Raw genomic sequence first — 72089 nt, forward strand, 5'->3', positions numbered from 1 at the left:
TGGAGAACTCTGAGTTGGGGTCTGGGTTTGTGCATCAGTTTTGCTCACGGGAGTCTGTTGTCTGAGTTTTATTTCTAACATTTGTATGTGTTTGATTAGTCTAGTGTTTTCCATGAGTAGTGACTCTTTCTGGGCATTGAGAGTTTTGAAATTTTCAGTCATGGAAGAACAGTGATTACAAAAAATAATCTTCCCAGTTTCCTTTTGTTTATTTTTTAAAAGCACTTTACAAGTTTACCAAACACCCTTTTTTTTTAAAAAAAAAATATTTTTTCTCAAAATAAGTGCTTATTTGGGGAAATAAGCAATCCCAAACATGCTATAATTTTTCACTCCTTTTTTTCAAATAATTGTATTCTAGGTTTTAAATTGGTTGACATGTTTGACTCTACACAAGTTTAAGAAAATAAAAATATTTTTAAAATTTATAATTTTAAATTAAATTAAAGACATGTTATATCTATCAAAATATTCTTCATTTTTAAACTTTAAATATGTCATGTAGGAATTTTTTTAAAAAACAAATATGTCAATAAATTGAAATGAATGGAACAAAAAGCAAGGACCTAAGTCCTAACAAACAAAACATGCAGGCACACACCAATTAAAATTTGGTTGTCATTAAAAGCAAAGTGACAAATGGACCAAACACAATTAATCAATCAAGAATCCCCCAGACCTTAATTATTCGCTTCATACACACATTTCCAAGATTTTCCCACTTCTTCCTATCTCCCCTCTTTCCTTCCTCCAACGCTAATCAGTCATGTTTGATCCAAGAAAACAAACATCTAATATCCATGACAACATTCTTGATCCTGCCACAACCTCAACTAACTGTTATGACAATTGGGAACCTCACAATTTTGATTTTCAAGTATCACAAAAACTTGGGAATCAATTTATAGCCCAAAAAATAGAAGATCATGAAGATGATGATGATGGTGGTGCTTCTTCACCACCCTTATGGAAAAATAGCCCACCAAGAAGTCCAGTCCATCCGATAAATTATCGGTCGCTTTCACCTAGTTCTAGAACTCAAGCCATAGCCAGAGGACAATGGGAACTTATGGAAATGGTCAAGAACATGCCTGAATCTTGCTTTGAACTTTCTTTAAAGGATCTTGTTGAGCAACCTAAATCATTTGAGTCTCAAGAAGAATGCTTAGTCAATAATAATAGGGAGAAAAAACAAGTCGTGCAGAACATTAAGATCAAGAATGACCAAATTAGAAAAGCCAAGATGATGAGAAGTAAGAGTATTGAGAATGGAGGGGTATTTCTCAAGATGGTTTCACCTGTTTCTTTGAGATCAAAGAAGAAGAAGAATGTATCAGCAAATACAACTAGAGTTTCCCCTAAGCCTGATGAGTATGAAAACTCTTGTTCAAAGAGTTTGGAGAAAGAGTGGTGGAAGAAGAGATTTTCAGGTTCAATTAGTGGTAGTAGCAACAATAGTGGAAGTACTGGTAGAAATAGAAGCAGGGGCAGCAATTCTAACAGCAGCAGCAGCAACAGTACTAGTAGCAGAAACAACAGCACCAGGTATTAAATATCTTCATTTCTTAATTCTTTTACTGCTCCCTAGAAAAGAAGCTGTCGCCTTTCTGTTCTCTCCTGGTGACTCGAAAATTTAATCTTAATGTTGGAGATGGGGGTACTTACCATCTAAGCAACCCCTTTTATGAGTAAACATATCCTCATTTTTTATTTTTCAGCTAAAACTAATTTTGATTTTTAGTACTACTAGTGATGCTATATATATATATATAGCCCATGAGTATGCTAAAAGATTTGTCCTGAATTCATGGGAGTGCTCCTTTTTCTGCTTTTATGCATCCTGTATTCGAAATTTCTTGAGCGGACTAATTTGTATTGGTGCCACGTAGAGCTCCACAGGGGAAGCGCTCTATACTATCTCTGTATTCAAATCCAAAACTTTTAATTAAGACGGTCATGGAAACGCTCCTGACAAAAGTTTGTCCAAGTTTAAAGATCAAAGAGAGTTTTGATGTATTGAATAACAGTGTCTTGAACTTTTTCTCTTACAATATTTCTGGTTCAAGAGAAAGTTATTCTACAACTTTTTCTCTTGCCATTACTTGGATGATTGTGGGAGATCCTGCTTGCATACAAGACAGAAGAGACAGAACACAGAATTGAATTTTCCCGAAGAAAATGGAAATTATTATCATTATTGGTTTTAAAATTTATCGTACTTGTCTAATATATTTAACATCTTCAAGAAAGGAAAATATTTTGAACCTCTGTAACTTGAAGACCTTTTCCCCATGTTAAAACATAGCAGCTTGGGGGACGGGATTAAAATATGATAAATCAAACTTTTACCAACAAGATAAGACTCCTGATAGCCAATCTACTTGGATACCTGAAGGAGATTATTCTGTCAATAGTTTTATTCCTTTTTTAATATTAATTCTTATGTAGGTTCAATTAATCAAATTAGTTTGATATATTATGATTTTTCTTTATTGTCGTTGCTCAAAATTTTTTTGTTAACTTCTTACAACACCCCATTATTTGGATCCTAACAAAGCAGATTGAATCTAAAGGGAAGTTAGTTGTTAAGATAGACAATCACTTTACATAATTGATTCTTTAGAATTTATTCTTATACATGACATTATTGAAACATCCACCCACCCACTGAAAAAAGGGAAAAGATATTGGAGTCCCACGTCGGTAGGTTAAAGAGGTCTTGGTCTCCTTATATAATTTTGGGCAATCTCTCCTCATGAGCTAGCTTTTGAGGTTGACTTAGGTCTAATATCCATTCTTTATCATGATATCAGAGTCAGGCCTATCCAGTTCAATGTTGGGCCCTCGTCTTATATTGTCCATACTCCAGATGTTTAAAGGTTCTGGAATCAGAGTCAGGCCTATCCAGTTCAATGTTGGGCCCCCGTCTTATATTGTTCATACTCCACATGTTTAAAGGTTCTTGATCTCCTTATATGATCTTGGGCAATCCTCCTTCGTAGTTAGGTTCAAGATCCATTCTTTATCAAAAGAAAAGGCTTCAAATTAAGAAACACGCTTACATATTTTATATATATACTCAGAGTCTAAGACATGTTTTAATTTTTTTTGAAATTTTTAATGTTATGCAGGAAAAGGGAAAGGGTTTTAAGCTGTTGTTGGTCAAGTTTATGCCTCAATAAAAGCATACTGGAGAATGATAAAGGGATGACTGATGCCTTAGAATAATTTGTTTAGTCTCGTGAAACAATGATATGTATGCATAGTTTGGTGGTAGATTAGGAATATACAGATCTATGCTCCCCTCCCACCCCCACCATACCCCCACAGAATTGTTCTTTCATTTACCTTTTTTCTTGGTTTGGCAAGCATTTATTTGTTAACTAGAGCAACATTTATTGAAGTTTGGGATCAATATATATTGCAATTAGTACACCAATGCAATTGCTTAAAGACACGAGCAAAATTTAAACCGAGAAAGTTGCCTCAATCTGTGTATGCATGATCAATTGTTCGTAATTCATTTCATAATTGGGTGAAAATCATTTTTATTTCCTAACTTTACTTTAAAAAATATTTTTTTTTGTTAATTGTGAACCATAATCAAACTTTTCCTTTTATTCTAAGTAAATTTTATAATATCTATTATACCCTTTCATTATTAACTTTTTTTTTACTTCTTTAAAAATCATGATATATATTTTCATTTGTTAAATTCATGTAATAAATTTTTTATAAAAAAATAAATAATATCTTTTGAGCGAAAAGAGTGAAAAACTTTAACTAAGTATACAGGTTACCAATATTCAATAATAAAGTAAATTAGCATAATGAGAAAATTAATTTTATTAACAATAATCAAAACTCTAATACTTCCTCCGTCCCATTTTATGTGTCGTCGTTTTACCAGGTACGGAGTTAAGAAATAAGGAAAGACTCGGTAATGTTTACTAAATTGTCCTTTATTAAAAAATGTGTTTCATCTTTTTTTAAAAAAATTAAATGAAACCAATAAAGGTAAAAGTGAGATTATATCTTTAAATAGTTACCTAATAAGAAAAGATGACATACTTTTTTATACGGACTAAAAAGAAAATAATGACACATAAAATGAAAAGAAGGGAGTATTTATTTATACTAGTGAAAATAGTAGATAATAATAACCATACAAACATATTTCGATGCATCAAATACAAAATAATTAATTAAATTAAGGTCAAATTTTTAAAGGTGATATTTGTTTAAGCAATAGAAAATACTCTCGTCATTTCATATTACTTCACCCTCATATTAAAAATAATTATTTTAATTTACTTGTCCAATTTATAAAATCAAAAGAATTTTTTTAATATTTTTAAAAATTTCTACTCTTAATATTAAATAACTGCATCGAGTAGTTGTAGTCAAATTTAAAGTTTCAAATTATTATTAATAAGCTTAATTTAGTAAAATATACTTCTAATTAAAATTTTCTTAATGATTGTGTCATATCAAGAAGGATCAAATAATATGACATGCATAAAGTAAGAGAATGGGGAAAGACTGAAATATATACACATACTTATACATATATATACACACGCTTATGCATACAATATTTAAATAACGGCCATAAAACTAACCTTAAATTTTCTAACAAATTCATAAAAGTATTATTCTACTTATAATATTAATGAACTTAAATAAAAGATTATAATATCTAGCTTAAAAAGATATTATATATATTATAGAAAGATATTACATAAATAAATTTAGTACTATAATAAAAATAAAAAAGACATTGCATAGAATAAAGGAGAGTTTAATTATTATTTAAATTGAGAAAAAGTTTAATCTTTACAGCAAAATTGAGGGGGTGAAAATGACACACCCTTTCATAATTCTTTTGCCTATATATTTTGGTATGTTGTTGTTACTCATGCTTACAGCTAGTGCTAGTACATATAAATTGTTTTCTCATTGGGATTCCAACATCAGCTTTATATTTCCAAATTAATCTCAGAGGTATTCACATTATGTGTATATTCAAATAATTATTCATATTTATAACTATTGTTATATCCAATATTTCTCCAATTCATATTTATAACTATTGTTATATCCAATATTTCTCCAAGTAATATTCGATACACAAGCCTCAGTCAAGATCGGCTTAATCACTAGGCCACTAAAGCCACCGCTTATGATTCCAAAAAATTAGGACCTCATTTTTTTCTAAAAAATGTATATCTACGTATTTATTAAAAAAATTATATTTATTTATAAATTTAAAAAGAAATTTTTGATAAGAAAGTAAGATATATGAGACATCTTTTGGAGTATAAATTTCCTTGACTACATCCTAATTACTTGAGATACATTACTATCACCTTGTATTCATCAATTCTATAAATTTTGTTCTCTCTTTAATTATTTTTATTATTAGTATTGAGCGCGTATCACCTTGTATTCATCTATTCTATAAATTTTATTCTCTCTTTAATTATTTCTATTATTAGTATTGAGCGCGTCCCCCCCTCTCTCCAAAACTAACTAACAACTTAGTTACCGTTCTTGCTTATAATTTTTTTTTTTGTTTGGTTTTCCATTCGGTATCTAGTGCCCGCATTGGAGCCCCGACTAATCCGGATCGCACGTTGCAGGGCCCATTAAGGTGACAGCGCTCTCAACAGAGTTTTCTCCATACTCATGATCGAACCTTCAACCTCCGATTAAGGGTGAAACAGTCTCATCCACTGCACCACAACCCATGTTGGTGTTCTTGCTTACAATTACAAAAGAATAAAAATTATTCTTTAGTGTCTGCTTCAAATTTTCAAAATTACAACAAACAATTGAAGGAGGTCATCACTATTTTGATATCGTTATATGAATAGCAGCTTATCAAATTCTTGAGCCAGGTTTTATCATTCTATATTTTATACTTTTTTCTTGAAAATTTATTATTGTTGATATTTTTAGTTCATAAGAATATATTTGTTTTAATTATCATTATAATTTATTCAATTTAAATGTGTTGACTAGAAAATATAATTTCGATTTTGCAAAAAGAGAGAAAAAATAAGAATTGAAAAGATTGAATGGATTAGCTATATTATCATTGAAAAGTAGCTATTAGAAAATATCGGTTATAAGAAAATAGTTAATGTTTTCACATTAAAAAATGCTAGAAAATTAAATTTTAAATAAAATTTACATGACTATCTTTTTATTTTTTAAAAATAATACATATATTTATGTTTTCTAAACATTCATGACTTTTAAAAATAGTAAAAACGTGAGAAGTATTCTTTAAGTATTGGAATTAGTTTTAAAATGGGGTGACATCGTTTTCATCTCCAACTTTACTTTAAAATCAAACTTTTCCCTCAACATTGAATAATAATTATACTTCCCATTTATCCCATGCAATGTTCATTTTACCCTTATAATTTTAATCCTATATTTATGTAATACCTCTTTATATTATATAATATATTTTTTTTAATCTAGGTATTTATATTATTTTATTTAAGTTTATTAACTTTATAAGTAAAATATTATGTTTCATAAATTTGTCATAAAATTTAATGTTACTTTTCAAGATCGTTATTTCAATATTATATGTATTAAAGAGTCATTTAGTGTGAGATGTAATTATAATAATTCGTGGATAAACTTCATGATTATATTATTCTGCGTTTAGTTAGAGATATTAGTTAGTCTTAAAATTATTTATCCCACCATTTATATCACAGTAATGAAATAAGTTATCACATATACATGTTGGTACAATTTATTTTGGGATAACTAATCCTAGAACAACTTGTTCTCAACCAAGCCACCCTTTAAGTGTTTGTATATGTATGTACATGCATGTGCGTATATATTTTTGTGTTTCACTGCTCTCTTACTACATCTGTTTTATATTATTTGGCTTTTGTTGACATGACACAATCTTTAAAAGAAATTAATTTAGAGCTACATTTTACTGAATTAACCTTATTAATGATACTTTGAAACTTTAAGTTTGTCTATACTACTATTTTACGTAGTTACTTAATATTAAGAGTTAAAAAAAAACATAATACAACTCTTTTGATTTCATAAAAAAATTTCGCCCAGAAGATAATGTTCATGTTTTTATGAATTTGTTTTATGTGGATTTTACAAAAATGAAAATATGATGATTTAAAAGAAGTTTTTTTTTTTTAAAAAAAAAGTTGATGATGAGAGGGTATAATAGGTATTTTAAAAATTTAATTAGAATAAAGGGGGAATATAATTATTGTTTAAAGTTGAGGAGGGGTGTTTGATTTTTTTAAATAAAGTTGGGGAGGAAAAATGATTTTTAGCCTTAAAAATATCCTTCATTTATCTATTGGGTCAAAAGTATTTCTTCATCTTCTTTATAGCTTAAATATACCCTTATAACTAGCGACTCTTTTTTAAATTATAATTAAAATTTTTATTTATTATATGTCAGCTTTCTATTGGTTGCAAAGTAAATTAATTTAAATCTTATTATCTTATAACCAAATTTGGATCCCACTAAAATTACCCGACTTAATCTACTAAACCTGTCCCAACCTATTACATTTGTTTCAATTCTTCCAGGCCCTCGATTTCCATCATAGCCTCAAGGAAACTCCCTTCACATGTACATACAAAGATGCAACAAAATTCAGATTGATCTAGTCTTAACTCATATCATTGGCATTTTTAACTTAGTGAAATACCAAGTTACATCATTGTGTGTTCATGGACTAAGCCTGAAATTTCCTTGGGGTGGATTTAATAGGTTGGATCGAGCAGTTTTAGTTGGCTTCAGGTTTAGTTATAAGATAATAAGAGTTAAATTTATTGCAACTAATAGAAAAATGATACATAATAAATAAAATTTTTAATCATGCTTTTAAAAAAGGGGTCGTTAATTGTAAGGGTATATTTAAGTCATAAAAGGTGATTAGAGGATATTTTTGAACCAATGATGATACTTAAAACGTTTTTCTGATCCTTTTTCATTTTAAAGTTGAATGTATGGAATAATAACTTTCAGGATAATATATATATTTCCAAAATCTAGAGAGTAGATTTTGTTTTAAAAAAAAATCCCTGTAACTGGTGTAGTCACGTTGTTTAGCTTTTTTTTTTTTTTCGATAACTAATACTACTAACTTTATTGATATCAAAGTGATGAACATTACAAGCAGCATAGCTTGGTCAACACAACCAGCTATCAAACAAGACATTTCACATACTAACTGTCTAGGAACAACCTGACAAACTAACTCAAAACAACCAAATATTGGAGTCTACATCTAATTCGGCTAAGTGCTCTAACATACAAAACATAAACAATTTCTCTAACAAGATTGGCCAAGCTTATTTTTGTATGCTTAAAGATTCTGAGGTTCCTTTCCATTCAGATGTTATGCACATACTCAATGTAAACCAATTTAAATAGTTGAGCAGCATTAGATTTTCCTTTTATATTCGCGAGTATCCATTGGAAGTGATGTTCCCATGTTTGAGATCTCATAATTGGTTGGCAGGCCTGCAGCCAGATAAAAATCCTGAATAATCTCTGTGTGAATTCACAAGTAGCAAATATGTGATTCCCATTTTCTTCATGTTGTCGACAAAGTACACGTGTTATCTACATCCACCCCCAAGGCAGTTGGTCGATCTGCAGTTAGGAACCTTCTTTGCAGCGTCAACCATACTGTCAATACAAATTTTGGCCTAGCAAAATTGTTAAACATCAAACTGATTCATGGAACTCGAGGCATTTCCCCCAGAAGCTCTAGGTAAATAGTTCGAATGAGGCTCTGATCAGAGTTGAGAATTAGTGGCACTTGAGGTAAAATCTAGCTTGGATTTTTTTAATTCTGTGGGTGGTGGTGCATGGTCGATCTTAGTTATTGCTGGAGCTATTTGTCTGATTAATTCCATAAGTTGTTTTTCCTAAATATGTGTCTTCATTCACGTAATATTGATTTGTTTTGGGAAAAAGACAGAAACGACACTTCAAATTAAACTATTTCCATGAAAATGATCATCGAATTTAAATTTCACTTTCTAGTCATGTCAATTTACATGCTTGTTCTATACTGTTTCTACACACCTTCTATACAGTTTCTATACAAATCTGTATAGATATAAATATTCTATACGAAAATTATACAGTTTTGATACATAATTTATACAATAACTGTACATTTACACATTTTATACAACAATTATCTAATTTTTCATACACTTTCTATATATTTTTATAAATATATTTTATACATATACATATTTGATAGAACTATACAATTTTAATACATATATCTTATATAGATACATATTCTATTTAACAATTATATCGTTTTTATATAATTTAATTATGTCACGTCCCAAAATGATGACGACGGACAAGAACCGTAGACACTTACTTTACCAGCACTTAGTGACATACGCAAGATTATGAGACAACAGTGAGCACGATACCCAACATAAGATATATACATACACGAGAGGGTTGTATTAATAAGACTGTACAATACACTACTACATAATGTCCATAAAGCCTCTAGCCAATTTTAACACGCTATACTACAAGTGAATAGTTGGCATAAGGCCCGTCATGCCCAACTAGGGGCCTGTACATGTAATCATAATACTATGCATAGACCATCTCCAAGGAGAGATGGAGCTCACCAAAATATCAGCTGAAAATGCCAATAGGGCCTAACGTGGACGTCTGCTATCCTGAGGATCTGAGCCTGCATCGATAAACATGGTACCTCCAGGACGTCAGTACATAAACAACAAGTACTTCTATGAAAGCAGAAAAAATAATAGCTGGACAAGTACGAAAGCTCATATGAGTCAAATATCAAAGTGAAAAACGTACGAGCAAAGAGGAACACATATACGACATGAAACTGTAACCTATGCAGCAATCTTATTAGCACCTTATTTAGTATTTGGAAAAGCGTTCATTATGATATATGGCCTATACTTTGCTTAGGTAATGTATTTATAAGTAGTACAAATCACAAGATGGCATACTGAAGGCAATTTGAGGCAAGTATCAAGCATATGTTGCTCACTTATTCATTGCTATGGTCCCATATGTATAAGTGTAATCGCAGACTGTATCCAGGTACGCCCCGCCCAGGGACTCACTATGAGGGTCTGCCCGCAGGCCATTTATGCCATATGTTTGCTCGAGTCAGGGGAAACCAATACATGACGTTCCAGCTAACTCCAAATACAAATGATGCCACAAGGGCGAGTACACTCAATGATTGGGCTCACTATAGTGGTCTGGTCTCGGCCCTATGCACAGGATCACATCGAGCGATATGCCAAGCTAAACTATGTACCCTCCCGTCATTAAATGTCTATCAAATAGTGCCTTGAAGGCTTGTAACATATGAATTGCTAAAATGATCGCTTAGCTAACATATACAAGTGCAACTATGCTATTACCATTTACTCTTACTCCTAACATGTGATATATCTAAATTGTGGCCTAAGGGCTTCAAGTAGAGAAACTTATGATAATATGGAAGTACCTTGGAAACTTAACACAAAGAGGAAAAAATAGATACTTACAAGCTTGACGGTAGAACGAAGGAATGATATGTAAGGCAATATAAAGATTCTACTTTCATATTTCATGAGAATTATATTAACATTAATAGAAAGGGGTACATGACGTAGGGTGGTGCCTTAGCGACGAGGGAAGATTTAGCTTTACATGCCTTAGTGCTTTATTAACTACGATAATAATTCGAGCCTCAAGTTTCAACTCGCTGGAGTGAATCCTTTATCTTTCCAACCACTAGTTCCCGCTATTCGATACACAATTCACTAGCTACAAAGATAACATATACGTCCATTAGTAACCCGTAAGTGCATTCAATAACTTATTCCGACAACCTTCATTTATCTCCGAAATTAATTGAATTCCTTAACAAGTATCCAAAATGAATTCTAACTTTCCCAGCTTATGCAATTCAAAACTAAATTTGTCCAATTGATAGGGATCCCTAAAAACTCCCTTTTTATCAAATTTTCTCATTAACCCCTTTCAAGGAGTAGAGCAAAAGTTCAAATTAAACATCACCAAACACTTATCTATAATCATATCCAAAAATAGGATAAGGAATTTACCTCTTGATGTTCAAACTTTCAACTAGAAATTGTTTAAACTAATTCTTGAAATTCTTTGGAGTTGCCACAAAATTTCCTAGCTTATATGCTCGTTAAGGCTACGGGCATCCCTTCTCTGGTATCTCTTTCTTTCAATAATTTTTTTTTTCTCTTTTGATGTCACATATGGAACTGAAAATAGAGAAAGTGATGAGTTGTTCCAGTGAACTTTTCCTTTTTCCTTTGTAACTTGACCCCATTTTAAGGAAATTATAATTTAAAAGAAACATTAATAAAAGGAAAGATGGTCCCACCTACCTTATTATTAATAATAACCATAGAATATATATGTAAGTGTGTATCATTTAATTATCTTTACATCCAATGCTGAGATAGATAATTATACATGCGCCACCCATCATAACCTTGGTGTTATGATTTTTATAATCTTAGCTCAGATTCAAAATTTTTTTTGAAGTGTAACAATTTATTATTTCTAAATAATAAAAAAAAGCAGAATATTTGATCAGTTAAAAAATTTATAGCAAAAAAAAATTAAAATATTTTTACAAGGGACAAATTGCCCAAGTTGAATACTGTATTAGTATTGTATATAGACTATATCAGTATTATATATGGACTGTATATGAACAACGTAGACCAAAATTACCCAAATTAAGAAATGGTTATAAAGCAGAAATAGTATATTCAACTTATCACTTTTTAAAAAAATTTCAAATTTGGACTATTTATTTTAAAAAGTACTATAAAGTGTTCTTTTCCCATCTATTTTTGCGAATAGGCCACCATAAGGCTTCACTAACTTCAGCCCTCAAGGGGATTGAGAACCTTGGACTTTAAGATGAATGGTAAGCTTACAATGGATAAATTACACAAAAACACAAATTTAAAAGATATAAATGCATAAAAAGAAAATTATCTTTTAAAATATTTCATAAAATTTCATATTTCTCTTTTTTCTCTTGATACATATTAAATAAGGAAGTAGCAGATTTGCATTTATTTTAGGAGAGTAAATAATGAGAGAGAATCTCTTAAATATCTAAAAAAAATCAAATTAAAAAATTTCCATCAGATCTTATCATTTGGAATTTACAATTTGGTTCAATTTTTCCATCTCTATTATCTTTTCTTTTCTTAAAATTTTGAAAGATTTACTGTGTGTTTCATGTTGACAAGCATTCATATTCTTTTGAAAGTTCTTCATACTTTAGAAACTAAAAAATCTCATAGTTTTCGGTGGAATCATGCCAATGCCGATAATCATTGCAATGATTCGCAAAATTAGTTATCGAATTTGATGTTGATACATATTTTTTTTAGTTAATGAGCTTGATACATATATAATAGTGTTAATTTTTTGATACATTTTCGTACTATAAACGGTGACACATATGAGTGAACATTTGTTGTCACTATATTGGTGATAGATATGAGTGATACATTTGTTGTCAGAATACTGGTGATACATATGGTAAATACTTTTTGATAGTGATTCATATTTTTGATTCATTTATAAATGTTTGATACATTTAACATATGTTCGACATATGTAAACTATTTATTTTTGTGTGAGATTGAATTTTGAATGAGTATTAAGTAATTTTACTATATATATCACTGTGATACATAATACATCTGGAACCATATGTATTATTGTGATACATCTGAAACCGGATGTATCACTGTGATACATTTGAAACTAGATGTATATACGCCACAATTTGCGCGTGGTTTATTTTCCGTAATAATTGAAAATCAGTTACTTTCTTATTTAACTATCCACTCAGTTACAAAGGTATCACAGTGCATATGTATCAAAGCTAAAAATATGTATCAAAAAAAATTAAAATTCAGAATATCTTATAATTTAACAAAGTTATGATAAAAAATGTTACAACCCACTAAAAATTTGAGATTTATATAAGTTATCCGCTTAGAATTGAAAAATATGACCCAAGCCAATCTAACCCACTAAACTCACCCCACTATTTATGGATTGGACATGATAAAATTTTTTAATGAACAGATAAAATTCTATAGTTTATTGCAAGTTATAACAACACTTTAGATAATTATTTTACTAAGATTTTAATTGTAAGTTGTAGTAACTTTATGAAAAAATCATTTATTTATTTTAAAAAATTGATAAATAATTTTTTTAAAAAATAATTAGCTCTATTTTTTAGGGATTAGTATAAAATATATCATAAATAAATGTGTTGATAACTATGAAAAAAGTAAAATGTGGTCAATATTATATTTACATTTATTATAATTCTTAATTTATTTTTTTTAAAAAAAAAAACAACAAAATTCTTTGCCAAATTCACACATTTCATCTGCACTTCTAGAACTACTATACTTTTTTTTATTCATTCATCTTCATAAAAATACATCTTCTTTTGGGGTATTATTTTAGTATCAAATTTGATATTTATCAAATGTTTATATATTTGTGGGTTCAATTTCGTAGTGTTTATCTAGTTTTTTGGCTTGAATCTCAGTATACGTTCATATTGTCAGTTGATTTCATTGTTTTATGAATCGTGTCTTCTAAATTCAAATTTGATTTTGCTCCATCTCGAAAGAGTCCTAGAATAATAGAATGAATAAGTAGCAGACTTGGTGGTCCAAAGATTTTGAGAGAAATTGTTCTGGATGTTCAGAAACTTCAATGCAGCGGTAGAAAATAATAGAATGATGTAATTTTTTGTGCGTACTATATGGTGACTAGAATTTGATGTTTTTTATGTTTTTATAGCTCAGTAATGTTGTCCTTTAAACAATCTACATGTTATGAACCAAATTATGTTAGGTATTTTAGAATTTATAATCTTATTTATGATTTTAAAGTTGACATATTTATTGTTATTAAGGTTTAAGTCAAGTGTTGTCATAGTTGTTTTTGCTATGTATATGTCATGCTATATAAAAATAATATAGCATAGCACTTTTTTTATAATCAATAATTCAGTTGATATTAAAAGTGATATAAGTTGAATCAAATTCTTAACTTGTTGAATATATACCATTAACAATAGGTTTTCTTTATGAATGTAATGTTATTTTGTATTAATTTGATATAAAATATCTTATAATTATGGAATTAGTGAATCTATTGTTTTCAAATTAATTGAATTCCAAAATATCTTGCTTATAACAAGTATATTTTTTATATTAAATTTGATATAATATATCTTTAATCAATAATTATGAATTGTCATAGGTCGTATTGATTATCTACTTCTATTTTTTCGGTATCCATATGGGTAGTTACAATATGAATCAACATTTAATAACATATTCCGTCTACAACTTCAGAAAGAAAAAATTAACATTATTTCGAATCAAAACATGAAACAATTATTTATTTATCATAAAATCAACAAAAAACATCTTCCAACATCGTGAAATATAATGCAGACTGATAACAAAAGTTTAACAATAAATTAAAACTAAGGACAATTATTTATTAAACTTGAGGCGCATGTTTATGGCATATTTTCCTATTGTGTCCCTCTCGACAGTAACTGTTGACAACTAATTTTTGTCCTCCTCGATTAAATTTAATTATGAGTTTCTTTGATTTTTAATAAAATCTAAATATTTATTTCTTCCGAATAAATGAGCTCTAAAATATTTATTTGGGTTAATTTTATTATTTAAGTAATGATTGTACCTTTTTTGTATTTACATATATAAGATAGTATAAAATTTGTTACTTAAATGAACATTTTTTTATCAAAATTAGACTTTTATTGAGATTAAGCTTGAAAATTAATTCAAATTGATAAAATTTTGATTTAAATATAACTTGTTCTCAAAAATAATTCATTGAGAGAAATATTTATTTGATTTTATCTAATCAAGAAGCTCAGAATTAAAATGAGGTATTAATTCATATCAAATTTCAATTTAATTTAGTCAATCTATAAAATTTGGTCACAATTGAAATCAAATTGGCCGTAATTACAATGCAATTGACCAATTGATTTTTAATTTCGCCAAAAATTTAATAATATGACTAAATCCTAAAATGATTGAGGTTATTTTTTAAATAACCCCAAAACCTTTCTACCCAACCCAACCCTAAATCAAGCTGACCCACTAGCCCTCTCCATAATAGCTCAAATCTGCACCTCATTAGGCCTAAAATAGATCCCTACCCAACCCATTCTTCCTTTTTTATTTCAACAACAATATGCGTACAGCTTACAACTATTAACAATAGCAAACAACATAACGTACAATAACAACAACCTATCTACAACCAGTGTATAACCAAAACCGACCCAAGTCTAGCGAACAACAATAGTACACATAACCCGACGACACAACCCGTCAACCAAACCCGACAACAACATCTAATATCGTAACAAAGAGCATCAACAACGACTAATTCCAATGATCTAACGGCGACCTGACCCATGATGCAATAGCTCAGCCTTTTGTAATTTTGAAATTCAAATTCGTACAAGAATAGTACGATCCAGCTCAGTCCCTATCCCCTTTTTTAATTTCTCTCAAAATATCGATATTACCCTCAAAGTTACTCCATCCCACATCGCCAAATCAGTCCTAAATTGATTCCTAAATACTCTTATAAATAGCACTACTATTCTAGTAAAAAAAAGATTGCAGAGGTCGGATAGTGAAAATCCCAAAAGCGTGGGATTTTGCTACCCGAAGAAGGATTTCGGTGCCAAAAAATTTGATAAGACTCGCTTGAGCTCGAATTTATAGGCTAAGAATCCAATTTCATTCTGGTGCTGGCGAGAATTCCGATGATCTCGTAGTCCAGTTTGCTGCTCTAAAAAAAGTAAACCTCTCGATACTTTGTTTCTCGTGAATCTGCCTCCTCTTCATTGTTGTGGTAGTAATTTTAATTTCTTTTATTGATGAGATTATTTGCTATAGAAGGTTTTATGAAGGCTATAGGATTTTCTGCGTGATGAAACTTATGATTGATCTAGCATGTTTCCTGATTTCAAACTATGTTTGGTGTTCTGTGTGTATATGAAATTTGTGAACCAGTTTTTCTACCTTTTAAGTTGTTAATAAACAAAAGCATGCCTTAATTTTGCAATCATTTATTTATTTTCCAATAAGTTAGAGCAGAATTGTTTTCTTTCTTTGGCATGATTCTTTATAGTTAGCTTTTTTTTATTAAATTTTATTTTCTTTTAAAGATTTATGGGCTGATCAGTTTTATATTACAAATTTAAAAGTAGTACTTATTTGAGATGTTACTATATAATTTGCTCTTTTCTTCCCCGATTTTGCTGGCAAAAGGAGGTTAAATCATATGTTATCTTAATTTATGAGTGTTTCATATTGAGCGTATTACGTGCACTTATTCTTGAAGTGTTGATGTTCAAAAGACATTTTCCAGTAAATAAGATTTAGTATGATCACTAAGTATATTGATAAGTTGTCAATTTGATGACTTGCTAGCATCTTTTAAGCCTAAATTATCATATTTTTCCATTGATTTGATGGTACTCTTTTACGTAATGCCCATTTATGTAGGTAAAAGTAAAAAGAGAAAATGGGGCAAGTCATTCAAGTCAACAAGAGGCCAAATGTGAAGGAAAAGAGCCATCCGCTTTGCATCTGCTTTGGATCTGCTTTGTATCTGCTTGGGAGCTGCTTTCTATCTGCTCTCCATCCGCTTTGGATCTGCTCAAGCAGATCAAGAGCAAGGTGGAAATTTTATAATTTTGTCAATTATTTAAGAGGTCTTGTAGCTCATTTTTACCCATCATTCTACAACTCTACCTCCCTTATTTAGTCTAGGGTTTTTGTAACTTCTTGGTGCTTGGAGCATGACTTGCACTAAATTTTGAGCTAAGAAGACATTAGAGTGACTTCTAAGTGTAGATTTGGCTTCATACATTGAAGATTCATTGGATTCTAAGGTGTGGTTTGCACTCTCTTTATTTTCTTTTGGATAACTTTGATGGAAATGTTGATTTATTTGTGTTTATTATCATTATAAGTTGCTAAATCTACCTCTTGGAATTATGCTTGATTAAGATGCAATTGTATGTGGATAGTAATTAATTTGTGCCTATGCTAGTCTGTAGATGATAGGTTCTATTGTTGCTTGAGTAATGTGATTGGGATTTGATGGGTGAAAGCCCCAAATACCCATGTGGGTTTGATGAGTGAAAGCTCCAAACTCTATACAGCTCAAGGCCATCTTCAAAACAAGGGTTTTTGGTGAAATTTAGGAATCCATATCATCTTCGAAAGAGGGATGTGAAGACCAAAGCAATCATAGACAATTATATGCGTAGTTTGCGAATCTACCACTATCTTAGACATAAGGGTGGTTGTGACATTAACTATGCTATGGGTTTCATCCTAGAAATAGATATTCCCAATTGAGGTATTAGGTGATTTTGATTGACACATTTGTTAGGTGCTCGAAAGAGCCAACGAGTGAAATCTTTGTCGTTTTATCAAAAGACTAGCCTCAAAGACGTTAGACCTAGCCTACCATATCATCAATAATTAGAATTTACATCAAATTGTCATGTTCTCATATACATCTTATCCCTAGGAAAGCATAGTCCCAAGATCCATTTTAATTGATTACCCTCTAATTGTTCTTAGTATTGAATTAGTCCCTTAGAAGCCCAAGAATTACTTTCACATCCGACACAATTGAAAACTCCCCAAACCATTTTGTACCTTCGGCTTGAATTGGGCAAGCACTCTTATTTCGAATCAACTCAATTGCCACTCACATTGTTCCTCGTGGATTCGACCCCAACTCTTGGTGGGTAAATATATTGATAACGATTGCCTTGCACTAAATTGACGTATATGTTGAGCGTTATCAAAAATGGCGCCATTGCTGGGGAACAATTTGGTGTATTGAGTTAGTTTGGAATTTTAGCTTACTTGCTTTGGTTCAAATTTATAAATATTTGTTTGTTATTTTCTTTTATTTCTTGTCTAAGGTTGATTCTTATTTTTGTTTATTTGTTACTATGGCATCTTGAAATGAATGTGGATTTGGTGGTTGGAAGTCATACATCAATGACCCATGTCCATATTTTGGTGGACCCCACTTTCAGCTAGATTGTAGATATTCTCCTCGGGAAGAGATGTGTGCACCATCTCAACCTTTTTAGGAGCATAATTATTTCTTATACAATGGTCGAGATGGACATCGGAACCATTGTCCAAATGCCCCTTCCCCCCATTATGCTAACCCAGTTTCTAGTGCTTTTTATGATTTTAATAGGTCTTATGAGAAGAAAAACGAGGAACGAAGCACGGGAAGTTGTGGCATTGAAGCAATGCTTCAACGTATATTGGAATTGACAATAACGACGGATGAGGAAACGACCATTATACACAAGGAATTCAGAGAGAAATTCAAGAAGATAGAAGAAGTGAGCATGGAAATTAATACTTCAAACACTACAACCATGCCCGTTCTTCTAAATAAGCATGATATTGAAGAATCCTCAATGATTTTCCAACCAACCAAGTCGAACATGAAAGACGATGCCAAAAAGAAGGACATGGTACTAGAGTCGGAAGAAGAAGCCAAGCAAATCCCAAATGTTGACTCTAGTAAATTTTGGGGTGAGGATACCAAAATGGAGACAACTTCGAAATTAGGGAAAAAACCTCATTCTAACCATTTCTCAACAATAAGTGCGGTGGAGTTAATGAAAATCAATCCATCTGAACAAATCTTGAATGATGGTGAGAATGAGTTATTTCCTTACATTCCAGAGTTTACATTTCCAAAAGGGTATACTAAAACCCCAATATTAAAGGCCAAGAAGCTCAAAGTTTGATGTCCATTTAGTGGCTTTCTAAGATTCTCACCATTATGAGCCCATACGAAAGTTCGATGCGAAATTGGGCAAATGGTTCAAGTCTTTGAAGTGGCATGATAGAACATTCATCATCATGCTCTCACATTTATCCAATGCACCTAATAGATGTAATGATCAAAAGATGGATCGACGATTCAAATCGTCTAAGTAGAGAGATAAAGAATGTCTAAATGGTGTCGTGCTGTGACGTTAACTGATGGGCTTCTTGGGAGGCAACCCAAGGATTTTTTCTTAATATTTTCTAACGTTTTTTATTCATATTTTAGTTTAGTGTTGTTTGATGCAGGCAATATCATAAAATTTGAGTGCGTGAAGCTAGAGTCGGAGGCTTGAAAGCTAGTCCCGTACCTTGTTCAAAGAAAAGATGTGTACCAAGCTGAATGATCTGTGTTGTACCTATTTGAGTAGGCCAGTCATATGTAAAAATAAATGGAGCGCAGATTGCTCGAGTTTTTAGCCAAGGAGAAGCAGCTATTCTGCCTCAACCTGTGCTGGACACGCTTAAGCAGTCAAAGCACAGTTCAGACACACTTAGAACGCATCACCTACTAATTTTCATTGGTAGTTACTGTCCAGACCTACGTATGGACTGCTTTGGCATTTCCAGCACAGGTCAGTTGCATTTTGTAGGGCAGATTTGGGCCAAGAAGCTGAAGGTACTGCTTTTACCTGTGCTGTACATGCTGCAACAGTCCAGACGCAGGTCAGCTACACCTTGGACGCACATCAGGCTGCTACAGATTGTTTTCAGCTGCCAAGGATCTGCTTGCTTAGCTCAGGCGTATCTCAAGCGCAGGCTGAATGCAAGTGCCTTAAAACTCGAGAAATATGCGTTTGTTTTCAGCAATAATTTCAGGAAATGGTCAGATTTTATTGGTCTAACTCGACCCGGTCAACCCAAATCACTTTAAACGTATAAAAAGGGGCCAAAAGCATTCAACACTTACTTTTCTCATAGCAACTTCATTCCAACTAGTTCTTTTATCTCATACTCAATATTCTCTCTTTCTTTACCAACAATTGAACTAATAAGGATCAAGATAATTCTTTTGAACTTGTGATTCACTTTTCTCTCTTAAAGCAAGTTAAAGGCATGCTCTCTCTTGGTTTCATTTTTAAATTCTCTCAAAAATGGACGTAATGCTTCATACTTATGATAATTTGTTACTTGAATTAAGTTTTTGTGAGCTTATTGGAATGATTAACACTTGTTGAAATAATTATGTTGGCATGGGTGCCTTGTTTCACTTGTTTAATTAATGATGCTCTTTTAAATGAAGTTAGTACACCATATGTTTGGCAAAACGTCCATTAAACCTTTCTAGTTTATTTTGTGTGGTGGGTGGCTCAAGTACGATAGTATGAACACCTTGAATATGTTTGAAGATGATTTGGTGAGATGAGATTGCTCTCTTGTTCTCTTATTCTCTTTCTCCATGTTCTTGGTTGGCATGTCCACTATATGTTTGTTGAAATGACAATAAGAGAGGAATGTGTTGTATGCTTTTAATGGTTAATATGACTTTCCTTAGGGCATAGTGTGATCATTTTTTATGCATTATTTTGAGTTCAATTGAACCTAATAATGAAAAAGTTGGTAGTCATTAGTTGGGGGAGATTATTGAGAAATATGGCATCCATGGTTCTTGTTAGTCACTTTGCCTAACCGGAAAAAATGAATGCTTACCTTGCCCTATGATAGATTGATGACATTATTCTTAAGGGTATTGGTAATTCTTGTTTCTATTGGAGGTTATGGATGTCCCATGAGCTAGTTTTGAGAAATGTGAAGAATGTGAAACAATGCTTGCCTAAATGATTAAGTGTTGTAATAAATGAAATTCCTAGACTCTAGTGATGATTTACCTTGCATCATATTTTCTTTTCTTACCTTTATTTTTATTTTCTTTCTTAACTTACAAAATTCCAAAAACATGTTTTACCTTTTGTCTTTTGTTTTTTTCTCTTAGGTTTTTCTCCAAGGAAAAATTGCCATGAGAAATTATCTAGGGATGATGAGTCACCCTTTATAGCAGAATTGATGAGAGGAGCCCAGTCTGATAAGGCTTCTATCGAGACAGTATGATCATTCACCGACATGGACCCGAGTGCCTAGTGCGCCACAGGGAGTCTTTACGCTCCTTTACTCTCTTTTATTTCTGCATTGGGGACAATGCAATGTTTTTAGTAGGGGTGGGGTATCATTTTAATTCATTTGATGGTCGTTACCTACTTTCTCATTTTATGTCATGTGGTTTGATAAATTGTAGAAACATATTCTATTTTATTACTTCAACGTTTGTGTACTTTAGCCCTTGTGGGGCGTGTTTTTTTATTATTGGCATTGCTTTGGATGGGCACTTGTTGGGCATCTTATAATGATGTCAATATTGTCATTTTATTTTTGAATTTGTGTCATGTGCTAAATTTAAATATGGTATCCGATGGTGCGTATTGCTTTTGTTTTCTTTTGTATATACGTGTTTAATAAACTCCAAGGGTTTTCTTTGAAACTCTGTTCTTTTCTAAGGAACAAATTTTTATTTTCTTTCTTTTGATTTTTTATTTTTACTTTAGTTTAGTTTCTTTGTCGAATTGAGTGATAATTCATCCATGAGGGATGACGAGGCGACATCCTTAGGTGAAGTATCTAGTCGTTTTGATTAACTAAGAAGAAGTAAAATTCCAAAAATACTTCCAAAATGTCATTGGCAAGGAATGAAATATTTTTGAGAAAACATAAGAAAAAAAATTAATTATAGTTTTCTTTTTGATAAAAAAAAAGAAATCAAGGATGTTCTTGAGTTTTCTTTTGAGTGAGACCATTAAACTTAATTTTTGGCTCGCCCATTAAAAGGATGAGTCATTGACTCGGAGTAACTTATGAAGCTCAAATTGCTCAAATTGGTTGGGAGACTAACTTTTTGCTCTATGAGTACGATGCCATGAGTGGTGAGCTTCTTGAATAATTCTTGTGCATATGAGTAGTCTAGAACTTGCCCCGAGTGTATTCAAAGCAAAATTCTAGGCAAGCTTGGTTTGAAGGATGACCCGAGGCCCTTTTTGACCCATCACATAGTCAAATTCCCACCTTAACATTGTTTCCTAGTTAATCCAATTGAACCTTTTGCCCTTTTTTCTTTCTTATTGTAATGATAACCATGCTAAAACACCTAAACCCTCTTGAAAATCTCTCTTTTGGCACTTAACCTCCTTTGATGCATTGTATGATTCTAAATAGTGGATTATAGGCAAAAGCCTAAATTTGGGGGAATGCGTATTTGGGAGAAGATAATCAAAGAAAAGATAAGAAAGGTGGGTGTAAGGTTGTCAATACATGTGCTTAAAAGACCAAAGATGTGCTTGATGCTAAAATTGAATAGCCTAGCCCATAGAACTTAATTTTTTTTATAGGAGTGAGGGGCTAAGAAAGGCTTATAGGTAGAAAATCTCTTAAAAAGGTCAAAGAAACGAAAGAAAGAAAATGGTGGTTTTGAATGGTTTGGTAAATGCTAAACAAATAGTTAGGAAAATATGGGAAATGATTTGAAAAAGAATAAAGTGGGCGGTTTAAAAATTTTGGGGGTAGAAAGGATTGAGCGGTTGCATTGAAGGAGGTCCTTTAGTCACTTGATCCATATGTACTCCTTCCTGCACCTTAAACCTTCATCTTGACCCGCAAGACCTTGGTGATTCCAAACTAAGTAAGTCTATATTAGTGGCAAAAAACACAGAAGGGCAAGCCTATGGTTCTATTCAATGTACTTGAATTTCTTTGTCAGAGTGAGTGTGAATTCTTTATTTATTTGAGCTCCCTTAAGAATTGAAATATCTTTGGTGTGTAGAGCTAACTCTTGCATGTGAGCGGCAACAATACTTTTAGGTAGAGGGTGATGTTTTACTATCGGTTTGGGTAAATGAGTGAAGTAAGTTGCATTGTGAAGATTGAGACAATCTTTGATGATTTTGTGTCTTATCTTAAGATGTTTTGTGATTTAGGAATTTCATTTGATACAAACTTGCATCCTTGCTTCATAAATATATGTTTGTTGAAAAGTTTTGGTTTACTTGTTGCCATGACATGTGTGGAAAGTGTTTGTAGAGTTTTGTTAGCCTATTTCTTTCGTATTGCTTTATTCTAGGTGGATTTGAGTTAAATACCCTATCTCATTTAATTATTCTTTGTTGCTTGAGGATAAGAAATAGTTTAAGTTTGGGAGATTGATAAGTCGTCAATTTGACGACTTGATAGCACCTTTTAAGCCTAAATTATTATGTTTTTCCATTGATTTGATGGTACTCTCTTACGTAAAGCCCATTTATGTAGGTAAAAGTAAAAAGAGAAGATGGGGCAAGTCATTCAAGTCAACAAGAGTCCAAATGTGAAGGAAAAGATCCATCCGCTTTGCATCTGCTTTGGATCCGCTTTGTATCTGATTAGGAGTTGCTTTCTATCTGTTCTCTATCCGCTTTGGATCCACTCAAGCAGATTAAGAGGAAAGTGGCAATTTTATAATTTTGTCAAATGTGCAAGTGAGGCTTATTTAAGGGTTGTTGTAGCTCATTTTTACCCATCATTCTAGAACTCTACCCCACTTATTTAGTCTAGGGTTTTTGTAACTTCTTGGTGCTTGGAGCAAGACTTGTACTAAATTTTAAGCTAAGAAGACATTAAAGTGACTTCTAAGTGTAGATTTGGCTTCATACATTGAAGATTCATTAGATTCTAAAGTGTGGTTTGCACTCTTTTTTATTTTCTTATAGATAACTTTGATGGAAATGTTGATTTATTTGTGTTTATTATCATTATGAGTTGCTAAATCTACTTCTTGAGATTATGCTTGATTAGGATGCAATTGTATGTGGGTAGTGATTAATTTGTGCAAATGCTAGTTTATTGATGATGGGTTCTATTATTGCTCGAGTAATGTGATTGGGATTTGATGGGTGAAAGCCCCAAATACCCATGTGGGTTTGATGGATGAAAGCTCCAAACTCTAGAAAGATCAAGACCATCTTTAAAATAAGGATTTTGGGTGAACTTTAGGAATCCATATCATCCTCGAAAGAGGGATGTGAAGACCAAAGCAATCATATTGGGTGGTTGTGACATTAACTATGCATGGGTTTCATCCTAGAGATAGGGATTTCCAATTGAGGTATTGGGTGGTTTTAATTGACACATTTGTTAGGTGCTCGAAAGAGCCAACGAGTGAAATCTTTGTCGTTTTGTCGAAAGACTAGCCTCAAAGACGTTAGACCTAGCCTACCATATCATCAATAATTAGAATTTGCATCAAATTGTCATGTTCCCATACACATCTCGTCCCTAGAAAAGCATAGTCCCAAGATCCATTTTAATTGATTACACTCTAATTGTTCTTAGTCTTGAATTAGTCCCTTAGAAGCCTAAGAATTACTTTCACACCCGAAATGATTGAAAACTCCCCTAACCATTTTGCACCTTTGGCTTGAATTGGGCAAGCACTCCTATTTTGAATTAACTCAATCGCCACTCATATTGTTCCTCGTGGATTCGACCCCGACTCTTGTTGAGTAAATATATTGATAACGACCGCCTTGCACTAAATTGACATGTAAGTTGAGCGTTATCATATATTATTTATTTACTTATCTATTATTAACTTTTCTTCTCTCTCAATATATTAATATCTTTAGAATACCAAGCTAATCATCGACTCTAGTCCTATCAATTGTATGATCAATTTAGTTCAAGTTACGAGTGGTTAAAATTTGTTTGCTCAAAGAATCACTTATCTATTTGGAGAATTTTGTTTGGATTATTATTGACACTCCGTTATATAATTGGTTGCATGATGACTAGTTATTTTACTAATTCTCTTAATTTCTTCCTTGTATGCATGATATGATGAGTCTATTTGGACTCTCGTCTCCCTCACATCTAGTTATCTTTGAGTCCAAACTTCCTACAAGTCCAAAATGGACTACAACTAAGAAGATCAATGTTGTATACAATGATATACAACAGATATACATTATACTCAGGTCTTGGAAGCTGATATACAAATACAAGGGGTCAAAAATCGAGCTAAGGAAGCTGGTCTCAAGCTGATATACAGTGTGCATACAACCAAAAACATGAAAAAGAGAAGATGATGTAAAACTGGTATTCAACTGGAAAGGGGCTGAAAAAGGGCCCAAAAGCTAGCCAAATTTGAAATGGGCCAAACAGGGACCCAAATCTTAACTTCTCTTCTTTAGTTTATTTATATATTCATAATTGATTATTTGTTTGTAATGAACTCTTAAATTTAGTTGAATTGAATTAAATTCCCTTTTGAATTGTCATTTCTATTTTATCTTTATAATTTTCTTTTTTTCTAATTCTTCATGAAGTCTAAATTCTTGAATTAATAAAAGTAGTCTCTTTATATTTTTCTTAAGATCAAGCCTTTTAGAAATCAAAATGACATTTATTTTACCAATGTGTCAACTTAGTTTATTTAAGTTAAAGAGAATTCTCTTCAATATAAAAAACAGATTTTCCTTATAAGAAATTGAAACTTTTTTTTTTTTAAATAATTGGTCAAATTTTCTTAATTTGTTTATTTTATTTCCTTTATTAAAAATAATTTGTGTTTCTCAAATGGATAAAACAATTGGACTTAGTTAACCTTTTCTTTTGAGAGAATTTTTTCTTCAATTTAAATAAATAATTTTTCACTTGAATAAAATAAATGCCATATTTTACAAAAGATTTCAAAATGTTACAAAGTTAGCCACATTTTCAAAGTTAGTCACTTTTTTTTATAAATTAGTCAAATATTCTTCTGGTGAACCGTTTTTAACAGATATTCTTGAGTGCCTTAAAAACCTTCTCAGGGCGCTATTTGAATCCTTACCCACTTTCTCTAATTTTACAGATTTATTTCTATTTTTAAGTCTTTAAAATATTTTTTGTTTTTCTTGATATTTTCTTAAAAAATCAAGTGTCGACTCTGTAATTTCTTAAATTATTTCAAAATTTTCTTTAAAATTTTAAAATAGTTTAAAAAGTCAAAATAATATTTTCCAACCCTTCAAGCCGAAAAGGGATTAAACAGAAATGGCGACTCCGCTGGAGAATTTGGAATTTTTAAACTAAATTTTAGACTGTTTTGACTGATTATTTGACTTTACTTGATTAAATGTGGTGGTTTGATATTATCTTGTGATCATATCTATTGTTTGCATTCATGGCATACTCTCCCTCATTTGATATATAAATTGTTTGGAGTTTTATGGATGTTCCAGCCCCTATTATTCTATTTCAAATAAAGTGTTGGGAATGCGACGGTTTATTGGCATGTTAGACGTCCGATGGCTGTTTGTATTTTCAAACCCAAGTTGTCAACTTGGGATCCTGGTCCTAGCCCACTCTAGATGCTTAGGATAGATCTAAATCAAAAACTCTCTTTTAGGCATGAGCCTATGATGATCCAATACCTAAGGGGGTATTGAGCCCATTAAAAAACCTACCCTGCGTCTATTGACTACGAGTCAATTACAGATGAATCATACTTATGTGTTGAAGGAAGTCTATGCCAATTAACATAAATCCATTATCATTTGGGGCGGGGGGAAGAATCACCTTGTTTATTTTGTGTAGGTATGGATAGATTAATTCCCTAAGAATATTTAAGATAATGTTCAAGCCAGATGAATGCTCCAAGGATTTGGTGGAAATATGTGAAATGCGGAAGTTAAGAAAATCTTCAGTAAGAATATAGTATATTTGCCTTCCCTAATCGATATGAAAGTCACAATTATGCCAAAAATCACTTGATAACGGACAACTATTATATATGATATGAGATAAACCAAGCCAAGAAGACAAAGACTGACGAAGGATTATCTGGATACTAGTGTTTTTTATTTTATCCCCTGTGCAAGACTGTTTTTCTCTCATGTTATTTTCCCTTTCCCAAAAATTGTGTTCCTTATTTGCCACTCTATAGGTATTTATGAACGTTCTTATTTCTACCCCCCCATGTGGGATTGTTTTTCTCGCATTTTATTTCCCTTCCCCAGCCACTATATCCCTCATTTGAGACTTTGTAGGCATTTATGTTCTTTTGAGATATTTATGAAAATAATTTTTGGGGATAATAAATTAGTGTTAAAAGGCATATACTTTCTTCAAACTTGATAGGCCAACCCTTGGATCAAAAGAGTCCCCAATTAGGATGCACATTTATTACAATATGATTGTGTGATATAACTACTTTATGTGCTTATATGTGTTATGTTGATTCGAATCAAAGGCGAATTGATCCAATCTCATTTTTCATTAGAGCACCTCTAAGCGGAAATATACACCCACTATACAAAAGTCCAACCAAACATACTCCAAGTTTTTCAAGTCTCTCAGAAAAGTCCGCAATTATTTTTAAAATTTCCTACAAGTTATTCCTTCCATTCCAGGAAGATTGAATATGGACTTAGAAAAAGCCATTGTAGGAAGGATCGAAAAAAGCAATAGGAGAATTTCTCAAGACAAGAGGCAACTGGTGGAGTTAGACCAAATAAACGATATGCTAAAGGTAGAAAATAAGAAAGTGGCAAAAAAGATTGTTGTGGCCAAGAGAAAGGTTACAAAGTCAACCTACTGATTGAACAAGAAGAGGACATTGCCATGGAATAGAATAAGGAATTGGAGGAACAAACCATCCAAACCAAAGTAAAGATCGCTATATTCAACCACATGTTGATAAAAAGAAAGGAAATACCTAAAAGAGACCTTGCTAGAGGGATTAAACAATTGGCCATGGAATTTGAAATAGATGTTGGAATGATTGGAGAAAACAAAAAGAAAGAACCAGAAGATGACAACCTCATACAAGAGGAAATACCAATGACACTCTAAGAACTCATGAGTGAAATGAAAGAATGGGCAGAAGATGCAGACAAAACATTTTTGCCTTTAAGGTTCAGGCAAGGAGATGGACAAATCAAACTCAAAGTAAGTGTGAGGAACTACACGAGAGAATAAAAAATTGTGAAAGTATCAGAGATTTACCAAATGTTGCAAGTTGTGGGAACTTTGTGCCCAATTAAGACTCAAGGGTCTCAATGTGGCCCCGAAGATAAAAATAAGAGATGTGCATACCATTTATTCCAAAAAGGATATATCACAGATGAATGTAATGTGTTGAAGGCCAAAATATGTGATTTGATCAACGACGGTAAAATTTCTCACTTGTATGGACCTCACACCATGTTGGAGTGTGATAGGATTGAATCAGGAATGCCCATTACTAGTGATCTCACAATTCATCGTTTGTTCTTTATGACTTTTAAGGATAGCTATGAGGACATTTAATCTAAGTTGGTCCAAGCGAAGATCCTTCATCTAGTTGAGAGAAAGAAAACAAAAGGGTAAGCAATATAGAGGGAGGGTGATAACATTTGTCATTATTATAATAGAACCAAAGGTTATAAAATTGATAAGTGTCATGCTTTTCCCTTTGATTTGGAGCACTTGATCAGAACTGGAAAAATTCGATTGGAGTTTATGCCGGACCATCCATGAAGCAGAAAAATGCTAGAAAAAATTAAAAAACTTTACACTATCTAGAATCAAGCTTTAAATGTAGCAAGTTTTATTTTTCTCGTATTTACTTTTCCTAATGTAATGAGGTTTAAGGGGTGAAATCAAATAAACACAATCATTTTTACAACTGTTCGAACTATGTAGGGCATGATTTCTCCTTTGTGGGATACGTAGGCAGCCTTTTGGCCCGACCCTTATCTTAAAAAAACTTTATTATCATCCCACTTTCTTGAAAGAAGAAATTAGGCTGGGAAAGAAGAAGTGAACTTTCATGAGAAATTCTACTTATCCATATCAATGAGCAAAATCCTATTCATTGGATTTCTCAAGTCATCATTACCCATGGATCAATTCGCATAAGAGGAGAAACAACTTGATGTGTTTACTTTTCGCCTTATCATCTTGCATTATGAAATACTAACAAAATCTAACACGTCAATCTTTGAGTTGTTTTTACTTTAAAGGTAATAGAAACTACTCTGTGTTGGCATTAAATGGCAAAATATTCCTACTTCACAAGATCAAAGTGAAATAAAGATATCTCTCGTGACTATAGCTTTATTGTAGGAAAGGAAAAATGAATACTAGTAAACCTGGACTCTACCAATCATTATTTAAAATCTATAAGTGATGGTCTCGAGGATGGAATAGGGAAAAGTGTGATGCCACCATGGAAGAATTCTCCAAGATAGCCAGAATCAAGGAAGATAAATCAGAGAAAAGTTGGAAAACTGAATTTCCACTCTACTTATTATACTCCCTGATCAATAGGGTAGATGAAAAAAATAAAATTTAATTTTCTACAAACTCGGTGGTAATATAGAGGATATCCAATACCCGCTATTTAAATTTATTCAATTCTCTTTTGTTTTTTATGCTTTTCAAAAGGCATTGACTCACACTCGTGAGGGTTATGGCTAGAGTTTGTAAATTTTTTCTCAAAACACAACATAAGTATCCCCTATTGCAAAAATCCTTATTGTTCATTTTGTTATATACTTGATATTATCAAACTTGTTTGGTTTTTAAGAAAAGTAATAAGAATCTAAAACCTGCCAATGTCATGTTATGTTAAGAAAGAAATGAATAAATCAAGAAAGATAATAAAGAATAGGAGAAAATAGTCCTAGAACAGTCAAAAAGAAGAACTAGAAAGTTTGAGAATTAGGAAAGCCTAACCTAGAAGAAATCGAGACAATTAACTGGGGGACAATGACTAAGTTAAGAGAATCAGGATGGATGTCTATCTATAAAAAACAAGGAAGAAGGAACCTTATCAATTCTCTCAAAGAAGAGTAGACAGTTGATCCTTCCTTCCATCAAAACAAATGCAATGTTATCCATAGAAGCCTCAATTATATCCTAGTGGGATGGATAAGAGTATCCAGGGCCAGTCAGCCCTGAAGATGGTTCTTAGTACGAACTACATTTGACCTGAATTCCCAAGAAAGAGATACGTAGGAGGCCTATGTTGGCTTTGGTCAACCCCTTAGGAGACGTTTCACCTGAATTCCCAAGAAAGGGATACGTAGGCATCCTATGTCGGCGTTGGTCAACCCTTTAGGATAATTTATCCTTTCCTTTTAAGTACGAACTACGATTGACATGAATTCATAAAAAAGGGATGCGTAGGCGGCCTATGTCGGCTTCAGTCAACCCCTTAGGAGAATTTACTCTTTTCTTTTAAGTACGAACTATGTTTGACCAGAATTTCTAAGAAAGGGATACGTATATGTCATCTTTGGTCAAACCTTTGGGAGAATTTATCCTTTCTTTTTAAGTACGAACTACATTTAAAAATGATTCCCAAGAAAGGGATATGTAGGTGGTCTATGTCAGCTTCAGTCAACCCGTAAGGAAAATTTACTCTTTTCTTTTAAGTACGCGCTACGTTTGACCTACATTCCCAAGAAAAAGATACATAGGTGGCCTATATCGGCTTCGGTCAACCCTTAGGGAGAATTTATCCTTTTCTTTTAAGTACGAACTATGTTTGACATGAATTCCTAATAAAGGTATATGTAGGTGGCCTATGTCGACTTCGGTCAACCCCTTAGGAGAAGTTACTCTTTTTTTTAAGTACGAACTACGTTTGACCTGAATTCCGAAGAAAGGGATACGTAGGCGGCCTATGTCGGCTTTGATCAATCCTTTAGGAGAATTTATCCTTTTCTTTTAAGTAAGAACTATGTTTGACATGAATTCCCAAGAAAGGGATGCGTAGGCGGCCTATGTTGGTTTCGGTCAACCCTTTAGGAGAATTTATCCTTTTCTTTTAAGTACGAACTATGTTTGACCTGAATTCCCAAGAAGGGATATGTAGGCAGCCTATGTCGTATTCAGTCAACCCCTTAGGAGATTTTACTTTTTTCTTTTAAGTATGAATGATATTTGACCTTAATTCCCAAGGAAGGGATACGTACAACCTATGTTGGATTCTGTCAATCCTTTAGGAGAATTTTTCCTTTTCTTTTAAGTACAAACTACGTTTGACTTGAATTCCCAAAAAAGGAATACGTAGGCGGCCTATGTCGTCTTTGATCAACTCCTTATGAGAACTTACTCTTTCCTTTTATGTATGAACTACTTAATGACCTGAATTCCCAAGAAAGGGATACGTAGGCGGCCCATGTCAGCCTCGGTCAACCTTTTAAGAGAATTTACTCTTTCATTTTATGTATGAACTATGTGATGACCTGAATTCTCAAGAATGAGATATATAGGCGACCTATGTCGGCTTCAATCAATACATTAGATTTTTTATATTTTTCTAGCGTAGTCTTGAACTGCATTTGACCTGATTCTAACTTCAACGGGATAAGCGCCCCAACGGCTCGATCATACCACCCTAGGAAATGGAAACTGGGTAGAATTTTTGAGAAGGAATCTCAAAAATTCAAAAGAAGAAGGTCATAATTCGGCAAAGAAAATGAAGACTAACAAATACTTCAAATCCTCTCAAGCCGAGATCATGTCAAACAGTATTAAACTGGGGCAGAAATTTTGAGAGTGGTCCTCAAAATTTTCCTCAAAATTTCATTTCCAATAATATACTGGAATATATTTTGACTTCCCCAGCACCAGAGGTAAAAGTTAATCACTAGCTGTGACAAAGTCTGGATAGACTAAATCGCCAGCTATGACATAACTTTTGGTAGAACTCCCTAGCAACGATGATGAGCTCCTAGAAATCCTATATTATAAGGTCAAACATATACGATCCTCAAGAAGAAGACGTCCGTTAAGCTAGTACATGACATAGCTAGCAGAGATTTTCTAAATGCTTTTGCACAATTTTTTGAAACTAGGTTTTCAAAATAAAGATATTTTTGAAAATATAAGCACATCTTTTTACTTAGTTTTTCCTAGACATCTATTGAAAGAGTGAGTCAGGTGAAAGTCCAAATATAACGGAGCACTCGAAAGATGGCAAAAAAAATAAAGATCAAAGGAGGCCAACACGGAGTAGTTTCACTCAAAACTAACAATCTTTTCTGTGGATGCAGGGATCAATGCACAAAATGAGGATCTTTTCCTAAAGAAAATGCCCCAAGCGAATTGGAAACCACGCAAAAGCATATGATGCTAAAGAATAGTATTTTTAGGTAACCCCAAAGACGGGTTCAATACCCACTTATCAAGGATATTTTGAATTGCCCATCTCATTTTAAGAGATCGTGAATGACAATAAAGACGCCTTATCTTCTTTTTGAATATTTTATTTAATTTGTTTTTTTTAAAAGTAGTCGCTAGAAAAAGCGACTTTGTGTCTACTAAATACTTACTTTGAGTACAGGTGCATTTAAAGAAGTCGCCACAATAAATACAACAATCAAAAGGATCAATCAGTAGGAGGAAGAATAAAATGTCATCCTCAAAATTTGCCTTGAAGCAAATTAAATGGTATTTGAGTAATCCCCATAAAAGGATTTTACCCCATTTACTTGCTGTTTTGTGGAGAAATTTTTACTTTTGAAAGAGAATCGCCACTTATTTTTGAAAAGGAATTAAGAAAAACTTTATAAAACACTTTAATGATTCAAAATAGGAAAATCGTTCAAGTTTAGAGAATTCCGGGTAAGTGGTTTCTATTAATGTTTTAGGAAGGTGTTAGGCATTTAAAACATTCACTAACTTGCGGTTATCCGGACTGTTTGAAAATCATCTTTAATTAACTTCGAAAAGTGATTGATTTTTGGAACGAAAGAGATTTTGAAAATATTTTGGTGTTTATACAAAACTAGTTTTTTAGCGACTTAACTAAGGATTTAACTAGGTTCGCAAGAAGCACGTAAAACAAGTAAGCGAAAAGGAGAAGGGAAAAAGGAAAAGGGAGAAATAGTGATTAAGGCTCTTTAAGCCCAAAGTCGTCGCCCTTGTCCAAATCTAGTTGGGTCTTTGACCCATATTTTTTCACCTGTCCTAATTCTATGTTTTCGATCCCCTTTTGGCTTAATTTTCACTCCACCTATATTAAATACAACCTTGGCTTCATGGCCCAAATGAATGAATAAAATAAATAAAGACAACAATAATTAAACAAAACGATATAACAAATGAGACTTTTGTCTCTTAGCTGCTTCAAGAACGGGACTTTAACCCATTTCTTCTTCTTTCGACTCCCTATATTCATTGTGTCACGAGATTGATGTTGAATCTTCTCTAAGAGTTGACTCGTTGGAGATAACGAGCCTTAATGGCCGTGAAGAAAATGCAACGAGAAATTGAATCCATTTTTGGATTCAAAGCAAATAGTACATGTAGAGAAAAAGGGTAAGGATTAGGATCCAATGACAGTAAAAGAAAACAAAGCTATCGTTATAAAGGAATCATGCATAGATAAAGAAGCATCATGTAGATCACCAAAGTAGGAAATAGGAAATAAGGAAATGACCAGGAAAGCAACATTAGTTAAATAGATGTTTGACATGGTTTGAAAACTTTGATGATTTGAAAAAATGTTGAACAGTAACTGAAGGGAAAAATGCAAACAACTACTGTGTAATAGATCACTTGATTTTCAACCTAATATTAAATAATTCTGCAAGCATGGATACACCAGAAAATTCAAAGGCAGTCAAGTACATATAACGTGTACATAAAACAATAAGTGAAGTGATTTGAGATCAACACTCTATCAAAACAGGGGAAAACATTTAAATTTTTGAACATGGGTAAACACTCTATAAATACAACAAGATATGATGGAATCTCGGGTTAATTAACGAAATATCACCTAAGAGGGACAAATCGTCCTGAGACCTAATGACCTAGCTACTAATTACCTTACGTTACGAGCAAAACTAAACAGGAGGATAGATAATCAAGTCAAGAAAACCATATACTAAACAGAGCATCGAGACTAAAGAGGAATATCTAGCTAAAACTACCACGCGTCAAGACACGATATTCGAGTATAAACATGACATAATTTTTTATTCTAAAATGGTTTCCTAACCAAAACTAAACATGAATTTAGAGATTGAACACAAATTAAAAAACCTTTTGATACACATGACATCAAATTATCATGGACAGTGGCCTAAACAATAGGAAAAGATGAATCGAGATAATAAACCAGAAACGAAAAGCAAAGTTTCAACGATATATGTGATGATTTGTACTACAAACTCACAAATAATCACCAACATCTATTAAGAGGTAGTATATTTAATGTAATTGCAGTGAAAATTTTGACATGAACACTGATTCAGCAAATAGCATAACAGTAGTCACAAACACATCCTAAGGACATCATAGCCAACTACAACAGACAATCCCAGCCTCATTCATGATAAACAGATAACTACTTTTATGAAGAAAGAAGGGATGGAGCAGGAAACAATGGAATTGAAAGGGACCAGGGTGTGTTTACCTCCTTTGGAGCAGCAAAATGGGACAATGAGTTAATGATAGGATTCTGACCACCACCGAGAAACTAGAAACCTTGTAGCAGCTTCTTTCGAATCAATCTTTCAGAACAAAAGAAAAAAAATTCTCTACCCTTCAACTCTCAATTTTTATGAAGACCCCAAATTTTCTAATCCGAGAATTTTTTCAAACCCCCAAAGAAAGTTTTCCTCCCAAATTTCTCAGACAATTTTCGAACCTCCAAAGAGCTCTCAATTTTCGAATCTTTCGAACCCTAAGATTTCCAATCCAAAAGAAAATCCTTCTGAAAGAAGAGAAAAACGACCCCCAAGAATTTTCTCAGCCCAAAATTCCGAACCCTCCAATCTCTAACTCCCAATTTTTGAAGCCCAAAAAAAATCCCTAAAATTCTTAACCTGAGAATTTCCGAACCTCCGTAGAAACTAGAAAATTTTCCTCTCTTTTGAGACTAACAATTTTTTGACCCCCAGAGTTTTCAACTCGAATTTCCTAACCTAAAATTTTCGAACCCCAAATTCCCACCCCTCTCTTATTTGCTCCTAAAACTGGCTTTATATAAAGAATGATCTAGGGTTCATTTTAAGATTTAACGGTGTGAAATGAATTCAAATACGAAGTAATTTTGGGATTTTGAAAAAAGGATAAGAGAGTGAGTTGTATACTATTCGTACGAATTTGTTAAGAAATTTGGAATCTCCCAACGGTTAGCATTTGAGGAATGCATTTGAAGGTAATGGGTAGCATCCCCTAAAATATTCGATGTTCTTGTCTCATTCTAGGAATACAGAGACGTTGAGAGGAAAGTTTATCGGGTCGGTGGGTTTCCAAGTTCGGATTACTGGGTATCGGGCGATGGATGTTGTTCGAAGGGTTTGTTGGTGTTGTCGCGATTTGGGACTGTTCTTCATCATTCAAGCTGTTGTTTCTGCTATTTAAGAGAAAAGAGGGAAATGGGCCGGATTGGTGAGGGTACTGGGCTAGTAACATTAAAAGAAAAGGAGGTGGGTTGCTGGTTGGTCTTAAAATTGGGCCTGGATTGGTTTTGGTATCTTTTGGGCCTGTTAATGGGATTAAATTAATTGGTTCAACATTGGGGTCATTTAATAAATAACCCCAATTGAATTAACAATTAGCTGAATCCATTTAAATTTTAGACAAATTGAAAATCAATTAGCCAATTGCATTGCAATTAAGGCCAATTTGATTTCACTTATAGCCAAGTTTAATAGATTGACCAAATTAAGTCAAAATTTGATACAAATTAATACCCCCCTTAATCCTAAGCTTCTTGATTCGATAAAATCAAGCACATATTTATCCAAATAAATTATTTTTGAGAATAAGTTATATTTAAATCAAGATTTTGATCATTACATTTATTTTCAGAGATTATCCTTAATTAAAATTCGATATTGATGAAAATGTTCATTTAAATGACATCATTTATACAATCTCGTATATGTAAATATGAAAATATATAATTATCACTTAAATAACAAATTTACCCCAAATACCTATTTTAAAATGCATTTATTTGGAAAAAATAATTGTTGTAATTTTATTTGAAAATCAAAGAACTTCGAGATTAAACGTAGTCGTGGAGGGCAAAAATTAGGTGTTAACACTTGCATTCAGTAGATCTGCTATTTAATTATTTTTGCAAAAAGAGGAGAGTAATAGCGGCTAAGTCATTCAGATTACGATTATGAGTGTTTGTCACTTAAACTTGCATAAAGTTTAACTGTGGTCACCAGTAAGAGCGACATTGTGTCTATTAACTGTCTACCTTAAGTATATGTACATATAAAAAGCAAAAACACAGACAAACGGACTCAAGTGAAACTATTTTAAAATCATCGAAAGAGCTATTTCATATCATTTCATTGCCAGGAGGGCCATTTTATGCCATTTCTGCGAGGGCCATTTCATTCCATTGTCAAGAGGGCCATGCCAAGAGGGTCATTTCATGCTATGCCGAGAGGACTAAGTCTCCATTGTTGACACCTAATTTTTGTCCTCCACGACTAATTTAATCCTGAGTTTCTTCGATTTTTAATAAAATCAAAATATTTATTTCATCTGAATAAAAATTTTTCAAAATATTTTTAGTACGTGATTTTGTCATTTTAAGTAGCAATTATATATTATCGTGTTCAGTTATACGAGATTATATAATTTGATTACTTAAATATTTATTCCATGAAATATTAAATTTTAATTAAGGATTATTATAAAAATAAATATAATAATTAAAATCTTGATTTTAATATAATTTATCATCAAAATAATTTATTTGGATAAATATGCATTTTATTTTATTAGGTCAAGAAGTTTGGGATTAAAAGAAGTATTAATTCGTATCGAATTTCAATTTAGTTTAGCCAATCTTTTAGATTTGACAATAATTGAAATTAAATTGGCCATAATTCCAATGCAATTCGTCAATTAATTTTTAATTTGGTCAAAATTAAATAAATATGGCTAAATTTTAAATATCAATTGGGGTTATATTTTAAATAAACCCAAAATTTCCAAAATCTCTTGTAACTTATACCCAATTCCCAACAAAAAATAATTTCAAATTGTACTACATTATACTATTTTCCCTAACTTTGTCCTTTTCCAATTTTGAAATTAAAAAATTATACTATATTGTACAATTCCCCCAACCTTTTTCCCTTTTCCAAATTCCAATTTGGAAATCCAAAAATTGTACTAGATTGTACAATTTTCCTCTAAATCATCTTCCACCACACCTTATCTTTAATTTTTAAATTCCAAAAACACCCCTAAAAACTTTCTCCCACATTGGTAAATTAATAGAAATAGATCCCTATCCTTTCCTATAAATACTATCACTATTTTGGTAGAAAAATGAAGTCTCAAAGCCTCAAAGAATTGAAAAGCTTTTGAACAAATAGTTGAAATTTTGTTAGTGAAAAAAAAAGAAGTCTCAAGGTTGAAAAAAAAGCTTTTAGCAAAGAAGAGTTTTTATTTTAGTAAAAAAATTTCCTTTTTCATGAAATTCATGAGATAATCGAAGTTCTCAAAAGATTGCTTTCCAGTGGTGATCAAGACTCCGAAGAAAGCTTGAAGTCCCATGTTGCTTCCCCAAAAAGGGTGAACACACCTTTCCCTTTTATCTTAGTTTTATTATCATTTTCTTCTTTATCTTTTTCTTCTTCATTGTTCATAGTTATAATTTTGTTTGCTGGGATTGTTTGTTGTAGACGGCCTTGAAGGTCATAGGACGTTGTGGTATCGATATTATGATTATTTTCATGTTCACGATATAAAAATGAGCTAGCAATAATTGTACATGCCTTTTTGATTTTATTCTTTGATTATTATAGATAAAGTTTCAATCTTTGCTTAAAAAAGATGTACTTATGCTATGTTTAAATTCATTTTTGACGGATATATTTATTTTTAGCATGTAAAGTTGTTTTCTTTATGTTGAAAATAATAGTTAATATTGATTGTTTATTTTTTTATTCTTTGATTATTAATGATGCAGTTTCAATCTTTGCTTAAAAGATGTACTCATGTCTTGTCTGACTCATTGTTGGTGAATATGTTTGTTTTTAGCATGTAAAGTTGTTTCCTTTATGTTGTAATGAATAGTTAATATTGATTGTTTCTCCTTTTTTTATTCTTTGATTATTATAGATAAGTTTCAATCTTTCCTTAAAAGATGTTCACACGTCTTGTCTAAACTCATTGTTGGTGAATATGTTTGTTTTTAGCATGTAAAGTTATTTTATTTATGTTGAAAAGCATTGTTAATATTGATTTCTTTGCCTTTTAGGTTTATTATTTTATTATTATGTATAAAGTTTTGATCTTTACTCAAAAGACGTATTCATGCCATGTTTATATTCATTGTTAGCGGATATGTTTTTTATAGCATGTTAAGTTGTTTCTTTTATGTTGGAAAAATAGTTAATATTGTTTGTTTCGCCTTAATAAAAATAGTAATTGAGTAAGTCATGAACTTGTCATTTTCTTGCTAATTATTTTAATGGATTTCGAAATCTTTATATAAGAGATGAGTACCAGCTTTATTTTCCATCCAAGATGTTTATTCATTTTTTTTTTCGCATGTTGTTAATTTGTCAAAATGATGAGAAAGTTTGGATTTTTGTGGCTAAATAGAATTATTTAGATATTCTCGAGTCTTGCATAGTATGATTGTTGAACGATATTTCACTTTTAGAGATGCTAAACTTTTCTTCTAATTTTCTTACTCCTTTTGGATAGTTATAAGTGTTCTTTGTGTGTGTAAAAACTTGATTCATGTCTCTCTTTGAGTCATAATGTCAAAATAATCAACGATGTCTTAGAACGATAAATCATAGGTCGTTACATGTTTTCCCTAAAGTTTGTCACGACTTAGATTTATGAATCTTCGTTAATTTCTCCTTAATTGAAATTTAAAGATTCACTTTCTTGAAAAGTTCACCTTTATTTTCTTTTGTTATATGGATTAGTTTCTATGTTTGTTCAATTTTAGAAGTCATGGGTATTTTTCTTATCGCCTGATACCTTTACTCTCGTAAACTTGCATTGTTTGTTTTCTCATTAATTCATTGAATATGGCCTTCTTCCTTTTGCCCCTTTTCATTCTTATATGAACATAAATCATGAGGCATGTAAGTGGGCATTTTATTTGTTGAATCTCATTCTTGTGCAAGTGTTCTTATCATTGTCATTCAAAAATTGATTCTCGATAGTTTCTTTTGCTTTGAAATATGTCACTTTTATGTCTTGAACGTATATTAATTTCTTTGCATGCAAAAAATGTCTTGAGTCCAAATGGACTCCTCTCCTCTTGCATTTAGTAATGAGCCAATGAGGCCCACCTCTTCGAGTCAAGTTCGAAGTTTAAACCCAAGGTCAACTATATGGCATGCGGGTGCTAGAAGATAGATGAAGAAGGAAAATAGGTCAAAACCCATTGATGAGGTCACTAAGAGACTTGAAAAGTCTCGATTTTTATTATTGTCTTTTTTTATTTATTCATTTAATCATTTACTTATTCATTTATTTTGGGCCTCGAAGCCAAAGTTGTAAATTAATACAGGTGAAGTCGATTATGGGCCAAAAGGTCAGAAAAATAGTTTAGGACAGGTTTTGGGCCAAAAGCCTGATATTTAGATTAGGACAGGTGTAGGTGGGCCAAAAGTCCAATTAGATTAAGACTGGGATGATAGATTCGGGCTTACGAGCCTAAGTCTTCTATTTCTTCTATTTCCCCTTTACGTGCTTATTTGCTTAGACTTAGTTAAATTCCCTACTGAGTCATCAAAATTTATACAAGTCTTTTCTAAAACCATTTTTTTTCAAAAAACCAACTTCTCTTTTCAAAGTTTGTCAAAGGTAGTTTTCAAATAGTCCGGATAACCGCAAGTTAGCGGAAATTTTAGGTGCCTTAAAAACCTTTTTAAGATGTTAATAAGAACCTCTTACCCGAAATTTTCTTAAAAGCCTAAGTTTTTTTTTCTGTTTTAAGATTTAGGATTTTCCTTAAAAGTTTTCTTAATTTTTTTCAAATAAATTAAGTGGCGACTCTGTAAATTTTTTAAATTATTTTGAAATAGTTTAAAAAGTCAAAATTATTGTTTTTCCAACCCTTCGAGTTAAAAAGGGATAAAACAGAAATGGCGACTCTTCTGGGGATTTGAACTAGGTTCTGACCAAATGTTTGAAATTGTCTTTTTGACTAACTGTTATAGTGTTTATGTGCTTATATGTTTAAACTCAACAAAATTAAACTGTTGCATTTCATAGCATACTTCCCATTTGAAATATAAATTGTTTGGGGTTTCGTGGATGTCCCGGCTCCTGTTGTTCAACTCCAAATAAAGTGTTGGAAATACAATGATATATTAGCATGCGAGGCATCTGATGGCTGTTTGTATTTTCAAATCCAAGTCGTCCACTTGTGACCCTGGTTCAAACCCACTCTAGACACCCAGGATATATCTAAACCAAAACCTTTTTTAGGCATAAGCCTAGGACGACTCAATATCCGAAGGGGGTATTGGGCCCATTAGAAAACTTGCCTTGTGTTTATTGATCCCGAATCAATTACAGACGAATCATATTTATGTGTTGGAGAAATATATGTTTGTTTAATTTAATCTATTATATTTTGGGGGTTGGGAGAAGGCTTGCTTTGCTTACTTTTATGTAAGGACGCCTCAATCATACACCAATTGAGGGAGGAATTGAAGTAAGCCAAGCAAGAAATTGATCGATTTGGACAGTTGCATCTAGAGCACAGTTATATGAAAATCACTGGATCATCAACGGATGTCCACAATGACAATAAATGGACAAAACCAAGAGGGCGAAGGCCGATGGAAGAGCATTTAGGAGCTAGTATTTCCTATCCCCTGCGCAAGACATTATTTTTTTCTCATGTTATTTTCCCTTTCCCTAAAGATTATATCCTTTTGTGCAACTTTTGTAGGCATTTATGCCATTTATATACACCTATGAAGGTTTTTGAGGGATAATGGATTGGTTTTAAAAAACATATACTTTTTTCAAATATATTAGGACAACCCTTAGATAAAAAAGGTCACCCAATTAGGATGCACGTTTATTACTATATACTTCTGTGATATACTGTTTATGTGCTTATACATGTTATGTTGATTCAAATCAAAAGAGAATTTATCCAATCCCATTTGCCACAAAGCATCTCTAGGCAAAAATATATCCCACTATACAAAAGTCCAACCAAACATACTCCAAGTCTCCCAAGTTTCTCAAAAAATTCCGTAGACATTCTTAAAACTTTCAAAATGCTCGCTACCATTTTAGGAAAGTTGACTTAAGATCCAAAAAAAGCCACTATCGCTTCAAAATACGTAGGATTTCTCCGCCGTGGGATACGTAGGCAGCCTTTTGGCCCGGCTCTATCTTCATAAACTCTGTTGTCCTCCGCTTTATTGAAAGAAGAAATAAGATTAAAAAGAAGAAAAGTTGAGCCTTCCTGATGAATTCCACCAGTCCATATCATTGAGCAAAATCCTATTCATTGAAATTCTTGAGTCATCGTTACTTCATGGATCAATTTGCATGAGATGGGAAATAAATCTATGTGTTTTCTTCTAATGTTCCAGCTTTTGACGGAATATTTTACATATTTTTCTTAGGATGATTATACATTTTCAAGAAACTGATGTGTATTTAATACTGGGTTTGAGTGTTTTCAGGGTAAAGAGTTAGTTGAAGGAAAAATCTAGAAAAATAGCAAAAAAAGGTCACTGACGATCCAACTGGAGGACCGTCAGACATGCGACAAACCTCTGGAGTGACTGTCAGAGCTAAATAGAATGCTCTAAGTGAAGAAATCATACGACGGTCCAAGTGGTGGAATGTCAATATTTCGACGGACCGCCAACTTGGCCATCAGGCTTAACCAGAAGTTAGGCTTCCAGAAGATCCAACAACGGACCACGCGATGGACCGCCAGTCCAGCGACGGTCTACCAATATAACCATTAGCCCTAAATAGAACCTAACATTCCAGGACTATCAGTGACGGCCTATGCAATGGACCGCCAGTCTTCCAATGGGCCGCCGTCCTAATCGTCAACTTGGATGCGGTTTTTTTTCTTTTGAATTTTAAATTCTCTATACTTGGAAACATATAAATACCCAATTTTAAGTTTTATTTGGTATCTTTATCATATTTTTCAACCTTTAACACTATTGCAAGCAGTATTCTTTAAGAAACAGCTAAAATTGTGGATCTAAACATATTATTCATATTTTTATCTGAAGATTGAAGAACAAATCTTTGATTCCTTGTAAGTATTTTTTGAATCTATTTATGAGAAGTACAATGATTCTTTCTTGTTCTTCTATGAAAATGTGTGGCTAAGCTCTCATAACTAGGGTTATGGGAGCCTTGATGTGAAAAACTAATTGGGGTTGTGAGAATGTTTATTTTCCTTGATTAACTAAGGTTTCATGAACCCTTCTTCACAATAATGATCTTTCTTGGTTGCAAACTTGAAGGGTGAACCCAAGAGCACCACTTGTTTGAATAGAAAAGTATTTTTTGGGAAAAAGAAAAGGTTTACATGAAATCTAGAGGCTTTAACCTTTGGGTTAAGGGTCGATTCCTTAACGGAATCAACCCACATGAGAAGAATAATTGAATAAGTTAATGAATTCTTTAAGTTTGAGAGAATTGAAGGATAATATATTCGTTTAGGTTGTGAAACAAATGGTTAAATTATAGGATTCAATAACTCTTGCAACTATGGTGAGTAATTGAAAATTCAAAATAATTCACAACCCTAGCTGCTTGAATATCTCGGTAACCATAACTATAGTTTATCTATTTCCATTGAATTACTATTTGCAATAATAACCACTGTCTGGATCATTCTACATTACTAATAACGAGAAAAAAATGACAAACTTAAACTTCCTTTTTAATTTGGAACCTTTGATCAATAGTCTAATAACAACCACAACACTTAGTGAACTCAGTATTCCTTGTGGGATTTGACAGTAAATGTACCTTTAGTAGAGGCATTAGAACAGATGCCTAGGTATGATAAGTTTATGAAAGACCTAGTGACAAATAAGAGAGCAATGATTTATGAACTAGAAGATAATCTTTATTATTGTGGTGCTATTTCAATAAGGTCTCTGGTACAAAAGAAAGCGGACCCAAGAGCATTCACGATTCCTTATACTATTTGGTCTCTTGATTTTTCTAAGGACTTGTATGATTTAGGAGCGAGAATAAACCTGATGCCACTTGCTATTTATAAAAAACTGGGTTTGGGAGACCCCACACCCACAAACATATGACTAGTGATGGCAGACAGGTCGGTAAAGCCGCCAGTTGGTATTTTGTATGATGTTCTAGTGAAGGTGGCCATCTTCATATTTCTTGCAGATTTCATTATTCTAGATTGTGAGGTGAATTTTGAGGTGTCCATAATCTTAGGTTGACCTTTCCTTGCAACTGGAGGTGTGCTTATTGATTTGCGAGCTCATGAGCTTCTATTCAGGCTAAATGATGAAGTGGTTAGATTTGATAAGTTCTAATATATGAAGCAGTACAAGGATATGAGTGTGTTATCTATTATTAATATTTATTATGAAGATTAGCAGAAGGTGCCGATAGAGGATTTGTTATTGAGCCCTTAACTGCAATTCTGATGAATTTTTATAGTGAAGGTATTAAAGAGTATGATGATACTATTTGTGCTTTGAAGGGAATGGGATCATAGTCTTATTCTCCTAATAAGCTTGATTGGATCTTAAATATCGCCCAACACCACTGACTAAGCCATCTATTGAGGAGCCACTGGTGTTGGAGTTGAAGGAATTGCCAGGGTATCTTTTGTATGTGTATCTAGGCAGTGGTAACATATTACTTGTGATTATTATGGATGATTTGGGTGATAAGAAGGTGGAGTTACTTATTTCAGTACTTCGGAGGTACAAAAAGGCAATAGGGTAGACTATTTTAGATATTATTGGCATACCACCAAGTATTTGCACTCACAAAATTTCAGTTGGAGGAAGACTGCACATTAATAACTGAGCACCAATGCCGTCTTAACCCACCTATACAAGAGGTGGTTAAGAAAAAGATGATTAAATAGCTTGATACAAGAGTTGCATATCCCATTTTAGATAGTAAGTGGGTAAGCCCTTTCTAATGTGTGTCCAAGAAAGGAGGCATGACTGTTGTAGTAAATGAGAAGAATGAGTTGATTTCGCTCAGACCTGTGATCGGGTGGAGAGTTTTTATGGACTATTGGAAGCTCAACTCATGGATGTTGAAGAACCACTTCCCAATGCCTTTTAAGGATCAGATGCTTGATTGATTGGGGGGAAGAGGTTGGTATTATTTTTTGGATGGGTATTCTAGTTATAATCAGATTTTTATAGCCCTGGAGGATCAGGAGAAGACGATATTCACTTGCTTGTATGGTGCTTTTGCTTTCAAGAGGATGCCATTTGGTTTATATAATGCTCCTGCTACCTTTCGAAGGTGCATAATGTCTATTTTGTTTATGGATGATTTTTCTATGGTAGGTGATTCATTTGATCTTTGTTTGGTGAATCTGAGTAGAGCCTTGTAGCGGTGTGAAGAGTTTAACCTTGTGCTTAATTGGGAAAAATGCCACTTCATGGTGAAGGAGGGCATTGTCCTTGGCCATAAAATTTCAGCCAAGGGGATTGAGTTTGATCTAGCTAAGGTCGAGGTTATTGAGAAACTACCACCTCCCATTTCATTAAAAAGGGTACGTAGGTTCCTTGGTCACATGGGCTTCTATCGGAGATTTATTAAGGACTTCTCAAAAATTGCAAATCCACTTTGTAAACTTTTGGAGAAGGAGGCTAAGTTTAACTTTGATGATGATTGCTTGAAGACATTTGAATGTACTAAAGAGAAGTTAGTTGGCGTCCCTATTATTGTTGCACCAGATAAATTGACCACGCAACCTTGAGATATTTGATAGCGAAAAAGGATGCAAAACCAAGGTTGATTAGATGGGTGTTGCTACTTCAAGAATTTGACTTTGAAGTCAAAGATCGAAAGGTTTGTAAAAATCAAGTTGCAGACCACTTGTCTAGACTTGAGGGAGATCTAGCAGCCAAAGATGAGCTTGAGATAAATGATGTATTTTCGAATGAGAAAATCTTGACTTCTGTACTGGAGAAGATACCTTGGTTTGCAGATTTTGCAAATTATGTGGTGAGTGAGATGATTTTGGATCTTTCTTTTCATCAAAGAAAAAAGTTTCTCCACGATGTGACACACTACTTCTAGGATGAGCCATATCTGTTTCAGCCATGTGCTGATAATATCATAAGGAGGTGTGTTCCAGAAGTGGATATGTTAAGTATCTTGGAAACATGTCATGCTTCCTCGGTTGGAGGCCACCATGCAGGTGACCGTACTGCTAGAAAGGTACTGCAAAGCTAATACTATTGGCCGACTTTATTCAAGGATGCTAATGAGTTTGTGAGAAGATGTGACCAATGTCAGAGGCAGGGGTCAATCTCCAAGCGCCATGACATGCCTTTGACAAAAATGATGGAAGTAGAATTGTTCAACATCTGGGGCATCGATTTATGGGGCCTTTTGTGAGATCATATAGGATGAAATACATTCTAGTTACTTGATTATGTATCAAAATAGGTTGAAGCCATTACTTTGGCTGACAATAAAGGGAAGAGAGTGGTTGTGTTCTTTAAAAGGAATATTTTCTCTCGATTTGGGGTGCCACGCACTATTATAAGTGACGGTGGATCTCACTTTTGCAACCAATAATTCAAGATGCCTTAGCAAAGATTGGCGTTAAGTAGCACAAGGTAGTAACTCCATACCACTCACAATCTAATAGGCAAGTGGAGATTTTGAATAGACAGATCAAAGCCATCCTTGCTAAAATAGTGAATGCTTGCAGACAAGACTGGTCTAGGAAGCTGGATGATGCCTTATGGGCATACATAACAACTTTCAAGACACCCATCGGCATATCACCGTACCAACTGGTTTACGAGAAGGCATGTTATTTTATAACTGAATTGGTGCATAAGGTGTTGTGGGCACTTAGGAGGCTGAATTTGAATTGGAGTGAGACAACGCAGTTGAGATTGGGATAGCTGTGAGATAGATAGGTTTCATCTCGGTGCATATGAAAGGGAAGATTTGCACAAACAAAAGATGAAGAAGTACCATGACTGGAGGATTGCAAAAAGAGACTTTCAAATAGGTGATTGGGTGTTTCTCTTCAACTCCAGACTGAAGTTGTTCCCAGCTAAGCTTAAATTAAAATGGTCGGGTCCATTCCAAGTTAATCAAGTCTACTCGTCTGGAGTAATTGAACTTGCAAATGTAGACGAAAGTTTCTTCAAACTGAATAGGCAATGACTAAAGTAGTATATCGGTCCAATAGACTTGATAAAGTTCATAGCTACTATCTATCTTGATGAAGTCTAAGTAATTGAGATAACTACGTCGTGCTGCGACATTAAATTAGGCACTAGTGGGAGGTAACCTACAAGGTGTTATTGTAATCATAGTTAGAATTTATTTGTGCTTTTGTGCAATCTGATATGTTTGTGAAGTGTGCGGGACTGAAAATACAGAATGAAAGGAGTTCTACGGTTGAAAAGGGTGTTGACGGTCGAGCTGGCAGACCGTCCCTAGTTCAACGGACTGTCAGGTGAATCGTCAACCAGATGCTGGAAGTCAAGTTCACTGGAATAAGTTGACGGATAAGTCAATGGACCATCAAATCAATGAAGGATTGTCAACCAAGCTATCACAGCAAAATAGAACTTCATTATCTCTGGTAAGTTGCTATGACCAACCAGACAGATCATCGGATACCCGACGGACCGTCAAGTTGGCTTGCAATTAAACCCTAATTTTGGGTTGGGTCGGGATGTGCTAAAATGCTATTTAATGCACAAGAAACTGACCTAAATTTCTTTTAACGGATGAGAACAAGTGGTTACATACGTTGCCACCTTTTCAAGTTCTAAAATTATTTAACTCCCTTTGTATTCAAAGAATCAGTTATTCTAAAGGATTCTCCCTTTTTTTCTCTCCTATTTAAACAACCTTCCTCTCTTTCTCTTCATCACAACAGAGTAGAAATCACTGATAAAAATATTAAGTTAGTTTTATTCTTCGAAGTTGCAAGTGAGTAGAGTGAAGTTACTGCAAAAGCAAGGTATAATCATAATCCTTCCCTCTTTTCTTTCACTGATGAGTTTAGTTATGTGACAATTGCAATGTTCTAAAAAGTAATTTCATCTTGTCTTATTTTGCCTTGTTGTGATGATTTGATTGTTGAACCCTGGTGTACTGTATTTTGGCCGAAGCCTGAGTAACCTAGGTGTTTAAGATGGAAAAATTTGCATTTAAGTATTGAATTGATGCCATTGTAATGTTGTAAATAAGAGGATATATATCAGGTTTTCGAAAAAATTCCCAAATGAAATTGTTTACTGAAGGACTTGCGGACGGTCACTTTGGCAGACCATCGCCACTACGACAGGCCGCTAGATAGACCGTCGCAATGATACCTTGTCTGTTGTTCACTGGATAAGGGGAAACAAATGACTTGGCAGACCGTCAGTTACCTAACGGATCGCCAGTTTAACCATTGGAAGACTCTGAAATGATTAAGCCACTGGTTAAGGCTGATGGCCAGACTGATGAACCGTTGCATCATTGACAAACCATCGAAATAACCATCAAGACAATTTGTCAATATTTTCCATCTGTCTGATTTACCAACTGATCCCTTGTATTCTTTTTTTTTCAGGCATTATGGTACATAAACTTTCATTGACCAGAGTGGTGGCCGAGCATAAGGTAGAGCCGAACCTGCCAGGAGTAAGGAGGCACTAGCCTTCAATACTCGCCAAAGAGACAGGACACTACCTACACTCTCCCAGTCTAAAGAAGAGAGTGAGATCAGTACCAACAGTACTAGTTCAAGACCCAATGAGGCAAGGGTTGATACATCTCATCCCAAACTAGTTGAGGCTGAAACTGAGGCTACTAATATGGAGGTACGAAATGAAGCAACTAAAGTAGAGACTGACCTTGAGGACGCCAATGTGATTAAGCATAAGAATCCTGAAGTAAGGGAAACAATCAGATGGCAACTTTAGGGAGCAAGAGATAAGTTCTATGATGGCTTGGCACCTACGGCAAATAGGGCAATCAAAAGACCAGTTGCTAAAGAGTACTAGATAGTGACAACTATGTTACATGAGTATCCTAAATTGGAGCATCAGTTCAATGAGTTTGAGTTGGCCTGGATAAGCTAGCCACCTGGTTCATATCAATCGAATTTGGTAAGAGAATTCCTTGCTAATTATTTGGTGCTAATAGAGAAGGATTGTCCCAAGGGGATGAAGCTTTCAGACTTTTAAAATAGGGAGTCAATCCCAGTCTGAGGATTTAATATCGACATCTTAGTTGCTTGGGCCTCAATATGAAGCCCCATCTGTTGTTCCTAATCTTGAATACCGGCTAATCTCTGTATCTACTCAAAGACCTTGGTTGGCTGGGTTGTTAACTGATGATGGTAGTCCCTCTGGAAACAAACCTATGTAAGCATACAACAAAGTATTCTCTTAGCCTTAGAGCTAATTTTTGGTGTGCTGTGGTTTGATTGAGGTTGATGCCAATAGAGGGTGATGCAAACATGGATAGTCACACGACTGTGCTTGTTGCTAGTTTGATCTCAGGGCTAAAAATTGATTTCTTCCAGATTATTACTGATGAAATGTTTGTGAGGGCTCATGAAGTGGCAAGTGCACTACTATTCCCTTATTTTATCACAAAGTTATGTAGGCGGAAGGTGTGCCTCTGATTCGGGGGGTTGATAATGCAGTTCAGGCTACACATAGACAGGATATTGAGAAGTTGAAAGATGACTCAAAGTTTGAGATAAGGATCACCAAGCTTCTAGCATACTAGATTCAGCCCGCACCAGCCCCGGATACCTCAAAAATACCTTCAGGCAGAATTGAAGAACAGGCAGTCTCAGCAGCCTATTTTTAAACCAACCCTGGTGATAAGTGATGATGATGAAGGGATTGTTGATTTATGGGAAAGTCATTGAAATTTAAAGAAAAGAAATAAGTTGATGAGAGTGCAGAAAGAAAAACTGCTAGGAGAAGGAAGACAAAAATAATGATGCCAGAAGAAAGAGAGCTATATGACATAAAGAAAGCTATAAAAGGTCGAGAAGAGATGAAGAGAGAAGAAAGAAGAATGTAGAGGATGAAGCTACTGGGGTATCTACTAGTTCCGCCCCAGCTAGAGGGGCTGGTTCAGACCCTATCCGAGATGTGATCTCTTCGATTTTGGAGGATGAGTTTATGAGTACCCCCACCACCATGGGGGTCAACATTGCAACAGGTGAGGATACTGGATCCTCACCATATTTCACAGATTCCTTAGATGAATAAGAGGCATTACAGGTATTTCCCACCCTCTGTACTTAAATTTTATGCATTTGAGGACAAAGAATGTATTTTTCTGTAGAGGAGGGTGTACTTTTACCACGGGGATTTTTGTTGCCGATGTTCTTTTCCTCCTTTGTGATATTTAGGAGAATCTACATATTTAGGATTGCATTTTATTTTCTTAGGCTGTGATGTAAATATCTGTTTGTTAATGTTTATTTATAAAGTGTCTTTTATTTTTAGCATCTTGTTGTATATATGGATGATGAATCATGTTGACATAAAGCTATGGACATGTATGTGTTATTATTTTCTCTAGTCATTTAGCATATGTGAGTAGCCTTTAGTGATTCTGTTATTGGTTTTAACATGTAAATGTGCATGATCATGTGACAGAAATTCTAAGAGCAGTAGAATGAGTTTGACTCAGTTGCCTCTGTGTGTGACTATTTATGTAGTTCTTGCATAGTGTAATACCTCGAACTTGCCTGGTTCATTAATATAGTTTTGTGGTTGAGGGAATAAGATATGATAGCAGTCCTCTTTATATTTTCAGTCCACTTAGCCAAAGTAATTAACCCCACCAAAAAGTTTTTTCCATTTTTTTGAACCCTTCTTTAAGCTTGTAATAATCTTTCTTCAGCACCAATAACTCTAACTAACTCTCTTTAGGCTGTTAACACCTAAATTTGGACCTGGTCCAATATTTGACATTGTGTACCTAAACTTAGGAAAAATACCTAAGTTTAAGTTGAGGGTGATTGATTGTAACACCCCGTAAAATCTAAGCTTAATTCAGTCCATTAATACTTGTCAAGGGGTCCCAGACTTAGAATATTTTGGCTAAGTATCCAGACTTAGTTTTATTTTAGCCTTCAAAGTTTGGTAATATTATTTCGTGACCTTCACGTCTGTTAAAGGTCGATATTTAAGTTAACTCATGATCAGGAATGTCTATAGGGGTTCCCGGGTGAGTTTCAAATTTTTCGGACCTCGTTTAGACTTTGTTTGAAATCCCAAAATAGTGAGTCAGTGCGATGTTGGAATGTCGCATTGACAATTATGTTGACAAATAAAATGTTTCTCAGCCTAAGGCAATTTCTAGTGAACTGGCGCGATGTCAGCCCATCCCATCGGTTATCTCATTGGTACCCTCGACGCGTCGTGTCGGATGCAGCATCGCTAGGCACTATTTTTGTATTTTAAACCTATGTATTTAAGGGTAATTAGGTATTTTTCCCCGACCTTCAGCCCTCATAACACAAAATTTAGCCCTCTTTTGGCTAAATATACTCATTATTTCACAATTGGTCAAGAACAAGAAAACCCTAGGTGATTAATTTCAAATCAAGAACTCAAGATTTCTCCATTAACAATTCTTCAATAAAGGTATGTATAGTATTCATCCAAGGGTCCCTTCCACTCTTAGAGCTCAAGAAACCCTTTTCAAAATATGAGTTTTGAATTCTATGTTGTAGGTTTGATGGTACACATGTAAATGTTGTGTTATGATTTCCAAGATTGAATATTTATTGAATTTTCATAACTTTATGATAGTATGTGGATTGAAATCCTTAAATTTGAAGTGCTTGATATAGCCATGATGTATTAGTTGTTGAATTCATTCCCTAAAAAAGGTTAAGCCTTCGATGTGTTTGTCAAAATGCCTAAGTGAATAAGAATTGTGTATTGTGACCCATTTATGATCCAAATGATGAACTCATGATGTGCCCATATGTTCAAAATGACTTCCATGATAAAGCTATGTCTTGTAATGATTTTAGGAAATGTTCATAAGATTGAAATTGTGAGTTTATGATATATTGCTTGCTTTCCTATCCATGTACAAGTTTATGACCTTCAAGTGCTTGTGAAATCCCTCAATGATTGTATTGTGAATTGTTAACTATGGACACGTGTTCAAGAATGTTCATGTCTTTTTATTTTCTTGCTATCGAGTCTTGGGGGTATTTAATACTAAATAATTTAGCTATATGCCAAGAGCTAGTGTCATTTTTTAAGATACTCTCAGTCAAGCCATGATCAGTAGAATTTAGTCAGTTATAAAACTCAAGAAAACTCAGTAATCTTAGTGTCAATCCTGTCCTATTCAGTATTCAATTAAATCCTTACTAAACTCAGTCAGTTATCAGAATTCAGTAGTATTTTGTCAATCAACAAAACTCAGCAAACTCAGTCTAGTTCAGCTTAGTATAATCAGTTCAGTATCTATTCGGATGAGAGTAGGATTTAGCATTGAGTGAACCCAAGGATGGGAACTCACCTGCTAGCAAAGGGTGTGATTCTTAGAAGCAATCATTGCGTTCCAAAAATATGTTGCCAGCGTAGGTTGAGATATCTAACCTGCTAGATGAGGGTTGATAAGGTGTCTTAACCTGTTAGGTGAGGGTCCTACTATTCTCGTTAGGGTACTTTATAGATGAGGGTCACTCATAGTTTGTCCTTACCAGTGGTGTGGTATTGACACCCTTCTAATTGGGGTTACAGATTGGACCCCAAATTAGATATATTATCTTATTTAGGGTATGTCGGTTAGATGACTACCTCCCACAGTCTCATACTCTATCTTCAAAATAGAACTTAGATAGTTCTACAGATTTCAGGATTGTCAGATACAGTCACTTAGCTCAGTACGGAACTCAGCTAGTTCCATCAGGATCAGGACTATTAGACACAGTCACTCAGTTAATAGTTTATCAGTTATCAGTAACCTATGTTATCAGTATTCAAATTATGTATCCAATGCTATCACTAATCTCAGTTATAGTTCATTCATTCATGCATTTATTCTCATGCAGTTATGTTCATGTTATTCAGTCAGTTATAGTTCATGCATATGAACCCTTGCACTCAGCCTACCTCACTTTGCATACCAGTACATTCTCATATACTGATGCATACTTTTCTCTTGCGCTATGGTGTCTTATACCATAGGTTCAGAAGCACGAGCTTTAAAACACCCTTAGTAGTTCAAATTCAGTCAGCAGCAGTACACGTAACAGTGAGTCCTCATCCTTTAAGGATATTCTTTCATTCCATTATTTCATTAGACTTAATTTATTTCAGCAGTTGGAATTAGTTGGGGATATGTCCCATCAACTTCTTATTCAGACAGTTTAGAGGCTTTTTCAGAATATAGCATGTTTAAACAGTTATTTTAGTTTTGGTTTTTATATACCTTATTTTAGATTTATTATAGTTTTGAACCTTATGGTAGTTCAGCCTAGTATTCCATATATTTCAGTCTTATTTTACAGTTATTACAGTAGGTTCCAATCATGGTTTACCTTGTGGTCCTTCGAGATTATGAGCACCGTGTAGCGTTTAGGGTACCAGACTCGGGGTGTTAAAAACTTGGTATCAGAGCCTAAGGTTCAACAGTGTCCTAGGAAGTCTAAAAAGCTGCATCTAGTAGAGTTTTGTGCGTAGGTGTATTGAGCGCCACATTTATGGATAAGAGGCTATGAGATGTTTTAGGAATAGTTTCCCTTCTTTCAGTATTTATGTCGTGCGAGTGAGCATGATCTCAAATTTAAATCTTAATCTAATCCATTTCTTCCTTTTATTTATAGAACCTCCCAAAAGGACTAATAAAAGGAGAAATATGAATTAGTCAGTACCTCAACCCATTCAGGCAGATCCCTTGGACGAACACATTTCTCATTCAAAGTTCAGAGATGCATTCATTACTCTTGCTAATTCAGTTTCTTCTCAGAATGAATGCCCAGCTACCATTTTGGCCAACCCAGTGGCTAATTCTACTACAGCCAGGATTCGGGACTTCACCCAAATAAATCCTTTTTTTCACCGAATCTAAGAAAGATGAGGACCCTCAGGAATTCCTTGATCAGGTGCAGAAGGTTATAGATATCATGGGGGTAACTGCTAGTGAGAGTGATAAGCTAGATACATATCAGTTGCAGGATGTGGCTCACACATGGTTCAAGCAGTGATAAGCAGAAAGGGCCGCAGATGCAGGGTCCATTGAGTGAGCGAAGTTTGCCACTGCCTTCCCAGATAAATTTTTCTCCTAGAGCTGAGAGAAGCTAAGGGGTTGGAGTTTATCAACCTTAGGTAGGGCAACATAAAAGTGAAAGATTATTCGCTCAAGTTTACTTTACTAGCTAGATACGCTCCTCATGTAGTGGCAGATAGCAAATCTAAGATGAGTAAGTTTATTTCTGGAGTGAATGATAGTGTGATCAAGGAGTGCAGGACCACAATGTTGATTAGTGAGATGGACATAGCTAGGCTTATGATCTATGTTTAACATATAGAAGAGCAGAAGATTAAGGTGAGAAAAGCAGAATAAGAGAGCTAGAACAGGTAGCTTCATTTTCAATCAGCCTAAGTTAGAAAGTGGCAATCGTTCTTAGTTTTTCCCAAAGTCTTCAGTTCTATCTCCTTCCTTAGCCAGCGCTCCAGTTCCTAAGTTCAGGAAGGCTAGGATTTAAGTCTCAGGGTAGTGTCAGTAGTACCCGAACCCATCCTCTTTGTCAGACTTGTGGCAAACACTATTAGGGTATTTGTAGAGTTGGTAGTGATGTTTGTTTTGGATGTGGCAAGAAAGGCCATAGAGTTAAAAATTGTCCTCAGTCGGGTTTTCAGGGTCAGAATAACCATTCCTCAGCTCAGTCCGATCACCCGAATCAGTAGGGTGCCACCTTTAGCGCCACCAGTGAGCAACACCCAAATAGACTTTATGCTCTTTAGTCCCAACAGGATTAGGAAAATTCTTCTGATATGGTTACTGGTACGTTATAAATCTTTCATTTGCATGTTTATGCTTTGCTAGATCTAAGAGCTTCTTTGTCTTTTGTTATTCCTTATATAGTAGTTGATTTTGGAGTTAGTCCCAAAATTCTAGCAGAGCGCTTTTATGTCTCTACCCAGTAGGTAAAACTATCATAGCCCAGTGGGTATACAAGAACTGTCCGATTATGGTATCTCAGAAAGTCACTTCAGAAGACTTAGTCAAATTAGAGATGACTGATTTTGATGTCATTCTCGGCATAGATTAGCTTCATTCTTGCTATGCCACAGTCAACTATAAAAATAAAATTATCCAGTTTCAGTTTTTGAATAAACCCATCCTAGAATGAAAGGGTGGTACTTCAGCATTCAGAGGTCAGCTTGTTTTCTATCTACGGGCTAGGAAAATAATATCTAAGGGATGTGTATATAATCTTGCACAAGTTAGAGACTTTAGTTTTGAAACTTCTAGTCTTGAATCATTCCAGTTGTGAATGAATTCTCAGGTGTCTTTTTCGAAGATCTTCCTAAAATTCCTTCCGAAAGGGAAATAGACTTCAGCATTGACCTTCCTCTAGATACTCAACCCATATCTATTCCTCAATATAGAATGGCACCAGTAGAACTCAGATAATTAAGGGAACAGTTGAAGGATCTCTTAGATAAGGGATTCATCAGACCCAGTGTTTCCCCGTAGGGTGCATTAGTTCTATTCGTGCGTAAGTAAGATGGTTCTCTCAGAATATACATAGACTACCGTCATCTCAACAAAGTCATGGTCACGAATAAGTATCCACTTCCCAGAATCGATGACTTTTTTGAACAACTTTAGGATGCCAGTTATTTCTCTAAGATAGACCTCAGATCAGGCTATCAACAGCTCAAGGTCAAAGAATGTGACATTCCAAAAATAGCCTTTAGAACTCGGTATGGTTATTTTGAATTCTTAGTCATGTCCTTTGGTCTTACCAATGCCCCAACAACTTTCATATACTTAATGAACCATGTATTCAAGAAGTACTTGGACATGTTTGTTATAGTCTTCATAGATGACATCCTTGTCTATTCCTGCAGTGAACCTGATCATATAGACCATTCAGGATAGTATTGCAGACTCTCAGAAATCATCAGTTTTTCACTAAATTCAGTAAGTGCAAATTTTGGCTAAGGTCGGTAGCGTTCCTTAGTCATATCATTTCTACTGATGGTATTAGAGTTGATCCCCGCAAGACCAAAGCATTAAGAAACTGGCCTAAACCCATCTCTCCATCAGATATCAGGAGTTTCGTGAGTTTGGTTGGCTATTATAGACTATTTGTTGAAGGGTTTTCTTCTATTATATCCCCTATGTCCAGATTGACTTAGAAAAAAGTCAAGTTTTAGTGGTCAGATTCATGCGAGAAGAGTTTTCAGGAGCTGAAGACTCGACTCACCTCAGGCCCAGTTCTAACTCTTCCAGACGGTTCAGATAGGTTTGTCGTGTACTATGATGTATCTAGAGTGGATTTGGGTTGTTTCTCATGCAGCATGGTAAGGTCATAGCCTACACCTCCAGACAACATATAGATGTGTCCACAAATCACAAAAGCCTTCAGTATGTATTCTCTTAGAAAGACTTAAACCTCCGTCAGAGAAGGTGGTTAGAACTCTTAAAAGATTATGACATGAGTGTCCTTTATTATTTGGGCAAGGCCAATGTAGTGGCCAAGGCTCTCAGTAGACTGTCTATGGGTAGTGTTTCTCATGTTGAGGATAGTAAGAAGAAGACAACTTAGGAAGTCTATTAGCTTGCCCGACTAGGTGTCCACTTATTCGATTCAACAGAAGGTAGTATATGGGTACAGAGTAGTTCAGAATCATCTCTAATTTTTGAGGTAAAGGAAAAACAGGATAGAGATCCTAGTCTAGTCAAGTTAAAAAAGTCAATCAGAGATTAGAAGGTAGAGGTTTTCTCCTAAGGAGGAGATGGTGTGTTGCATTATCAGGGTTGTCTGTGTGTGTCAGGTATAGATGACTTGAGGAAATGAATTCTTATAGAAGCACATGGTGCACGTTACTCTATTCATCCTGGGGCAACTAAAATATATCACGACTTGCGGTTGATCTATCGGTGGAGTGGGATGAAGAGAGACATTGCAGAGTTTGTGGCTAAGTTCTCAACATGTCAGTAGGTTAAGATTGAACATTAGAGGCCTAATGGGTCCATGTAGGAGTTTAGTATTCCTACTTGGAAGTGGGAAGAAGTGAACATGGACTTTGTGATGGGTTTGCCTCACACTCGTCATCAGCATGATTCAGTTTGGTTCATTGTAGACAAGGTAACCAAATCAGCTCATTTCCTTCCAGTCTATACCTCTTATTGAGCTGAGGATTATGCCAAACTCTATATCAGGGAGTTGGTCTGATTACACGGTGTTCTATTGTACATTATCTCAGATAGAGGTACCTAATTCACCTCTTATTTATGGAAAGTATCCCAAAGGGGTCTTGGTACCCGAGTTCATCTCAGTACATCCTTTCATCCTCAGACAAATGGTCAAGTAGAAAAAAACATTCAGACCTTGAAAGATATGCTAAGGGTGTGTGCAATTGATTTCAAGGGTAGTTCGGATGATCACTTTCCTTTGATCGAGTTTGCATAAAACAATAATTACCATTCCAGTATTCAGATAGCTCCATTTGAAGCTCTCTACGGTAGGAGTACAAATCTCTAATTAGATGGTTTGAAGTTGGTGAGGCCACAATTGTAGGGCCTAACTTGATTTTCAATGCCTTAGAAAAAGTTTCATTGATCAGAGAAAGGCTCAAGACATCTCAGAGACGACAAAAATTGTATACAGATATGTGCAAAAAGGATCTCGAGTTCAAGATTGGTGACCATGTGTACTTGAAAATCTCTCCCATGAAGGGAGTAAAGAGGTTTGGCAAGAAGGGAAAGCTTTGTCCCTGATATGTCGGTCCCTTCAAAATTCTTAGTTGCTTTGACAAGGTAGCTTATGAGCTCAAATTGCCTTCAGATCTAGATTCAGTCCATCCAGTATTCCATGTCTCCTTGCTAAAGAAGTTTGTAGGTAACCCAGCAGTTGTAGTCCCTATAGAGGGCATAGATGTGTAAAGCATTCTCTCTTATGAGGAAATTCCAGTGAAATCCTTGACTATCAGATTCACAGACTGAGGAACAAAGAAGTCCCTCTAGTCAAAGTTCTTTGGAAGAATTAGTTCATTAAGAGAGCTATTTGGGAAGTAGAAGCAGACATACGGGCCAAGTATCCTCACCTCTTCTCTGCAAACTTAGATTCAGCCCAAGGTAATAGCTTTCCTTAAGCTTATTCAGTTTCATATTCAGATTTCAGTTACAGACTTGGTATCAAATACCATTTCATGTTCAGTTATATGTTCATAGGTCAGATCAGTTATGTATTTATGCATCAGATATGCATTCTCATCATGAGAAAACTCAGCTTATCTGTAATCCCAGTCATGCATTCATGAGTCAATTATTCATGCATCAGATATGCATGTTCAGTATGAAAATTTGGTTTATCAGCAGCTTCATCCATGAAACCATGCATCAGATATGCATGTCCAGTATTCACTCTCAGTGTTCAGTTCTTCGCTCTTAGTCAGTCTCATTCGAGGATGAATGTTTCCAAGGGGGAGATATTGTAAGACCTCGTAAAACTCTAAGCTTAATTCAGTCCATTAATACTTGTCAAGGGGTTCCGGACTTAGAATATTTTGGCTAAGTATCTAGACTTAGTTTTATTTTACACTTCAAAGGTTTGCAACCTTATTTTGTGATCTTCACATTCGTTAAAGGTCGATATTTAAGCTAACTCATGATCAGGAATGTCTATAGGGGTTCCCAAATGAGTTTTGGATTTTTCAGACCTCATTTAGACCTTGTTTGAAATCCAAAAATAGTGAGTCAGCATGATATTGGTGCGTCACATTTCCAATCGTGTCGACAGATAAAATGTTTCTCAGTCTAAGGTAATTTCTAGTGAAACGATGTGATGTCGGTGCATCACATCAGTTATCGCGTTGGTACCCTCAACGCGTCGCGTTGAATGCAACATTGCTGGGCACATTTTTCTATCTTTTAAACCCGTGTCTTTAAGGGTAATTAGGTTTTTTCCCCCGAACTTCACTCCTTATAATACAAAATTTATCCCTCTTTTGGCTAAATATATTCATTATTTCACAATTGCTCAAGAACAAGAAAACCCTAGGTGATTAATTTCAAATCAAGAACTTAAGATATCTCTATTTACTTTCCAGAATTCTTCAAAAAAGGTATGTAAAGTGTTCATCCAAGGGTACCTTCCACTCTTGGATCTTAAGAAACCCTTTCCAAAATATGAGTTTTGAATTCCATGTTGTGGTTTTGACTGTACACATGTAAATGTTGTGTTATGATTTCCAAGATTGAATCTTTATTGAATTTTCATGACTTTATGATAGTATGTGGATTGAAATTCTTAAATTTGAAGTGTTTGATATAGCCATGATGTATTAGTTGTTGAATTCATGCCCTAGAAAAGGTTATACCTTCGATGTGTTTGTCAAAATACCTAAGTGAATAAGAATTGTGTATTATGACCCATTCGTGATCCAAATGATGAACTCATGATGTGCCCACATGTTAAAAACACTTCCATGCTAAAGCTATGTCTTGTAATGATTTTAGGAAATGTTCATAAGATTGAAATTGTGAGTTTATGATATATTGCTTGCTTTTCTATCCATGTATAAGTTTATGACCTTCAAGTGCTTGTGAATTCCCTCAATGATTGTAGTGTGAATTGATGACTATGGTCACGTGTTCAAGAATGGTCATGTCTTATTATTTTCATTCTATCGAGTCCTGGGGATATTTAATACCCAATAATTTAGCTGTGTGCTTAGAGCTAGTGTCAGCTTTTAAGATACTCTTAGTCAAGCCATGATCAGTAGAATTCAGTCAGTTACAGAACTCAGGAAAACTCTATAATCTCAGTGTCTGTCTAGTCCCATTCAGTATTTAGTTAAATCCTCAGTAAACTCAGTCAGTTATTAGAATTTAGTAGTATTCCATCAGTCAATGGAACTCAGCGAACTCAGTCCAGTTTAGCTCAGTATAAGTAGTTCAGTGTCTATTCAGATGGGAGTAGGATTCAACACCGAGTAAACCCAAGGATGGGAACTCACTTGCTAGAAAAGGGTGTGATTCTTAGAAGCAATCCTTGCATTCCAGAACTGCGTAGCCAGCGTAGGTTGAGACATATAACCTTCAAGATGAGGGTTGATAAAGTGGATTAACCTGTTAGTTGAGGGTCCCATTATTCTTGATAGGGTACCTAATAGATGGAGGTCACTCACAGCTTGTCCTTACCAGTGGCACGGTATTGACACCCTTCTAATTGGGGTTATAGATTGGACCCCAACTCAGCTATATCATCTTATTTGGGGCATGTCAGTTAGATTGCTACATTCCACAGTCTCAGCCTCAGTCTTCAGAATAGAACTCAGATAGTTCTACAAATTTTAGGACTGTCATATACAGTCACTCAGCTTAGGACGGAACTCAGCTAGTTCCATTAGAATCAGTATTGTTAGACAAAGTCACTCAGTTAACAGTATATCCATTATCAGTTATATCAGTTATTAGTAACCTATGTTATCAGTATTTAGATTTAGTATTCTGTGCTATGACGAATCTCAGTTATAGTTTATACATTTATGGATATATTCTCACGCATTCATGTTCATGTTATTCAGCCAGTTATAGTTCATGCATACGAACCCTTGCACTCAGCCTACCTCACTTTGCTAACCAGTATATTCTCATGTACTGACGTATACTTTTCTCTTGTGCTATGGTGTCTTATACCTTAGGTTCAGAAGCACGAGCTCCAGAGCACCCTTAGCAATTCAGATTCAGTCGGTAGCAGTAGACATAGCGTGAGTCCTCATCCTTCAAGGATACTCTTTTATTCCATTATTTCATTAGATTTAGTTTATTTCAGTAGTTAGAGTTAGTTGGGGACATGTCATATCAACTCCTTATTCAGACAATTTAGAGGCTTTTTTAGACTATAGAATGTTTAGACAGTTATTTTAGTTTTTGTAATTATATACCTTATTTCAGATTTAACACAATATTGAATCTTATGGCAGTTCAGCCCAATATTCTACATATTTCAGTATTATCTTACAGTTATTGCAGCAGGTGCCAGTCATGGGTTAACTTATGGTCCTTTGGGATTATGAGTACCGTGTAGCGTCTGGGGTACCAGACTTAGGGCGTTACATTGATGCTTATATATATATAAAAAGGGAAAATTGTGGTATAGTGTGAATGAATGAGAGATGGGTAATTAATCTAGTACAACAATGGCCATGGTAGGTAGAATTCAAGGGTAAAAGAGAGTTAAACCCTAGTATTGAGTCACTTTTCCCTAAATCCTTCCTTAACTAGCTTGAAACCTCATTACAAGTCTAGAAAAGACCTACTTGATCTTGGTAAATCAACTACAAAAAGGGGTGTTAGATGATAAGGGCAAGCCTATGGGTATGTGCACTATGCTCGTAACTTTTTTGTTGAGTGTGAGAGTTTAGATTATGTCCACAAAATATAATGAGTGGTGGACTTCATTGTTGTGAGGGCAACTTGAGTTTCACTTAGTTTTGTTAGTCTCTCTAGGATATGATGCCCATGATTGTATGTGTGCTGATATTGAATAAATACCGATTGTAGATCCTAATGTATTGAAACCATATGAGTAAATTGACAAGTGAATGGTTATGCTAAGTCTAGTTTAGTAGGTGATTGTCTGTGTATGCAATTTGGTGTTGAGTTGCTTGAGGACAAACAATTGCCTTAAGTTGAGGGTGTTGATATTTCGGCTTTTGACAAAACATTTTACATCTTTTTCTTAGGACTATTGTACGTTTTCAAGAAACTGATGTTGTATTTAATACTGGATTTGAGTGTTTTCAGGGTAAAGAGTTTGCTGAAGGAAAAATCTAGAAAAATAGTAGAAAAAGGTCACTGACGGTCAGAGCTAAACAGAATGCTCCAAGTGAAGAACTCATACGACGGTCCTAGTGGCGGACCGTAAATCTTTTAACGGACCACCAACTTGGCTTCAGGCTTAACTAGAACTCAGGTTTCTAGAAGATACAAAGATGGACCACGCGATGGACCACCAGTCCAACAACGGTCCACCAGCATGATCGTCAGCCCTAAACAGAACCTAACATTCTAGGACCATCAGTTATCGACCATGCGACGGACCGATAGTCTTTCGATGGGTCACTATCCTGACCTTCAACTTGGATGTTGTTTTTCTGAATTCGAATTTTAAATCCTCTGTACCTTGGAACATATAAATACCCAGTTTTAGGTATTATTTGGTATATTTATTATATTTTTCAACGTTGAATACTATTGCAAGCAGAATTCTCTAAGAAACAGCTAGAATTGTGGATCTAAATATATTATTCATATTTTCATTTGAAGATTGTAGAACACTTGGGAGAAATGCTATTTATGAGAAGTATAATGATTCCTTTTTGTTCTTCTATGGAAATGTGTGGCTAAGCTCTCATAACTAGGGTTATGGGAGCCTTGATGTGAAATGTTGATTGGGGTTGTGAGAATGTTTGATTTCCATGATTAACTAAGGTTGCATAAATCTTTTTTCACAATAATGACCTTTCTTGGTTGCAGACTTGAAGGGTGAGTCCAAGAGCACCACTTTGCATAAAATCTAAAAGCTTTAACCTTTGGGTTAAGGGTTGATACCTTAACGGGATCAACCCACATAAGAAGAATAATTGAATAAGTTAATGTATTCTTTAAGTTTGAGAGAATTGAAGGATAATCTATTCATTTAGGTTGAGAAATAAATGGGTAAATTACAGGATTCAATAACTCTTGCAACTATAGTGATTAATTGAAAATTCAAAATAATTCACAACCCTAGCTGATTGAACATATCGGTAACCATAACTCCAGTTTGTCTATTTCCATTGAATTACTATTTGCAATAAGAACCACTGTCTGGATCATTCTGTGTTACAATAATGAGAAAAAATTAACAAACTTAAAATCCCTTTTTAATTTGGAACCTTTGATCAACAGTCTAATAACAACCATAACACTTAGTGAACACAATATTCCCTATGGTATTCGACACCCAACCTAGTTGGGTTCTATATTTGATAGTGACCGCTTATTCTTTTCCAAGAGAGGTGTAATTTAGGCGTATCAACTTCCTACCTTATCATTTTTCTTTGCTTATTACTAATGAAATCTAACACATTAGCCTTTGAGTTGTTTTTACTTTGTAGGTACTAGAAACTACTCTGTGTTGGCAAAAAATGGCTCTACTTCACCAGATCAAAATGAATAAGAGATCCTCTTCTTGACTATAGAAATGACTAGTAGTAAAACTGGACTCTACTAATCATTTTTCAAACCTGTAAGCAATGGTCTCGAGGATGGAATAAGGAAAATATGATGGAAGAATTTTCCAAGACAACTGGGATCATGGAACATTAATTGGAGAAAACATTGTTGAATTGGACCTCCACTCTATTCATGACTTATAGCCCGTTGTATAACAATAAGATAAAACCTTCCATTGTTATGTCATGTCAAGAAGCAAGATAATGGTAGCCATATAATAGTCAACAGAAGATTCAAAGAGTTCGAGAATCAAAGAAGCCTAATCTAGAGAAAACTGAGGTTGTTAACTAGGAAGGCGATGACTAAAGGAATTGGATATTTGATCCTTTGTTCTATCAAGACAAACGCAATGGAAACATCATGGCATCCATAGAAGTGCTTATTTATAACCTAGTAAGATGGATAAGAGTATTTTAGGGCTATTATAAGTTTATGTACAAACTACGTTTGATCTGAATTCCCAAGAAAGGGATACGTAGGCGGCCTATGTCGGCTTCGGTCAACCCCTTAGAAAAATTTATCCTTTCCTTTCATGTACAAACTACGTTTTACCTGAATTCCTAAGGAAGGGATACGTAGGCGACCTATGTCGGCTTCGGTAAACCCCTTAGAAGAATTTATCCTTTTTATTTATGCATGAACTAGGTGATGACCTGAATTCCCAAAAAGGGATACGTAGGCGGCCTATGTCGGCTTTGGTCAACCCAATATATTTTTCTATTTTTTTCTAGTGTAGTCCTGAACTACGTTTGACCTGATTCCTGCTTCAACGGGATATGTAGGCGCCCCAACGGCTCAGTCATATAACCCTAGAAAATAGAAACTGGGATAGAATTTTTGAGAAGGAATCTCAAAAATTCACAAGAAGAATATCATCATCCGAAATAGAGAACGGAGATCAACAAAGACTTCAGATCCTCTCGAGATGAGATCATCTCAAACAACATTAAACTGGGGCAGAAATTTTAAGGGAAGACCAAAATTTCCACTAAACATTGGAATATATTTCAAATTTCCGGGCATCAGTGGTCAAAGTAAAACTTTAGAAGTCAACAGTTGCGACTAAGTCTAGGTGGACTAAACCTTTGACTATGATAGAAATTTTGATATAAACCCTCAGTGACGATGATGAATACATAGAATTCCTCTATCAAACATTGGATACTATCAGAACTAAGAGAAAGATATTCGTTGAGTTGGTACATCACATGACTAACAGAGATTTTCTAAATCATTTACAAAAGTTTTGAAACTAGTTTCTAAAAATATGACTATTTTTAAAAATCAATACAAATCTTTTATTTAGTAATTGCCTAGACATCTATTAGAATGAAGAGTCAAGGTGGAGGTCCCAACATGAAGGAGCACCAGAAAGATAGCAAGGAGAAAATTAAGATCGAAGAAGGTCAACACGGAGTAGTTTGATTAAAAAAAATTAATCATTTTTCCGTGGATGTAGGGATCAATACAAAAATGAAAATCTTTTTTAAAAAAATCTCCAAGCGGGTTGCGATCCACACCAAAGTACATAATGCCCAAGAACGGTATTTTTGGGCAGTCCTAAAGATGGATTTAATACTCATTTATCAAGGTCCTTTTAAATTATCTATGAAGGACAAACAAAGGCGCCTTATCTTCTTTATGAATATTGTATTTAGAATTCTTTATATAAAAGTAGTCGTTATCATAAGCGACTTTGTGTCTATTAAATATTTACTTTAAAGTGCAAGTGCATTCAAAGGTGTCGGCACAGTAAGTACAACAATCAAAAGGATCACTCAGTAGGTAGAAGAGTGGAAATTCTTCCTCAAAATTCATTAAAGCGAAAAGAACGGTATTTGAGTGACCGTAAAAAGGGATGTTATCCATTCATTTATATCTGATGGGTCTGCTATTTAAATACTTCATTGAAAAAGGATGAATAGTAGATTAAACCATTCAGGTTATGATGCCAAGTATATGACATTTAAACTTCTGCAAATTTGACTGCGGTCGCTAGTGAGAGCGACATTGTGTCTACTAACTATCTACATTGAGTGCAGGTACATGTGAAAAGAAAAAATACAGACAAATGGACTTAGGTGAAATCATTTTCATTGACAAGAGGACCATTACACAAAGGATTATCAACATTTAATATTTGTTGACATGCGAGACACAAATGCTGGCGTCGAGGATATCATCAGTAGTCAATATCTGTTGACACAAGAATGCCAGCATCAAGGATATCATCAACATTTTATATCTGTTGACACTCGAGACATAAATGCTAACATCGAGGATATCATCGGCATTCAATATATGTTGACAAGCGAGACATAAATACTGGCGTCGAGGATATCATTAATATTTCATATCTGTTGACACATGAGACACAAACACAGGCATTGAGGATATCATCGGTATTTAATATCTGTTGACATGCGAGACACAAACATTGGCATCGAGGATATCATTAGTATTTCATATCTGTTGACACGCAAGACACAAACATTGGCGTCGAGAATATCATCAACATTCAATATCTATTGACACATAAGACTCAAACGCTTGCATCAAGGATATCATCAGCATTCAATATATCTTGACACGGGAGACACAAATGCTGGTGTCGAGAATATCATCAGTATGCAATATCTGTTGACACGCAAGACATATATATTGGCATCTAAGATATCATCAATATTTAATACCTATTGACATGCGAGACATAAAAGTTGGCTTCGAGGATATCTCATCATTTTATGAATTAGCATTTTAGTATATTAAGAGCACGTGATTTGAAAGGATGCCTTTAAGTCGCTATATGAAGATGAGTGATTTATGAGATTTCCTAGAAATTGAGAATTTGAGGGTTCTTCTATAAGTCATATTATTTGAAATAGAATAATATTTAAAATTACCTATGAGTTTATAGCCCATAGGTTATCTATAATCCACAACGATATCCTAACCGAATAGTGTGAAATTTACCCAAAAATTGGTAGTCTGAAGGTTATTCATAAGTCGCAACTAAATCCTTATAGGAGAATATGTGAGAATATCAAATTGATAAGTCCAAGGGTTCTCTATAATCCGCAACATATCCAAGATCAATTATGTGCAGGATTTCACAATAACTAGCAATTTGAGAGATATCTATAAGTCATAGTGTATCCAAGGTTGGATGATATGCAAGAACACCTGAGAGCTAGCGATTGGAGGGATGCCTATAAGCTATATCTTATCCAAGGTTGGATAATGTGTAGGATCACCTACAAGCTAGAAATTCAAAGGATATCTATAAGTCACCTCGTATCCAACATCAAATAATGCAAGACATTATCCAATTATTGATAATTCAAGGGAAATCTATAAGTCGCATCGATACAAAAGATGTGCAAGACTTACTCGAGGGTCACATGGAAAGAAAAATTGTCAATAACTGGAGATGCTATAATGCTACATACAATAAGCATTACAGGCGATCAAAGGGTTGCCACATCAACATGAGATTACGTGGCCACAAGGACCGTTTTACATAAAGTATCATCGATGTCCAAAAGGGCCGCACTACTTTGATGACTTATTCACTCGATGAATAAAATAATTATGCAACAACCAAGAGGGTTGTTGTTTCTATTATTGCAAGTTATTTCCCTCTGATAGGTACATGAGAGAATGACTTCACTTTTTAGACGGCAACTTACGTGGAGATATGGTAAAAGACTATATAACCTTCGTGAATTATGTTTAGAACTAACAATTTTTGTTTGAAACATTGTCGATAACATTCGAGAAGATGAAAATATCAAATCAAAACCACAGGTGCGGATGACTCCAGATAGGACGCAACACAATGTAGAACTTTTTATTAGCAGCAAAACGAGACATAGTCTAGAGAGAGATGTCAAACTCTCTGGACACAAGCTAAAGAATGATCACCACCACCATCCAAACACACCCCTATTAGAAGGTATGTGGGTATTCTAGTTTCTGCTTCACCTTCGGGATATTTCTAAAAACTCATACCGAGGGTAATCTTCTTTTTCTTTCAAATTCGGGTGGCAACACACTCAGAGTTTTGGAAATTATGTACAGGTAAGTTCTTACCTATAGATATAAAGGATCCCACATTCATGGTTAAGAGGTTACAAACCTCTTTTCTGCAACTCGATCAACTTGTCACTCATCTCATGCTAAAGATTGTCTGAAATAAAAGACTATCTTTTCTACTGATCGAGTCGAACTATAAGCAATTTGATTCCCTAAGTCTCAGGGATATGTAAACTGGAATCTATTTTGAAAACTCAACTGCATTCCAACCTCCCCGCAAATCCCTTTATTTTTTGGCTTTTCAGTTTCATCAAAAACTAAAAAAACAAGATAGCTTGTAAATTTTTTGAAAATCATGTTTTCTAAACTACAAGTGGCCTGAACTGTCATGTAATCTTAGATATGTAGGAAACCTAATACCAAGGTCCGGCCATAACTCTATGAAACTCATGGGAAAGCCAACCTCTTTCAGATTTGAATTTGCGGTTGGAAAAAAAATTAGGAACGTCAACCTTCCTTTGCCCGGGTTACTTTCATCCACCTTACCCAAAGGGAGGGGGCAATAGTTGACACCTAATTTTTTCCCTCCATGACTTAATTTAATCCTAAGTTTCTTAGATTTTTAATAAAATTAAAATATTTATTTCATCCGAATAAAAAATTTTCAAAATATTTTTTGTACGTGATTTTGTCATTTTAAGTAGCGATTATATAGTATCGTGTTCAGTTATACGAGATTATATAATTTGATTACTTAAATATTTATTCTATGGAATATTAGATTTTAATTAAGGATTATTTTAAAAATAAAAATAATAATTAAAATCTTGATTTTAATATAATTTATTATCAAAATAATTTATTTGGATAAATATGCATTTAATTTTATTAAATCAAGAAGATTGGGATTAAAAGAGGTATTAATTCGAATCGAATTTCAATTTAGTTTAGCCAATCTATTAGATTTGGCCATAATTAAAATCAAATTGGCCATAATTGCAATGCAATCCGTCAATTGATTTTTAATTTGGTCAAAATTAAATAAATATGTCTAAATTTTAAATCTCAATTGAGGTTATATTTTAAATAACCCCAAAATTTTCAAAAACTCTCATAACTTCTACCCAATTCCTACTAAAAAATTATTTCAAATTATACTACATTGTACTATTTCTCCCCAACTTTGTCCTTTCCCAATTTTGAAATTCAAAAATTATACAATATTTTACAATTCCCCCCAACCTTTTTCCTTTTTCCAAATTTCAATTTTGAAATTCAAAATTTGTATTACATTGTACAATTTTCCCCTACATTATCTTCCACCTTATCTTATCTTCAATTTTTAAATTCCAAAAACACCCCTAAAAACTTTATCCCACATTGGTAAATTAATAGAATTGGATCTCTATCCTTTTCTATAAATACTACCACTATTTTGGTAGAAAAATAAAGTCTCAAAGCCTCAAAGAATTGAAAAGCTTTTGAGCAAATAGTTGAAATTTTTTTAGTGAAAAAAAAGAAGTCTCAAGGTTAAAAAAAAAAACTTTGAGCAAAGAAGAGTTTTTATTTCAGTAAAAAAATTTCTTTTCCCATGAAACTCGTGAGCTAATCGAAGTTCTCGAAAGATTTCTTTCTGGTGGTGATCAAGACTCCAAAAAAGCTTGAAGTACCATTTTGCTACCCTAAAAAAGGTGAACACACATTTCCCTTTTTTCTTAGTTTGATTATCATTTTCTTCTTCGTAGTTCGTAGTTATAATTTTCTTTGTTGTGGACGGCCTTGAAGGCCATAGGACGTTGTAGTATCAATATTATGGTTATTTTCATGTTCATAGTATAAAAATGAGCTAGCAATAATTGTACATACCTTTTTGATTCTATTTTTTTATTATTATAGATCAAGTTTCAATCTTTGATTAAAAGATGTACTTATGCTTTGTTTAAATTCATTGTTGAAGGATATATTTTTTTTAGCATGTAAAGTTGTTTCCTTTATGTTGAAAAGAATATTTAATATTGATTGTTTCTTCTTTTTTATTCTTTGATCATTATATATAAAGTTTCAATCTTTGCTTAAAAGATGTACTCATTTCATGTCTAAACTCATTGTTGGTGAATATGTTTGTTTTTAGCATGTAAAGTTGTTTCCTTTATGTTGAAATGAATAGTTAATATTGATTGTCTATCCTTTATTTATTCTTTGATTATTATAGATAAAGTTTCAATCTTTGCTTAAAAGATGTACACGTCTTGTCTAAACTCATTGTTGGTGAATATATCTGTTTTTAGCATGTAAAGTCATTTTCTTTATGTTGAAAAGCATAGTTAATATTGATTGTTTTGCCTTTTATCTTTATTCTTTTATAATTATGTATAAAGTTTTGATCTTTTCTCAAAAGACGTATTCATGCCATGTTTAAATTCATTATTAGCGGATATGTTTGTTATTAGCATGTAAAGTTGTTTCTTTTATGTAGGAAAAATAGTTACTATTGTTTGTTTCTCCTTAATAAAAATAGTAATTGATTAAGTCAAGAATTTTTCATTTGCTTGCTAATTATTTTAATGGATTTCAAAATCCTCATATAAGAGATGAGTACTAGCTTTATTTTCCATCCAAGATGTTTATTCTTTTCTTTTTCTTTTTTTGCATGTTGTTAATTTGTCAAAATGATGAGAAAGTTTTAATTTTTGTTGCTAAATATAATTATTTAGATACTCTCGAGTCATGCATAGTGTGATTGTTGAACGATATTTCACTTTTGAGATGCTAAACTTTTATTCTAATTTTCTTACTCCCTTTGGATTGTTATACGTGTTCTTTGTGTGTGTAAAGACTTGATTCATGTCTTTCTTTGATTCATAATGTCTAAAGAGAATCAACGATGTCTTAGAATGATAAATCATAGGTCATTATATGTTTTCCCTAAAGTTGGCCATGACTTAGATGTATAAATCTTCGTTAATTTCTCCTTAATTGAAATTTAAAGATTCACTTACTTGAAAAGTTAGACTTTATTTCCGTTTGTTATATGAATTAGTTTCTATGTTTGTTCAATTTTAGAAGTCATGGGTATTTTTCTTATCGCCTCATCCCTTTACTCTCGCAAACTTACGTTGTTTGTTCTCGCATTAATTCATTGAATATGACTTTCTTCCTTTTGCCTTTATTCATTCTTATATGAACATAAATTATGAGGCATGTAAGTGGGTGTCTTTGCTTTGCATTTTATTTATTGACTCTCATTCTTGTGCAAGTGTGCTTATCAATGTCATTCAAAAATTGGTTCTCGATAGTTTCTTTTGCTTTGAAATATGTCACTTTTATGCCTTGAACGTATATTAATTTCTTTATCTTTTCTTTGCATCCAAAAAATGTCTCGAGCTTAAATGGATTCCTCTCCTCTTGCATTTCATAATGGGTCAATAAGGCACACCTCTTCGAGTCAAGTTTGAAGTTTAAACCCAAGATCGACTATATGGCGTGCGGGTGCTAGAAGATAGATGAAGAAGGAAAATGGGTCAAAACCCATTAATGAGGTCACTAAGAGACTTGAAAAGTCTTGATTTTTATTATTGTCTACTTTTTATTTATTTATTTAATCATTTACTTATTCATTCATTTGGGGCCTCGAAGACAAAGTTGTAAATTAATACAGGTGAAGTCGATTATGGACCAAAAGGTCTAGAAAAATAGTTTAGGATAGGTTATGGGCCAAAATACCAATATTTAGATTAGGATGGGTGCAGGTGGGCCAAAAACCCAATTAGATTAAGACAGAGATGATGATTCGGGCTTACGAGCCTAAGTCTTCTATTTCTTCCCTTTCCCTTTTACGTGCTTATTTGCTTAGACTTAGTTAGATTTCCTACTAAGTCGTCAAAATTTATGCAAGTCTTTTTCTAAAACCACTTTTTCTTTCAAAAAACCAACTTCTCTTTTTAAAGTTAGTCAAAGGTAGTTTTCAAATAGTCCGGATAACCGCAAGTTAGCGGATATTTTAGGTGCCTTAAAAACCTTCCTAAGATGTTAATAAAAACCTCTTATCCGAGATTTTCTTAAAAGCCTAAGTTTTTTTTTCTGTTTTAAGACTTAGGATTTTCCTTAAAAGTTTTCTTAATTTTTTTTCAAATAAATTAAGTGGCGACTCTGTAAATTTCTTAAATTGTTTTGAATTTTCTTTAAAGTTTTGAAATTGTTTAAAAAATTAAAATTATTGTTTTTCCAACCCTTCGAGTTAAAATGGATAAAACATCCATAATTGCTCGCTATGCAAGACGACAAGGTCTGATGTTGGAAGATGCTCTGGATCACCAATATCCGTTGGCCACACGAAGATAGCATAACCTGGCATCGAGGATATCTCAGCATCTTATGTCTATTGACCACGCAAAGGATATATATCCCAACATTGAGGATATCTCATCATTTTATGGATCAATATCTGAACCCATCAAAAGCACATAATTCGAAGGGATGTCTTTAAGTCGTTATGTTAAAGCGGACGACATATGGGATTTCCCAAAAATTGACAATCCAAGGGTCATCTATAAGTCACATTATTTGAGATAGGATAGTGTGCAAGATTACCTATGAGTTGATATCCCATAGGTTATCAGTAAACCGCAACAACATCCTAATTGGATAGTGTGCAAGGTTACCCAAAGATCAATAGTTTGAAGGTTATCCATAAGTCGCAACTAAATCCTTATCAAAGAATATTCGAGATTACCAAATGGATAGGTCCAAGGATTCTCTAAAAGTCGCATCATATCTAAGATCGATCATGCATAGAATTACCTAAAGACTACCAATTTGAGAGATATCTATAGGTCATATTGTAAGGTTGGATGATGTGCAGGAATACCTAAGAGCTAGTGATTCGAGGGATATCTATAAGATATCTCTTTTCCAAGGTCGGATAATATGCAGGATTACCTTAAAATCTAGCAACTCAAAAGATATATATATAAGTCGCCTCATATCCAACATCAAATGATGCGCAAGATTATCTAAAGATTGACAATTCAAGAGAAATCTATAAGTCATATCGCTATAAATGATGCGCAAGACTTACCCGAGGTCATATAAAAGGATCATTGTCAATAGCCAAAGAGGTTATCATTCCACATACAACAAGCCTTTTAGATAACCAAAAGGTTTTTTGTATCAACATAAGATTACACAGTTACAGGGACCATTCTACATAAAGTGTCGGTGGTGTCAAACAAGGCCACCCTACTTTGAATACATAATCAACAAAAGAGATATTTTATTCAACAACCAAGAGGGTTGTTGTGTTTATTACTACAAGTTATTGACCTCCAAACAGGTACATGAGATATGGTACAGAACTATAT

General features: G+C 33.9%; 1 protein-coding gene and 2 long non-coding RNA genes across 3 annotated transcripts; 2 read left to right on the plus strand and 1 right to left on the minus strand.

The window, feature by feature from the left end:
• Positions 1-567: 567 nt before the first annotated feature.
• LOC107873021 lies at positions 568-3439 on the plus strand. The gene is made up of 2 exons (XM_016719716.2): positions 568-1545; positions 3132-3439. Exons 1-2 carry the CDS (start codon positions 767-769, stop codon positions 3226-3228), a joined length of 876 nt encoding a protein of 291 aa, XP_016575202.2. The 5' UTR covers positions 568-766; the 3' UTR covers positions 3229-3439.
• A 6012-nt stretch (positions 3440-9451) lies between these two features.
• Positions 9452-11391, minus strand: LOC107874917. Its single transcript, XR_001675645.2, has 2 exons — positions 11149-11391; positions 9452-9749 (listed from the first exon to the last, which is right to left on the minus strand). It is a non-coding gene; the product is annotated as an uncharacterized LOC107874917 (long non-coding RNA).
• A 4418-nt stretch (positions 11392-15809) lies between these two features.
• Positions 15810-17065, plus strand: LOC124892015. Its single transcript, XR_007050024.1, has 2 exons — positions 15810-15970; positions 16681-17065. It is a non-coding gene; the product is annotated as an uncharacterized LOC124892015 (long non-coding RNA).
• Positions 17066-72089: the final 55024 nt, after the last annotated feature.

This window comes from Capsicum annuum, unplaced genomic scaffold (assembly GCF_002878395.1).
Source record: "Capsicum annuum cultivar UCD-10X-F1 unplaced genomic scaffold, UCD10Xv1.1 ctg4331, whole genome shotgun sequence".
Classification (NCBI taxonomy): Eukaryota; Viridiplantae; Streptophyta; class Magnoliopsida; order Solanales; family Solanaceae; genus Capsicum; species Capsicum annuum.

What these genes read in the sequence shown, in the direction of transcription:
- LOC107873021 (XM_016719716.2), top strand. Translation starts at nt 767, where the DNA reads ATGTTTGATCCAAGAAAACAAACATCTAATATCCATGACAACATTCTT. An exon ending in AGCAGAAACAACAGCACCAG is followed by an intron (nt 1,546 to 3,131) that starts GTATTAAATATC and finishes AATGTTATGCAG; the next exon opens with GAAAAGGGAAAGGGTTTTAA.